Source organism: Coffea eugenioides, chromosome 3 (assembly GCF_003713205.1).
Source record: "Coffea eugenioides isolate CCC68of chromosome 3, Ceug_1.0, whole genome shotgun sequence".
In the NCBI taxonomy this organism is placed as follows: domain Eukaryota; kingdom Viridiplantae; phylum Streptophyta; class Magnoliopsida; order Gentianales; family Rubiaceae; genus Coffea; species Coffea eugenioides.
In genome coordinates, this window is record NC_040037.1 from 13,994,639 (window position 1) to 14,066,154 (window position 71,516).

Consider the following 71,516-nt stretch of genomic DNA (forward strand, 5'->3'; position numbering starts at 1 on the left):
TCCAAAGTTCATACTAGTCTAAGGTGAACCTTTATATTTTTGCTCGTGCCAATTACAAAGAAGCAAAATTTGACTGGAATTGAAGTAAAAAATTATTGCTAGGATGTTTTTTCACCGGTTGAATTGACTAATATGAAGTACATGATTCACAGATTTCTTGCAACTAGGAGATGCGTAATGGAAAACCGTCTCCATCAAAAGCTTAATTGAGCAACTTTTTTTACCGGTAAAAGTTTGCGTACAACTTGGGTCTTTTTCTTCAAGGATATTGGCTCAACAGACTTTTGGCCCCATTATATATCATACCGTTAATAGTAGATTTTAGCGTGAAAAAAAGAACTGTTGTATGGTATCCTACAGGTAGAAAAGTTTTTGTGAAATGGGTCTAGGTCCCAAAATGACAAAAATAAGGACTAAATATGATTAAAAAAAACGTTACAAGTGAAAGAAATATAGTTGAGGGAGGAGAAAAGATAAGCTTACTCAAACTCATGAAATATATGCACAAAACCTGCAAGTGACAAGAAATAGCATTTGAATACATAAGATCCTTGTGCACTTGTGTTGGTAAAAAGGCCAAGAATGTGGTTCTTATATAAGCTCCTCCTGTACAAAGTTATGGTGAATTTGCTCAAACAATAATTCTTTCCTTGATGATCGTTCTATTGTTTCAGTCAATCATGGTTCTTACTGGACTTTTACGCCTGTATCATTGTATTCTTCGAGGATACGGTCATGGTACACGTTCTAACACCCGCTGCAGTGCCCTTTTAATACCCTCTTGATCTAGTGATGTTGTGAGCAGTATCTCCTGCACCTGAAGATAAGGTAAAGTTTAGAGAGAGAGGAGGTTCCTTGGGAGGTGGTGGAAGGGAGCCAGACGGATGAGAAAGTACCTGTCTCCCGGCTCGAGCAAGGAGCGTAAACTGATCTCCAATTGGTGGAACCTGTAGAATGGGGTGTTGAGCCAGTACCTTTAATAAACATAGAAAAGTGTATGGTGTGATGTGATCCGACTTACATTTGAAAGCCAAAGCTGCAGATCTTGTGATACTACTCGTTTCTCAAATCCTTGTCGATTGATTTTCACATCTTTAATGCTGGACAAAAGAAATGCAGAAAGTAAACAGCAAAGGAGAAAATTTTACTGTTAATCCTATTGCAGACCATGTGCAATCCAACATGTTTATAGAATTATAGTGTTTGGTGGCACTTTAATAGGACTCCCAAGGTATACTTCACAATCCATATGGTATATTGCTATATTTCTAGGAGATGTAGCCCTTATCAAGTTCCACATTACAGATGATTTGAATAAACTATGAAAATAGCCAAGGGAATCTCTTGAGACATCAATATCCATAATGGCACGATTTTGGACTCGAACCAGACCATAACGAGTTTTGAGGATTCAACCATAGACAGAAAGATCATGAAGTAATACAACTTTTACCTCTTTGGAAATCAAGATGTCAAAAAATAAAATAAAATAAAATAAAATCAAGAAGAAGGAAGAAGAAGAAGAAGAAGAAGAATAAGCAATACATCAGTATTCCAGAAGAATAAAAATGTTCTGCATACCCATCTTCCTGCAGTAGCTCTTGAAATATTATCTCCAGGCCAGGAAGAGGCTCAATTTCATAGCTATTTTCTGAGTAATCAGGACTTGATGATGCATCCTGTGTAAATTCGCAAATGAATGGCCAAACTATGCAAAAAGAATAATGTAGATAAACACAGATATGCACAACAAAAGTTACAGACCATCTCACATCTACCTGAGGCATTACTTTTTCCAGAGTTTCCAGCAGTGGATCTTCCTCAAGTTGCTTTATTGACAATGTAATTCTAGATTTGTCCCTGCATTATTTTGCAAAGTTAATATTAATTAAGACTTCAAATGTTTAACAATAACAATAATCTCATAGAATATGCATGAAGAAAAAATACCGAAATATGGTTAGTAATCAGATAGCCTAGAAAGGTCCGCAAAGATTCATACTTCTACAAGGAAACAAGATTTCCTTTAATACTCGTGCATTTGAAACATCATTTGGCTAAATTTGAAGGCAATGCACCTTAAAATGGTTAAGGAGTGAGGCTGCTTGAGGTAAAGCTTTACACAGTTCTCAATTGACCCAAGTGGTTGTACTTTACTTTTTCAGCTATAAGTCTAGAGACGATTATAAGTATTATTAAGTGCTAAGCAAATTTGATAAACAAAACCATTCTTCTTGTCAGCATTGGACAAAACTGAAAGAAACATATGATGCAGAATGTGGCATATTTACCTATCTATATTGATAATTTTAACCCTCACATCATCACCCTCAGACAGAACATCTCTTACATCTTGAACTAAATCCCATGACACCTCTGAGACATGTACAAGACCTGTAAGGTGATAATGGCCTGCATAGTTCCAGAACAGATATAAGTACTAAAATAAGAGATATCTCAACTATTGAACATATGTGAAAGATCATTACCATCTGGAAAGCGTAAATGAAGAAAGGCACCATAATCCTCAACAGAACCAACCCTCGCTTGAAAAACATCCCCTACATTTATCTGGTGAGAAAACTTTGACCACAGAGCTTCTTTTTCCGAGAATATCAATTTCCTACTCACCTCATCTGCTTGGATTACCTAACAGGATTCGAGCTGTCATAAGTTTTTTGCAGTTTCTAAGTATGGTAAGATAAGCAATGTGGAAACCATGTAGAACTGACACCTTAACTAGGGAAGAGATGTCAAACTCTTTGAATCAGTGATTCTAGTTAACTAAAAAATGTCCAATTTTCAGATGACCAGGAAGGAAAACAAGATGCTTGGCGATAGTGGCAAGAAAATGGAATTACAGGTAAAGAAATCCTTCAAAAATGAATACTCAGAAAAGAAAGAAAAAGTAAGACAGCACTTTGAGGAAAGTGTCCCTTTAATCCTTTTGCCTAAATAGCCATGATGATAAACTAATTTGTTCTTATCTTAGCTACAATTTCTTTCTGTGTCATTGCTTGAAATAGATTACTGAAATTTGTCAGAGTAATGATGGCAATATTTACATTATTGGCAATATTCAGGATACAAGTAAAGAGTTTTGCCTCACCAACAACTGCAAAGAATGGAATGCAATCCCAGTAGCTTCACTGGTTAGAATTGAGGTTTATAGAAACAGAAAACAGATGGCATGTGATTAAAGAGATTTATCTTCTAAAACGACCCTGAATTGAGTCCTATATAGTCAAGTTATTTAGGAGAAAGGAATTCTACTTAGCCTTTGTGTTGTTAGTCATAATTCCAGGTGTTGCCAAAAGTGCCACTATTTTGATCAGAAAGCACAGAAATTAAAGAAAGAAGGTATCTCTGTCAAGCTGAGAGATGAATTCAAAAAGGACACAGGACTATTGGCAAATCCTGGAACAAGGAAAATCAGGATTCTGAATTGAAATTTCAACAACAGAAAAGCTATCTCGATTTCATTGGAATGAAAGACAAACTTCTGCGACCAAAGAGAAGGACTTAGCTAGGAGGAAACAGAATGCAATTGGAAATTCGCATTTTATAACATAGTCCAAAATAGCCACCCATATATTTTGTCCTAAAGTTCCAGAATATCAACACATTGTCATGATCAAAACTATTGCATTGAATCCATCACAACCGAAGAATTATTCAAAAACTTTCAAAAGGTTAATTATTGAGACTCTTTTTATCTTTGGGTAATATAACTACTAAGACTCTATCCCAACTCACCATCATTTATAGACATGCTATAAAATGCATTTCAAGTTATTGAGTTTTAACTGTTTTAAGTGAAAATTTTCTATCAAGCACAAAAAAGCATCAAGAATTTGCCAATATAGTCACCTGACAATAGAATAAAGATGTAAACTCACGCATTTCTAAACTAACTTTTGAATTTACTCAGCAAACTAGATATATTTGAGCAATTGAAGAGCCCTATAAAGAAAGCTGCGTATTTATCGCAGGATAAGAGTTACTTGTCATTAATTATAGAAGTTTATAGGGTTGTTTCCAGTTTCCACTATTATTCTCATTTTCATTCATAAGCGAAAAAAATTATTCTTTTTTATTTGCCTTCCATATTTGTGAACCCTGAACAAACTCCACATTCTTCCGAACTTATCTTTTCCGCTTTGTGCAACCGTGACAGTCCCCTTCTCCATTTCTCTCCCTCTTTTCCTCCACTCTCTCTGTGTAGTCTCCACCACTATCACCACCTTGTGCTTCCATCACCACTGGCAGTGGCAGTGCCATTTCTTAAACTTACTTTGGCTGAAAGTTTTGTTGTCTCTATTAACCCCTTCAGATCATGTTCCATGTGCTCCATTACCATAAATATGCTGTCAAGATTGCTATCAACAACTATTTTGGCTTCACCATTTTATGGTTGATGAAAAAAAAGGAAGAACATTAATTTTCCTCAAAAAACTCATAGGAAATCCTTCATTTTGTCTGCAGATCCTAACTATAGGTGGCAAACAAACCCATTTAAATAAATTTACCAATACCTATCCATGAATAAATGGCTATGGGTATCTTAAGTTTTTGCATGTGTATAAATGGGTAAACCAATAATATCCATTTAATAAATAGATATTATTGGGTAACCCATCAAACCCAATTAACCCATTTAGAATTGTCTTCTCCCAAACCTCCTCTCTTCCCCACCCATTTTTTTTTTCAGATTCTTCATTTTGTCATAATGTTAACTACTTTTGTTGCATTATTATTATTATTTGTTGGTTTTATCTTATCATTTTATTTTCTCTTAGCTTATTAACTTGCTCATTTTTCAGCATTACCAATTTATGACAAGTTTTAGCCTCTTTTCCTATCTTTCCAAAATGAAAATTTAAATTTACACACAAAAAAAAATGTTAGAGATTCAAAAAAAAAATTTTTTTTTGTCAACACAGGGGGTATCCCAACTTACATTGGACTAACCCCCCTGCGGGAGTGCACCCCGCCCCCAAGGATACACAACCGGTAGAAGGGGGCTCGAACACATGATCATCAGGTTCGTAACTACAAGCATGCGACCAAAATTTTTGGATTAAGTTTTTATGTTAACTTTTATAGCATTTAGTTCAAAATTTTATATTCTTATTGTTAAATTATTAAATAGTATGTAATTTTGCGACATAGAGTACGAAGGGGAAAAAAATTGGTAATTAGTCTTATTGAGCATTATAAGTAAATATTTAAAACTAATGATGGGTGCAAAGGGTGGTATAAATTACTAACTTAATTTGCAAAAATGAATTTAAATGAGTTTACAAAAGTGAAAATAAATGGGTAATTGGGTTACCCAATTCATTTTTTGACTTACCCATTTATACCCATTTAATTAGATGAGTATAAATGGGTTGACACCTTTATACCCATTACCCATTTTAACCAACCCAAACCCGCTCAAGTCACCCATTTTGACACCTCTAATCCTAACCTTCTTCAAGCAACTATTTCTTCTGTTTATTATACCCAGCTCTGTAAACTACACCAAGAAGGTACCTACATTTTTATAGTTCAGCTTCTCAAAATCATCAACACTTCTACAACCCTAAAGCATGTCGACTGTCGTTGGTGGAGGAACTACATGCTCTGTGTCTTGTGGGAGTTGCATTCTTCATCAGATTCAGTGTCTGTGAGGCTACCATGGTTCTCCCAACTCCTCAGGATAACTATCCATACTACATGGAGTTTCATTCTACCAATTCATCAGGATAACTATCTTGTTCTACCATGGTTCTTGCATGACTACATGGAGGTGGATAACTAATTGGACCACCATAACTGCCATCGTCATCAACCTCTATGTACTCATTCTAGTTCAGTCATCGAGGATAACTATACTAGAAAATCAAATACAGTCACCAGAAGACCTGACCCTATTTGGTGAAGGAGATGATAAGATTTGTGAATTTTAAAGTCAATTCCCTGGAAATGACTTCACAAATATGAAAAGGCAAACCCAAAAAAAAAATCAATATGATGAAGAAAAAAATAGCATTATAAGGGGAAATTCCCCAAGTTTATGGATTCTGCACAAATTTTTGACAGGTGGACATCACTTCGAAGAACTTCATACCTTCACAGGAATTACAGAACCTGTTAAAGCTCTTGCTACCTCTTGAATGCTCTTGTTAGGTTCTGCATATTGCAGGAAAAATGTGCATCAAACAGATGACTAACTACAGTACTAGATGGTAGTCTAAAGACTAAACTTGCATGTCTTGGAAAGGAGCTGTCAGCCTGAGAATTTGGAAAGAGTAGCTTTGGATGTCAAATTGTTTCTTGTTCCAATTCAAGAGATCAGATTCCTCACAGAAGAATGACAGCAAGTTCAATTCACTAACAACTGATAAGGACAGATATAGAGAACAGGATATAAGATTAAACAACGTGGAAAGATGTCTGATTAGATCAAGCTCCACACTCCTTGGGCACCTGAAGTTAAACAGAGCTTTTCACCAAAAATACCATAGATAGCAAAAATGTAGCAACTTATCTGGTGCAATTACAATTCATATTGTTATTCAAGCATATTCAAGTGCAGCTATCAAAGTGGAAACCCAAAAAAATATAATCTTAACTATAATGAGCAGTGCTACTGTAATATTCCATGCACTGACCCAAGAAATGTTAGTGTAGTAAGAAAAAAACTAGACGCTACAGCATACTGCTCAATATAGACCACATTGCAGTACCCCAGGTTCTTCCATATCTTCCAGGCTCTCGCCAGATACAATTAAACTCATTTTGAACTATGTCAACAAGACTATGAACCAAGACTTCAGAACGACGTCTCATCAAGATAAAGATTTAAAAAAATTAACAATTATTCGCAAACTTAATATTTTTGAATTAGTTATTACTATTAGCTGCTGCTCTAAAGCCGGAATATGCCCTGTGCAGGAACTCCAAAGTCATAAACTGAACTATTTTGTCATAAATGTGTTTTGGTGATTTAGATATTTAGAACTAGTATGTAATTTTCATTTAGTCATCATTTGTTTTGATTCTGAACATCCATGATTCTCTTTAGATGAAAAAGCTGATATTTTTCATCTATGCAGTGTATCATCACAAACAGAGGTAGGCATTGATTTGGATATTATAGAAGCTAATGATGCTGAACTGCAGGAATTTAACTTATCTCAACTCTGTAGAAAATAATATACCAACAAATACTTGAACGAGTGGTACTACAATCTACATATTTATGTATGGTGCAAGATTATGCTCTACTCTTCTATCCCTTCTCCCTCTAAAAAGAGATATTTTGCATGTCAAAGTCAGTTTTTCCTTAAGAAGTACACAGAACAAAAAGAAAATGTAATTTGGCATTATGATATAGAAGAGGTAATTAGGCAAATAAATACCTTTACATGAGTGTGAGGGTCCCAACTGAGGGAAAGGGAGAAAACCAACAAGAGAGTAAAATCGAATCAGCAATCCTCCACCGTTGAAGCCCTCAACTCTGCCTTCAAAGATGAGTCCCCGTTCATTGTAAGTACGCGCTGCCTTCCAATCAGCAGACCTCTACTTCTTTGTGGAAGAGAATAGATCAAAGAAATAATCATAAGCATTTAATGTACAACCAAACAAAACAACTTGATAAGCATAAGTTAGTTGATTGATTCATCTCTTCTGCTATCATGGCAGAAATGATAGGATCTGTAGGTCAATTTACAGTTGCAAGGAATCATATGAATATTCTTCCCAATTACACCTAGTAATTGAAAAAAAAAATGTAAAGCCTGCATATTTTTTTGCCAAAAGCTATCAGGCACTACCATAAACAAAGCACAAGCTTCTTTAAACATGAGACAATTGTTCAGGATCTTCTCCAACTTTACAGATTAAGTTACCTAAAAACTTAATGCAGATAAAGCACAACAAAAACAGCACCACATTTTGATTGCAGAGTCCAGAAAACAGCATAAATATTTGGCAGTCTAGAAGTTAGCTCCTAATTCAGATTCCTTAATGAAATTAAACTCCATAATTCAGTGCAACTACAAAAAAAGTTTTTTTTGTCTTGGACCGATCCAACAATCAATCAGCAAAGGTTGCTACAGGAACCATATAATCCACCACAACATTGACATTTTACATGGCTAACAAAGTCAGAAATCCGACCTCCACCTAAATATCTTTGAAAGAGAATTAAAGATAAATCTCCATTAAAAGTATAGGAAAGAAAACCAAACTTTCCACTAAATATGGATAATACAGTCATAACAACATCATCCCTGCTATCCAACTGACGTCATTAACTTGCATATATATACTAAAGTCACCCTTTTCGGACACCAGAATAATTGAGCTCTAACAAAAATTTCAAATCCTAATCTATCATCTTGTCTTATAATCTCAATATCCAAAACCTTGAGATGAGCAATTCCCAAAAGAAAGTAACAAAGACTACAAAAGAACACACCCGATCTTGTCTAACATCTTCCGGGGACAAAGATTGCTCCTGATCAACTCCAACTGCTTTAGCAGCGCTATCACTAGAAACTGAGACTTTAGGTGCAAAAAATGCAGCCCTTTTTGCAGAACAACAGCCAGAGAAGAAAGGAAACCTCAAAACTGAAGGAGGGTTCGTCCTACTTCCATTGACTGATGTGATTGAAGAAGAAAAATGCTGCTGCTGATGATGATAATGATGATCATTCTGGGAAGTAATGTCACATGCAAAAAGGTGGGAATGAAAGGCAATGTTGGTTCTTGAAACTGAGCCTAGTGATGCAGTGAATATAGGCATTTTGAGTGGGATTTTGGAGAGGAGTTGATGAAGAGATTGGGGGGAAATGGGGGACGGAGGGCCACTCCTCCACGGTGATGAGAGGGTGGAGTTTTTCTGGTAGATGGAATTCGGAAGGTATCGGTCATGGGTTTGGTTTTCCAGTGACGTGTTAGATAATGGACGGCTGTTTTCTGAGCAGTTTACGTTATGCACTTGTCTTCCTCGTATCCACAAGTCTATTTTCTTTTACCAAAAAAGAAAATTAAAAATAAGAATTTTCTTTTCTTTTTGAAATACAAATTTTCTTTTTGAATTCTTGCCGTGCATATTTATATTTTTTTGTTAACAAAAGTTTACATAGTCTCAAAGGGAAAAATACACATTTCACCCAGAATATTTGTTTGGTCCGTCGATCAATTTCATTCTTAAAGTTTCACACGAAACACACTGCATCTTCAAAGGTGTTCAATTTTAATCGATGAAGGACAATCGATAGAATGAAAAACAATTTAGAAGGAAAATTAGCATGTCCTTCATTGGCTAAAATACGATGATTAATGGGAGCATACAAATTGAGGATTGAAGAGGATATGGTGGTGGTTGCAAAATTAGGGCTCGATGAAGTGTGGTGAAGATAGAGAATAAGTAAAGAAGGAAGAAATAAGGGATTTTTTTTTTCCATTTGCTTGCTCAAATATGATGGTTAATGGGGCATGCAATTCATGTGCTAATTTCCCGTCCAAATTACCTTTCATTCTATTAATTGTCTTTAATCGACCATAATTGAACAACTTTGATGATGTAATGTGTTTCGTGTGAAACTTTGTAGATGAAATTTGTCAACAAACCAAACATTGAGACAAAAAAATGCAATTTTCTGAGTCCCAAAACCCACCTAAATTAATTGCTAACGGCATTGATTCATGAGTTTCGTGATAAGACTTTCAAACCCTGCTCTTTACCTCCTCCTTGTAAATTTCTGGATCTTTTCTTGAAAAAAGAAAAAAGGTCTATATTTATGTTAGCTAGCATTAATTGGGAAGTCATCATGGGGTTGTGGTTATTTGTTGCTATTAAGAAAATGATGAGAAATTTGTGTTATTGAGTTTAAGCTTGTGGATTCTCACAGTCACGATAAGTTGGATACAGTTACCACCTTGTTGAGTCTCAAAATGTGAGGAGCCGTTTTGGGTCAAGCAGATCATTTAAAAACGGAAACGATCCTTTATTTTGAGTAACTCCAATTACATTTAAGTTCATCTGAATAAATCGTAAACCATTTGATCAATGATGTGAATTACTTTAACTATTGAGGTTTGGTTGTGGGAAGGTTTTTAGAGTTCTCACCCATTATAGATTTAAGATTTGAATTCTAAATCTGACAGTCGGAGATAAGAAGGATGGAGGGAGGAGTGAAAAAAAATTACATTACTTTGAATATAGTGCAAATTTAAAATATTATTTTGCAAATCTCATGAAGTTTAAACAAATGACGAACAAAGTGTAGTTTGAATCTTATCTTTTACCAAAATTTAAAATTTAACCACTTATGATCGTTAATCTTGAAGAATAGTTGCTGTTCGTGCCCCTATTTGTTTTATATAATCTTTTTTTTTTTTTTTCCAAAACTAGGATGGATCATCAATAAGGTAGTCTCACCCCTATCAATTCGTGGATTTCAAGTGATAACAATGATGCCTTTTGAATTTCTTTTCCCTTTAGCCAAAATGCCTAATTCACTACACAACCCCCCATCTTAGCTCAAGTTCAATCTCAGAGTTGAAACTTAAGACTTTTCACTATTCCAATGGCAGGAATTCAATTACATTTTGATATTAATCAAAATTCATGTTTTATTTTAGAAAAAAATTATACTCCTCCATCTTTGATTTTTTTTTTTGATAAAATATCATAATTTCATTAAAATCTGCAGTAATGGCAGAAATTACACATCTTTGGTTAAATGGAGGAAAGCTTGTAGAATGTGTCTCAATTCCCAAATTTCATTTAAGGAAAAAGACATCTATATGGCACCTAATAACATCACAAATTTTGGGTCATTCAAAGATCTCAATTTAGCTTCAGTATATATTAAACTACAATTACGTATGCTTTACCATTGTAATCGAGTTATTGGGTATTTTTATTAGTAATAATTAGACCATTTTACACCATTGTTATTTGTCATGCAATTTTAAGTCGCCTTAATATTGAACCAATACTTTCATAAATTAAAGCAACACAAATACCCAAAATACATAAGAAAAAGAACGTGTTGGGTGATTCGGGATGATTATAAATATCATATGCATAAGAGAAGGGATGGTTCGGAAAAAAAAGTATAGATAAAAGATTTTAAATTCGAAAATTTTCATTCACACTGTTAAAAAAAAAAATACCGTATGCATTTTTACATCTCTATTATAGGATTGTATTTTCGATATACTACAACTCATCGAAAATGTTGCACATTGTTGTCTAAAAGATTTCATTTGCCTTTGCTCGTGTCACATCTGGAACCAGCGGCCGGCGGTTGTTGTCAACTTAATATTTCTTTTTTCACATGAAATTAAAAATCGCTTGACTTAAGAAGAGAACGTGGTCCTTGTCGGGTTTACGCGTGTTCTTAGCGGCACGCTTCACATGATACCTATGCATGCAACGCTGTCAGGCCGTCACGACTCCAAATTTGTAGGCTATCGATTTTGCTGTGCGTTGACGCGATCGTAATCCCACGTCCTACCTTTATTGTTCTTAAAGGAAATTAAAACAAAATAAATTGAAAGAAAAGTAGAAAACCATCATTTTTTTCTTTTCGTTTCAATTTTTGTTTAGATACAATTTATGAACAAATTTGCACTTTTCCATCCGTGGACTTATTAGGTAGGGTTGGCAATGAATCGAATCAAGTTCGGAGTTTTAAAATTTGAGTTTGATAAAGTTTCGATTTCAAAATTTGTAAAATTCTTCTTGAAATTAGTGGTGGACGGATGGCTTGACTCGTGTAAAATATGGGAAACTTGAGTTCGCTCGAGAAGTAAATTGAAATCGAACCTGCACTCGCATTCAAGTGGTAAGGCATGTAATTTCTCATATATATATAACTCAACGAGCTTTCGAGCTGAATGCTTAAATGTTTGAATCCGATTCAATAACGAGTAGTTTGAGCTAAAGCTTCAATTTGATAAAACTCGACCTCAAGTCGAGTTTTTGCCAAATTGCTGGTGAGTAGCTTGGGAGCTCGCTTGATCATTTGCCACCCCTATTAATATTAGGAAAGTTTGGATTTTAACGATGTAATGCAAGAAACTCAACTAATGAGTTAATCAAGATACATTACCTAACTAATTGCCTTAATTCATTTTCTTCATAAGTGCAAATGAATGATCAGCATTTGTGAGGTAATTATAATGAGTTCATTATTCTTCATTTTTCTCTTCAAGTGCCTGTTTCTTCCCCTTGTAAACTTTTTCACAAAGAATTTATACTTGCATGCTAATTATGTTTTATGGTTTAATTTTTCCTAACAAGGGAAGGGGATAGAATTTAAAAAGCAAAAAGGAGGTAGTGCGATTATAATGCAAGACATCTAATTCCTAGAGTTTTAATTTTAATCACTAGACAAAACCTTATTTGGTTGTTTACTAGTTCTTATCTATAAACATTATTCTTAATCACTTTTGATCTCACAAATGCGTCTATGACAAAGTGTTAGAAGAAAAATTGCCAAAAAAAAAAACAACTAAAGAAATGGTAATGGTTCCTCTGAATGATTTTCATTGGAAATTTTTGCACAAAAAACATTCTGTAGTACATTTTTTTCTTTTTGTGATAAAAAAATTGGATCAATAGAATAACCCTAGCTTAAAGTCTAGAAGATAAATACCTTACATTTTACCTAAAAAAAATTACAAATGAAAAGAGAAGCTTAATGAAAAATCTTATTACACATTAGGAAAATAAAAAACAAAACCCAATTAGAATTCTTTTAATTTGCAATTTTTTCAATACGTAATACACCTAATTTACATGTAATTTGTCATTCAAATGAACAATTATATATCTACCATTTCCTTATATTTAGACACTTTCTTAATTTAACCTTTATTTTTTCCCTATATAAGTCTAAACAAGTTTCTTTTCTATATAGTACGATTTTACTATTAAAAACGCCAACATCGTTTATGATGGAAGATACACCTCCCCATATTTGGGCCCCACCACTTACACTTTCTTCTTCTTCCTCCTCTTTGTCCCCCTCCATCTTTGTACTTTTGTCCCCTCCATCATTCATTCTAACACGAACTCAAAACTCAAGAAAAGAAAAGAAAAAGAGAACTTTTTAACCAAAATTCAACTGCAAAACTTGCTATGGATTCATCAGATGAAGAGGGATCAGAGGAGTATTTGTTCAAGATAGTGATAATAGGGGACTCAGCAGTGGGAAAATCCAACTTGTTGTCTAGATATGCAAGAAATGAGTTCAACCCGCATTCTAAAGCCACAATTGGGGTGGAGTTTCAGACTCAGAGCATTGAGATTGATGGCAAAGAAGTTAAAGCTCAGATTTGGGATACTGCTGGTCAAGAACGCTTCCGGGCTGTCACCTCTGCTTACTATCGTGGTGCTTTTGGCGCGCTTTTGGTTTATGATATTACTAGAAAGGATACTTTTGAAAGCGTGAGAAAGTGGCTTGATGAGCTCAATGGTATGTGTGCTTTTCCTGCTGATTTTAGAAATATTGGGATGTGGGATTCCAATGATGTCTTATGTTTTTACCCTTTTTTTTGAGAATTTGGATGTTTGGATTATATCAAAGTTTTTGTCTTTACCATGTGCGTTTCTTTCCAGGAATTGAGATGTTTGATTCTAGGAAAGGTTGATGTTTCTGGTTCCAATCTTTTTTAAAGGGGTGGGATGTGGGGTTGCTGGAAAGTTGAAGTTTTGATACGCATTTCTTTTCCAAGATATGGGATCATAGGAAAATTGTTTATCCTAGGAAAGTTGAAGTGGGATGTTTGATCCTAGGATGTGGATTCTAGGAAAGGGAATTTTGTGAGTATGTTTTTGTGGTGCTTAGTAGTGATAGAATTTTGACTGTGAAGTGAACTGGTATAGTTGGTTTTTTTACTTGTATTTAGTATCTTTTGCCTATCCTGGGAATATGATGAGCTATGCTACAACGAAGATGTTGATTTATATGCATTGCAAATGTGTGTATATATTAGGTATGGACGGGAATGATTACAGGAAAGTGGATGTAGACAAGGTAAAGTTATGGTTTTTGTAGCTGAAATTTGAACCGGGAGGGGGTTGCGTATTGGGTGAGGAGAGGAGGTAGTTTGAATTAAACAAGTAATGGAGGGCTTGCATTTAGATAGGACATTGTTAGGCTAAGTTCTGCTAGATTTTCTGTTCTTTCCTGTTTCAATCCTCAAACGTGGTTGAAAGTGTCTAGGTTATGATCAGAGAAAGAAAAGAAAGGAGGAAGGCAAGCAAAAGTTTTGATCTTCGCTCAATTTTGACAAATACTTTCCTAAAATTATGCGTGTGGTGTAGCAGGGCAGGCAAGTGAATGAACAATTCTTTTCTTAACCGCAAATGTTTGCATACTATTCAGTAGCTGGTAAATTGGTGTTGAATTCAATCATATTCTTTACCATTTAACTACAGGCAGAGGGAAGAAAATGAAACAGGACTACTCTGTAATGTTGTTCTGGAACTTATAAAAATGTGCATCATGTAAATACTTCGCGGAAAACTTTCTAACATCCAACATGAAAAATTTTGGGGTACACTTGAATGGTATTCATCATTGGAATATAAGCAATCAATTTCAAGGTAGAAAACGTACTTGATGATCAAAATTGGTTAAGAGCAGGAAAAAGCATGATAATGAAGGCCATAAACCTGTAAGCATTACTATATCTGATACAATTATGATATGGAATCTTGAGTCAGACCAAGGTAAAGGTCCTGGAGAGAGTCACAGTACAATGTGGCAGTTGATCTTTGCAGTTGTGTGATTATTCGTTAAGATTGTGGTCTTGCTTTAACCATTCTTTGGGAGGTAATGCACTTATTTTATCATGTTGAATCTGGAATTGAGACTGTAACTTAATATATATACATATATATAAGCTACAACCAGATCAATATAGGAGTGATACTTAGACAACTCAAATGTATTGAAGTAGTGGGGATGTTTTTCACTTGGAGGAACTTTGTATCTGAAAGTACAGCAGAGGGCCATGTAATTTGTATGCTGCAGGGATCTAGGATTTGAAAATGTTGCCAACCATGAAGACTGCAATGAAATTTATGGCTTGTTACCCACTATGTTGTATGATGATAACAAGGGCTGTCTAAGACATATAGGCAACTCTCTGCACTATAGTTTCATTTCTCAATGGCTGCATTAGAACTCATTATTGTGCTTATTGCCATTTGAAATGATGTATGCAATTTCACGTTAAGCATGTTTGACTTTGTTGCAGTCTGTTTAGGCTCACAAACTCGCTTATTTCTCATTTTTTTAATTTTAAACATTGTAGCACATATAACATTCTAGTGTTTTGTGTTTTTGAAACCATTGAATTATGTTTAATGTATAATGGTGCAGCGCATTCTGATTCGACTGTGGCAAAAATGCTGGTTGGAAACAAATGTGATTTGGAGAGTATGAGGCAGGTTTCTGTTGAAGATGGGAAGAGTCTAGCTGAGGCAGAAGGATTCTTTTTCATCGAAACATCAGCTTTGGATTCCACTAATGTTAAACAAGCTTTTGAGATTGTAATCCGCGAGATTTACAGCAATGTGAGCCGGAAAGTCTTGAATCCAGATATGTCCAAGACAGAATTGTCTGTCAACAGGGTAAGCCTTGTAGATGATGGTGCAAAGGGATGGGGAAATTATACATGTTGCTCGGGATAAAAAATCTAGAGGTGGGTGGTTGGTTTTCAGGCAATTTGCCTGAACTTGAATTGGCGTGGCGTTTTTCATGATTGATTTTACATAGTCCAGATAAGATAGCCTTAGCAAAATCAATTTTCTGATCAGATAATTTACACTCACATGATACAGAAGAGAATGTGAACTACAGATACGTAGTCCTTGAGTAACTCTTACTCCTTCCTATTGGAATTCATTAGTATTTGTGGAACTTTTGCCAAATTCAGTCGTATAATATCTTGCTAAATCCAGAAAATTAGGAAGTAGTTTATGATTAATCCTTCAGGGACATGAATACTTGAATGGAAAATTTCATATTCACTTGATTTGCAATGGGATTTTAATGCTTTTAAGCACATCTATGCATTCACTGCTGTTCCAAGATTTGGGACCTTATACAATGACAAGTAGCCTGGATTTATTGCACAAGCAGGGTCCATAATAACTAACCTTCACTGTTGATCTATGTTCCTTGGCCAAAATGTAGGGTGTCCATTAATGTCAAGAATTTGTCTATTTATAATTATCATTTTGGGGAAATAAATATATTGAGTGAGGCAAAAAATTATAGATATCGTATCGATTTTCTTTTTAATAATTTCAGAATTGATGTTAGCAGTTATATAAATCGTTACTAAAAAAGAAATTTATCTACTTCTCATTCCACATTATACAACAATGAGTCAAAAAGATTTTGGCAAATTATTATGCTCATAAAGATTTGAACACTTTAATTCGTAAGCAAACCAAGGCAAATTAGCTTTAAGTTGTTGGTTTTTTTTTTCAATGTTGTTCCTTCGAGTTGAAACTGAGCCAGAATTGACAAAATTTTATCAGTAAAATCATCTTCTTTGTTGTGAGTGAAATCAATTTTCAAGAAATTGGTATTAGAATTGCTGACCAATTCAACTAAACATTGTCATTATTAGCTTTTGCCGTGTGAAATATTTAAAATCAATTTCAATTATCTAATCCCCTAAACAAAAAGCAACCTCAATCTGCCTTTGTTTCACTTTGCTGATTGATGACAATCCAGCAATTTATTATTCCTATGACTAACAAAACGTAATTAGTACTATAATGATAACTTTTTAGGGGATTAATTCTTCTAGAACTGAGGGTAAAGAAAAGTAGTTGTGGGAATTGCAATGAACAGCAAGGCCATAATGGTGCAGAGCGTGCAGAAGTTATTTATGACAGTCCCTTTTACGTGTAGCCTTTCACATCTCAACCTATAAAGGTTTTTTTCAGGGTTTAACTTGCTTACATCCTAAACATGTGAGACATTGATTATTACTTATTCTGCTTGCAGGGCACATGATCATTGCTAATTACTACTAGTAGTTAATGTTAATTGGTGCTAATATGATACTTTTGTAGCAGAACTTGCAATAATAAGTAAACTTGGAAGAAATTTCTTCAACACTCAAATCAGCATTGAGTAGAGGAAATTAGCAGGCATTGAAGAAAAAGTGACACCAAAATACAGGAAAATTGCCTAGTTATACGTGTGGAAAGGACCATAATAGGTTTTTTTTTGCCTTAATCTTCACAAGCACACAGAAACAAAGGAAAATTTTGAAGATGTTCTGAGGTTTCATTAGCATAGTTAATACTAGTTAAAATTACTTTGTGATAATTAGTGTGGAGACTTCTGCATCTTCTTCAGAGATCCTTTTTCATGTCTTGCTTTCTCAATTCCAAACTTTCGTGTATAAAGCTGCCACATTTCTCATTGCACTTATTCCTCATGTATAAGGTTTCCAAATAACTCGCTGCAATTATACTATCAATTGTTTTGGACGCAATGAAATTTGATATAATCAGAAGCCAGCATCATTAAGCGGATGAGAATCGCAGGTTTTGGACTGTATACTGTGAATTACATCAATAAACACAATAAGGCTTCAATAAGCTGCAGACATGAAGAAGGCTAACCATGTATAAATAATTTAGTAATTACATAAAAATGATAAGTGACAAGATACACTCCTCAAATTACATGACAATAGGAAACCAATTCAACAGTAGAGGAATATAGTAAGCATTTGCAGCATTTTAAATACCAAGGCAAAATTAAGAAGTTAGTGGCTGCTGTCCTCCATTTGAATCTTTCTGGCCATCATATAGCTTAATGGATATGCCTGATTTGCCTGGTTTCCTCCTCAAGATCACTATCCAAGTGATCACCTCCAAGGAGATTGCAATTCCTCCCAATACAGCAAGAAAGAAGATGTAAGCCAATTTCCATTTCTTTGGTGGATCCAACATTTCAAGGCCTTTAAACACATTGATAATGCCAAGGACCAGCACTCCATATCCAACACCATGGTGATAGATGTTCCAGTAGAATCGGTACTTATGATCCCTTTTAGGTCTCAAGAAAAGGGCAAGAATCTACATGCCAAAGGTAGGATATTCAAGCATGTATAAACAAAGTATTGTCAGCAACATGAAGAAAATTGATGAGGAAAAGTTGAATGAAGTGAAATTGGAAAATAAAATGCACAATTCAGATTATGAATTTAAACTGAGACAGGAAAAGGAACAGAAGAACAATATGATATCAACAGGTTACCTCATTTCCAGGATCAAGTCAATGTCCAATATTTCAGAAGGGGCAGCAAGTAGGCAAATTGATGACATTTTCATGTCCATTTTTCAACTTAAATTTTGTGATTTCTGATTTTTATGTTTTTATTCAATTTTAGTTCTTTAGAGTCGTTGCATTTCAGAAACTAGAAATGTTGTCCGTAGAATTTAGTCAAGAAAGGTACCTGAAGTGTTGCAAGACAAAAGAGGGTGATCCCAAAATCACGATGAATTGTGTATTCAACTCCCTTGGATTGGCTTCCTAGCTTTAATCCAGTTGCCCAACCAGCAACTCCAACAATGTAAGATGACATTTGGCATGAAATGTGAACGTAAAACCAGGCCGGATCAGCAAACGTCCTCAGATATCGAGCCATCATGATCCCAATTGGAAACAGCATCCCCCAACTCACTGTATTGAGGGCTCCATGGATCTAAGTCATACATAATAACAAAATTTAATGACTTAGGATATACATTTTGCAGTAATAAAGACGAGCAAAGCTCTGTAGCTGATCTATTCATAGCTTTTGCTGCATGCTATTCATGGATAAAAGGAACTGAGGTTAAGTGCATAACAAGAAAATTCTACCGAGAAAAGGATAAAATTTATGTGAGGAGGTTTGTACTTGTTAACATGAAATATGATCTTAGCACAAAAGTGGAGGTTGGTAAACTCACTTGTTTACTCCTTAAGCCAGAATTTTCTTGGCTTGTACTGGTTAAGCTTTGGCCCTTCCTCAAATCAAGCTTATCCTTGGAACTTAAATTCTCTGGCTGAAAAGCATGAATTGCAGGAAATGTTCCATTCATAACAGAAGCTCCCACTTGCCAGACCTGATTCAATGTTGTCATTCCATTTGGCAAATTTATGGTTGCGAAAATCATCATCAACCCTCTGTGGTATTCAGCCTCTAATCTGGAGACATCGTACATAATCTCAGCTTGCTCAACGGACTTATATGAGTTCAAACGGAATGTCTTGACTATCATGGAATCACCGCCAGGTTTCTTGAATGCAATTAGTGCCTGTGTGCCGATCATTCCAGTTCCATTAGGATTAATACCCCACGCAATCCATCCATCAGGTCTAGCAGGAAAGGCTGCAAATGCTAAACTAAGAACACTATTACTGGAATCATATGTCCAGTGAATATGAGAGTTCAGCTGTGGTAAGTCATTACAGTGCTGGAAAATCCTGTTTCTACCGAACTTCTGAGAAGTGCAGGTAGCAGAATATGAAGGTTGGATTTGGAACAGCAAAGATAAAGTGCATAGTGCCGGAATTAGTGTTTGAAACAATGCCATATTGTGGGGTTCAAATTAAGGAACTGAATCTGTTTTTCTTATATAAGATTGTGAGAATGCACTTTTTGGAACTTTGAGGAGGAAGTTTTTGAATAAAGCTGGGCGGTCTTGTGGAGTTTCTGGTGGATTTGCACATACCAACTACATCGGTAGATGCTGATATGGACAAAAGAAATGAACAACTTGAATTAAAACAAGAAGGCAGACCTTGGCATGAATGACACTGTTGCATGTGGACTAGCTTTTTCTTCACTGTAATGATATGGTGTAGGGTCATTTACATGCGAAACTGAATAGTCTTTTTCTTTTAATTTTTTTTTTGTCTTTGAGATGTCTAATGTTTTAACTTACACCTTTCAAGTCATCTTGATCATTTGGTAGGCAGGATGAGGGGGAATTTATGGCGAATAATTCTTCTTCAACATGGTTGTTTAAATATGTCCATCAAATGAATTTCTTAAAAATTAGGACAAACTGTTTAAGGTTTGAAAAAAATTAGATTGAAAACGTTGTGCATGACATAACATAACATAATTTGCTCCAAAAAAAAGGGTAGCAGGCTCTTGTCAACATATATGTGGGAAGAGAACCATCATCTGAAAGTTGCACAGCTGTTATACTTTTTTTCTTTAGAATTTTTCGCAATTTGTTGCTTATTGAATCAACTTGAATGTAGATTAGTGGGGTATTATTTATTCTTCCAAGAAATGTGGACTTGCAAATGTAGAGGCTCAGATTCCACAAGGATAAGAACTATGTATGGGGAAGAAAGTGCCTTGCTATGCTTTACTGTATCAAAACAGAACCTCTCGATCATTGCCCTTGATATGAAAACAAGGAGCAACTAAGAGGAAATTTAAGTGTTCTGCACTATTCATCAATCCCAAAATCCTGGTTCCAATTGTTGGACCACAATGGATTGGACTAAGGAGGCAGGAATGATTACTTAACGGACCTCCCTTTTTCTTAGCATTTCAAATGAAAGCAGGTTTCTTGGTTTACTATTGATGAATCCTGCTCAACCCACAATTTGACTGATACTGCCCAGACAATGAGCAAAGCATGCAAAGTTTGCCTGAAATTAAGCTTTAATCCTTCATGCTTTTAAGGAGATGATCAAGAAAGAAAAAGTTAGGAGAAGTATAATGACTAGGGTTCATGCCATCACGCGGGAATAATAAAAAATAAGCATATACTTACAAAAGGCATATCAAATGGTACTTTGCTTTCCTGTATTTGGCGCCACAAGGTTCTCAAAGCTTTGGTTCCAATCTGATGGCTCTAAAATGAAAGGAAAAACCCTTTTTCTTTTTCGTTGTTTTTCTTGGGCAAATGTGATTTAGTAAACCTTTCAAGTACTTAAGACAAATTTGACGCAATTTTTGCAAGAAAGAGCATGAGAAGTCATTCAGATAAGGAACAGTTGTAGCCAGCAGTTGCCAAATAAGAACATAATAATCTCTCTCTAACAATTTGTTTATCTGAGCATTCAAAAAGTGACACCCTAATGAAGAGGAATGCTCAGTTTACAGTAGACTGGAGATTTAAAGGAGGAGTATGGATGGCTCCCTACCTCCAATCCAGACTTGAGAGGCATCCAAATTGCTTCTCTGTCAGAACAGACAGTTTACATGGTCGACAGAGTTGAAAACACTTTTTAACAGCTACAGAAAAGATAAGTAGGAACTGTGCGCGCAGTTTGCAAATGCACAAATTGTACGTGCTCAAGGGAATATGTGGCTAAACACCCACAAGATAAGCAATTAGGCAGATATCTATGATCCTATCAAATTAAGAATTGCATTATGCTAATTCTAGAAACACTTCAGAAATCTCGGAAGCTCATTTTAGGATCTTGCTTTATCCTGCTGCCTCGGCCTCTTCCCCTGCCTTTACCCCTTCCTCGCCCTCTTCCTCGTCCCCGCATTGAAAATGATTTTCCATGCTTCATCTCCACGAGTGAATGCAGTAGCTCATCACACAAAATGCACCCACTATATAAAGTGGCTCCATCCTTCAGAGGAGTTGTTTTCTTGTTGAAATCCACCTCTATAATAGTGGAGTCGCACTCAGGACACCTACTAGGGGTGGTGGTGATTCTGTGAGCACCTTCAGGAAGGTAAACAAGGCAATTGCACATGTTGCAATGAAGTCTCCATTTTGGAGCACTGACGGGGTCGAGGACCAGCGTCCCATTGCATTCTGGACAGCCACAAACTCCTAATGCTATCAGAGAGTGCTGGCATGTAGGATGTGGACAAAGGATACAAGGCATCCCAGCTCCCTTGCCCAACTTTTCTGAACCCCCACTCTTAGTGGTGCCATATAACGTGCCAATGCCTTCAAATGGAGGACTGTTATAACAGTAAGGACAAAGAGAAAAGGACTTGCCCTCAGGGCCAGGCATGGAAAAGATCAAAAGCTCAAAGTTATCAAGAGGGCAAGTAAGTTCCTTGTACAACTGCAGAAGAAAATTTTCCGAAGTTAAAATTTATGAAAGACAGGTTTATTATAGGATTTAGGCAAATCATACAGAAGAGAGACTTTAGATGAATAAAATAGCAGGAGGAAGGTATTCTATTTATCCAATCATCTATCCCTAGAAGCTCACAACATATTCAATCGCCTTGTCATCCTAAAGAGAAAAAGAAAAAAGATCACCAATGAGAAATAAAACAAATCTTTATCTATTCATTCTATGTCTAAACCTGGCAAAGTCATCATAAATGACTGAAATTAAGATGACAGTTTCAAAATGTACTATCAATCAGGAAAAGTGATGAAGTTGAGTTTGGAAAAGAATAAAGCAATTATTCGACACAAGATCTAACCCTAACCTACTTGTGAACGAATTTTGTCATACATCTACTTGTACTTGAGGAGTACTATGCGTGAGGTTTTCCCTAATAGAGGACAGCAAATATTGCAGAAGTCATAAGGGAAATATGCAGGAGGGATTAACATTTATGATGAAAAGATTAACTTTTGTGTTAATCCAAAAGGGGGTCTAAATATGCAGGAGGGAAAATATGCAGGAGGGATCAGAAATCCTCGATGGTCACTCGGATACCATCCACATGAGGACTTTATCTAACAACCAGTGGAGGTTCAAGGCACTTCTGATGACAAGAGTTATCGTGACTTCTTTTCAGCACTTCAAATACTCATTATTTTAAAATCCTTACCTCCCTCGTTCTAGCTTTTCAGTTCCGTATCTGTTTTGCTATTTAATTGATGCAAACATAACAACAATATGGATTGACTAGTATCACATAAGGTATTTTTTAACTGGATTCACTAGCATCATATAAAGTATCCTTCTGTCCTTTGCCAGGTTTTAGAACATTCTGAAAGTACGGCAAGGAAATTCAGTCCACCATATTATCCTCACATCACAGAGTTAGGAAATTGGATTTAGAATGCTGATCTGTTACCTTGATTGTACCTTTCTGAGGAACATAATAAACTTCCTCACATGTACCACAATAGAGCCGTGATGGCTGCATTGCTATGTACTTCATGTATCTCAAGCATTTGCCACATTTGCTCAGCGAACGTCCAGACTCAGAAAGTGGAGAAAACTGTGCTTCAAACAAGGCATCCATATTTTCAATCTGCATCAAGAAGGCATTATGTTCTAGAGGAAACCTTTAAAGGAATTAAATGACAAACAAGTACCCATTCTTGTGGCATACTGCGATGCTAAACTGGACAGGGGATAAAGAAACTTTTGCTTGATGCAGATTCCTTTTTCCTCAACTAAAGAAAGCAAAAAATTATTTGATCAACAAAATCATAAGAATCATGAATACAGAGCTTCAAGTCATGTAGGCTTTAAAAGTTGGCAGGCAAACTAGTACTTACTGTTTACTTGAAAGAATAACTTTGCCATCAATGAACACGACTTACCACATATTTAGGCTTGTACTAAGAGATTCTAACTTTTACACGCAACCCAAAGGAAAAAGAAATAATGTAGAATCTACATCCAGTTCACATCTAGGAAAAGAACTTGCTCTTAGAAAAACTCTAGGGAAGAAAACTTCAAAACTGGTTCTATGTTATCTAATGGACTTGACTCACAAGAAACTTTGGCGGATCGAATCAACCAAACTAAGTGTAAATTAGAAAACAGACAGAAGACAACTAAGGTGAAACAATAACTTTCTGTCTCATCACCTGCTTTACGAAGTAGCTGAACTTCCTTTTGAACTGTTCAAGTACATGCTGTACAACCAAAGCATGGTGTGCTTGACCTTTGGCAACGAGAGAGATTTGGTGCTCAATAAAGCTACGGATGTCCGGTAAACATAAATCTGAATCTATACATTGATAGCCTCTGATCAGAGTGATACCAAGAGCAGTAGGAACCAATCTTCTCCCTGCTTGTACCTGCAGTGTTATACAACAAAGTACACTAACTTCAATAGCATGACATGAAATTATTACAATATGCAGAGAGTTGTTCATCTAGATTGGCATGTATTGGAAATTAAAGATCTATTGACAAACCTGTACATAATTCCGTTCACAGATGTTGTTAATATGTACAGGAATGGACGCATCTGTACCTATTCCATTCTTCTCCATCAGTGAGATCAACTCACTCTCACTTAAGTAATCTGGAGGCAGAGTATTGCCCTACATGTTTCCAGAAAAAGATGTTCAGGTAACAAAAAAAAAAAAGAGAATATAGTATTACTAAATGAGGAAAAATCCCTCCAGAAAAATACAGCTAGAAAAAACAGTAGTGATGATGTAATTGAAGATGTTGGACCAACACACAATATGACGAGACTAACAAAAATAAAATAAATTCAAAATACTATCACTCTAAGACAACACAAAACATCAATATACTAACTTATAGCTATAAATCCATACACACAACTATACGTGTCTGTACTTGTAAAACTTGTCTCTGTTGACATGGAAAAGAAGATACATCAGCACTTCCCAATGCGTTAAAAATGCCAGCAAACCCCAGGCCACTAATCCATGAGACATGCAGACATATGATGAGCTTGTTGTATTACTCTGCCACTTATTTTAAATGATTGAAAAAGAAAACAGTATAAGGGACCATATGTAAGTAGCAGAAGTTAGTTACAAACAAAAGAATGGAAAATCAACTAAAAAGGAAGTTGTATCTGATAAGATAAACATGATGGCCTGAAATAGCATAATAAGTTCTAATGCTTCAATGCAATACCTCGTCAAGTTCAAGTCTTGAAATTGTTAATTTTTCCCCTTCAGTAAACTGAGGAAGATTCTTCTCAGAAACTGCCAACCATGGCATAATTGATGTGAATCCTTTCTGTATAACATTATATCCATTACAATGAAACAATTCTCCTCCAGCTTCAAATTCTATTTTTATCCTGAAGAAGGAACATGATTGCATGTCTTATTTTCAACATCAAAATATGCACATAAACACTTGAGAAGATCAAGACTTTTAGCAAGACATTCATGTCAAGTGATCAAAATTACAACACACTAGCTCAACTATCTTTGTCCATTAAAAATTCTCCAGTAATTGAATTCAGATAAGCGAGGCAATGCTTAAATTATGTCAAAGTATTCGAACATGGAGGATTGAGACTCATTCAAGAACTGAGCTATTTAATAGGAAATTGACAACTACATGATGCACTTGAAAAGTTGGTGCCACCATTCATTTTATGTGCACCAAACCATCTGCTTAGAGCAAGGACCGTTCACAAGAAGCCTTCTCATCATCTCCCAGAGGGTGAGCAGTTTAACAGGCTATATTGTGTGATTAGTCAGTGATAAAGGTCATATCATAAATTCCTAACCTGTTACGTGAGAGAAACACACACACAACATGAAAAGATCACACAATTTCTGACTAAAACCCACACAAACTATACATGTTTTATTCTAGTTCATTGTATTTAGCAGTGAAGTTTACAGGAAATAAAGTGTACTCCAAAGTTCCTTTACATTCACATGTATGAAAATACACTTCGAGTTGTGATACTTGGATGCTTGTCAAAATATGTGAATAACACAAGTTAGATATCAATGTATCAATGATTCGGTTGTTTAGATATAGCTGAAAAAGAAAGAACTTTTAACAGTCTATGGAAAGTCTATGGTGATTGAGCACATTCAAAGATTGAAAAAAATAAATTCATCAGCATGCCAGGCCAACATTTGGCATTAGAATATTAAAAAGTTCAGAAACTTGTTGAAACAAGACAATGCTGGAGAATTGGACAAAAGTGGCACAAATAGTAATCCTTAGAGAACAAATGTGAGACTAGATTATGAGATAGACTTTAGCTATCTAAAACCAAGAATACAGCTCTTACCTTCTGTACTTGCAGTCAGCAGACAATGTCCCTAGAAAATGTTGACAAACATACTGATACAACCTCCATGCATCGTGCCCTAGCATATCCTCGGTGGCTGAACGCATAGGTGTGATTGGAGGATGATCACCCGCATCAGTTCCTGATCGTGGCTTTGAATAACCATCAGCCAAAAGCTTCTGAGCATGGTCACCCCATATTTGATTATGAGCTTGTCCTTCAAGGGTACCTTTAAAGTCAAATGAAGAAGGATATGCTGTGCTCTCTGTTCGAGGATAGCTAAAGAGCACCAAGAAAGAATGAAACAAGCATTAGTCAGGAGGATCAGCAATATGAGGTACAGATATATTAAAACTTGAACAAAGTGCTATTTACAGAAATTGCATACATTTGCCCATATGGAGTGTTATATTATTGAATAGAATGAGATTGGAAAAAAATTATTACGAAATTAATTGTTTCCTTTCAACAAAATCATAACCTAACCTAAATTTTCTTGAAACAAGAGAAGGAGAATCAGGACAGTTTCAGAAAGTGTATCAGAAGCCAATAGATCAATTAGATATGATAGCTAAGTTTTTGCAGGTACGCAAGTTGAACACATAGTGTACCATAGGTAGTATGGCTTTTCAATGCAGTCACAACTAAATCATTTCGAGTTGGCAACAGCTGCACCTAAAGAACTAGAATGAATAGTGTACTATAGGTAGTTTGGCTTTTGAGTGCAGTCATAACTAAATCATTTCAAATTAGCGACAGCTGCACCTAAAGAACTAGAACTAGTGCAAGCATAGAATAAGGATTTGCATCAGTTTTCTATCATTAAACTCTCTCCCTCATAACCAACCTACATAACCATCAATCTGGCACTGTCCATTTGAAAGCAAGTATACTGCATCTAAGTTTTGGAGGTCACAGTTAAAGCAATTAAACACTTCTTCAGGTAGCAGTATGAGCATATGTTGGTTTTTTAAAACATAAGCAGAAACCTAATATATATATATATATATATATATAGCTCTTGTCGGGAAACTTCAGATAGAAGTTAAATAGAGAATTTACTTGACTAAAAGCCATTTATGCTATAAGCTTATACATCTAAAATTAAGCTTATAAGTGAATGACTACATTTATACAGCTACTATGTATAGTATTTCAAAACAAACTAGGAGATTGAAATACCGAGATGAGAAGGAAAAACCTGATGAAACCTTGGGTGTATAAGCGCTCAGCTAATTGCATAGCCAACTGAGGTCCGAAGCCTAATGCGCTTGAAGCAACCTGGAAGTGTTAAGATGTCATTATTTTCATACACGACTCCTTCAGGATACCGTGGAGAAGATCAAGTAAACCTAGACATATGTTTATATTTTTATTTTTAAGGTTCCCAGGTAATAACCTTTTTTTTTCCTTCTCCTAAAACACAAGGTATTAGCCCCTTCATTTTGCGGCACTACTTGACTTTGAAAAGGATACCTATACCAATAAAGGGTTCTCTGATGCTTCTGTTCCTCGTAGGGATATCAAACAAGAAATCTCTCAAGTCATTGCTGAAAAACTTCACTGTTACCACCAAGGCACCCCCTAATGTGCATGTGTATAAGAAAGAATATGTCTAGTCCTAAAGTATAGACATTTGAAGGAAGAGAGTGGAGAACAATGATATATGATAAAACACCTATTTTTGGATAAACTGAAGTTGCAATTAAATTTCTGATTCTCTGTGTTTCAAGGGATACTTTTAATGTCTAGATGGGAGTTAATCCTTCAGTTTGAACTTGGTCCTTCTATTCCTCAACTGTCGTAGAAGGGCCAGTGAACGATGATGTTACTATTAAAAGATGGCAGCTTTTGCTTTCAGACACAAGAATCATAAAATAAAACAGGACAGCCTCCCTCTGCTGTCTTGTTACGGTAAGCATTTGCAATCAAAATGATAGAGAAAAAAGAATATGACAAGGAAGAGGTCATTGGATAAGTTAACCATTTGATCATTTTCATTTGGTTTCTGTCAATGCTTCAAAATTTACCGCTCTCATAGAATATCTGCCATTTCAAAAAAGTAGAACACGTAAAAAAAAAAAAAATTGTAGACCACGTGGATCTTGTCACTGGTGACTGATAAGCACTAGTTTGTAAGCTAAAGTAATATCCCTTCCAGCAGTGATTTATTTTAGCTGCCATCAATGAAGCATTGAGACTGATATAAGGGTCTATCAATATTATGCACTACTGTTCTCCACACTTTAGCCTGTAAGTCTTGTTCCTGGCCTCTCTCATATTTCCTCTTTCTAGCTTCTAATTTTTCTGCTTTTTACTGTTCTAGTGTGTATAACCACTTTTAATGTTATTTTGTACACTGAGCAAATTATTGGACCCATTCTAACGAGAAGACAACAGTGTGCTCTTAAATTAGTAAACCTAGCATATATAGACCAAAGAGATCAAAGAAAAGAAAGTGCTATAAACTACTTTTTATCTGTTATCACTCTTACCTTCAGAAGGTTCACTGTATTAAGACCAGAAGGACGAGTTTTACATTCATATTTCTCTGATATGGTTTTGACTTTTAGAATTCCATCTTCTGCTACTAAGTTGCGAAACATGACAGAAACCTGAGATCAGTGAAAAGTACGGCAAACATGAGCATGGAAAAAAAGAATAGTTATTACTGCAAAAATCAAATTAGAGTGATCCTCACATCAATGTCAAAAAGCTTATTGCGAGCCCATTCCAGTTTGAGTTCATAGCCCTTGTGTAATATATGAGGATGCAAAACCCAAAACTTTTCTGGTTTGAAAGAGGTAATTTGTAGGTACCGTTGCACGCAAAATCCAAGGGTAGGCGTTTGACAGGGACCATAACTGAAAGAACAATATAATACTACTAAGTTTACTACTAAGTTGTGTGAAAAAGAGGACTTAACTGCAACAGTTGAGTTTATAGATCGCATCTTCAAATAGTAATGCTGATGAAGACATAGAACAATAAAAGAATGTGTAAAATCAAATAGATGACATCCTAAATGCTGCACCTAAAATGGGTTGTATTACTTCAGAAGTTTAATAGTTACATAGTTACAGCATATAGTAATCAATTCGAGAGGAAAGAATAATCCATTGAAAGAGATTTTATGTCTTTGACAAGCCCTAGGGCAATAGTTTATGTTACAATAGATAAAGTTTGCAAAAGTGTTGAGACTATGAAAGACAATTCAATTGAGTTTATAGAACTCACAAAAAAACTCAAGCAGAGTTGACTATTAAACTAAACTATATTAAACAACACAATTCTGTGCTCCTGTGTTAGAAAGAAGAATGAATGGGAGCGCTGTGCTGTAGGGCACAATTGTGAAGAACTATAATGCTGGCACTATTTCACCAAATGGCTGGCCTGCAAACATAAGAGGACCTAGCAATTGTTTGCGGGTGTTGAGCAGTGCCCTTATTTGGTTTTGATAACATCAGTATAAAGAGTTAAATCAAAGTAAACCCCTCCTGATTTCCAAGAAAGTCAGACAAGAGAACTTTGTTGTGCTTTGGACTGAATTGGGAAAAGGATGGAAACCCTCCAAACTGATGGATATTGAACTACACAGCTTGAGATGCAATTATCAACATCAAAAAAGGATTTATAAAGAGCCATACAAATGTTTTTTCCCACGAACCCTAAAGCCTTACAGTTTTCTTTCCGTTTCATATCTATTATTTTGATGCTTTTCTTGTTGTTGTTCTACCTCCTGTACCTCCATCTAAATCCCATATTAACATCTCTCTACTTTAACCTTTCAGCCATTACCAACCGGACACCCTGTGTACCCAATCCTTCTACTCCTACTCTCTCTCTCTCTCTCCCTCTCTCTCTCTGTGATTAGGCCAAAGCTTATTCATCAGAGAACTGCATCCACATAACGCATCAATCCAGAATCATTCAAGCTTTGGCTTTCACAGATTTTGACTCCCCACCAAACAAGGTTCAGCAAGCGGCAATGATTTTTGATCTGGGCGTGCATGTCTTTAGGAACAATGCTTTTAGGATTCACAATTTTTGGCATTAATTGGTTACTTTTTGGGGCAATTTTTGGGGTCAAGTCATGGTGGGTTCATAAATAACGCAATGAGATGAATTTTTTCTGCAAAGCCTGTGAAGTTTGGAGTAAAAATTGAAGAGGAGTTGGTGGACCTACCGCTGTTCATGTCCAATTACGGCATTTTGAATGACAGTTTCAGAAAAATAAAAGCTGATTTGAGATCAATGCAAAAAATGAAGCAGACCATGTAATATAATCCAAAAGTTGTTAGTGGAAAAGGGTGGCCCTGGTGGTAAATGGCTGTCAGCCACCAATGGCTGCCAACAGTGCTGCTGCAATTCCATGGCTGCAAGTTCTTTGGTTTCTGACAAAGGAGATGGGAGGAAGAAGAAGCAAGACAGAAAAGAACAAAGGGAAAACAAAGTTCAAGAAATTGTTCGTAAGGCTTGGAATGGAAAAAGGAAAGGAAAATATAAGAAATGAAATTCTAAAGAAAAATATTGAGGTTGGTATAGACATTTAAAAAATTGTTTTGAGTCAGTTTTGAACGATTCCCTCCATTTTCCATTTTAATCCATAGCACCAGGATATACGTACACTAAAGGGAATTATCTGACTTTTATGGAAACCACAATGGGTTTTTTGTATTCTCACCCAGCATAATTTTTCAGGCAACTTTTAGACGGTTAAGAGAGATTGAAGACAGATGCACTATCAAGTAAGCTAAGAAAAGAACTAACGATATGACTCTGGAATCAAGATTGCCATATTTCCCATTGAAGTAACTAGTCTGGAACCGAGTGAAAGCAACTCCAACTTTCAAGTCAATTTCTTGACGGGCATCTACAGCCAATGCTTCATCTCTGTTGGGTTCAACAAGGTTCTTCATGGCCTTAGAAATATCTTTCTCGGTGACAGATGAAAATCGCGCACGATGAACTCTTCGATCATCATTTACATGAAATCCAGTGGATTCAATAACTGGAACAGAAAATACAGGAACAAAATAAACCCTCGAGTAAAACAGACAAACTTTGCCGGGTGTACAAGTACTACACACCAGCCATGTCTCATCACCATCAAGAAAAAAAATTAACAAAGAGCAGATTCATTTAACAATCGTGCATCATGTCTAAACCAATCCAGGTAAACATCACAATTAGTTTAAAAACCCAAGAACAACACAATTTCATACGCTAGTCCCAGTACAAAATGAAGAAAAATTAACTGAATAAGTTTGTTAGGACAAACAATAAACATGTTGCATACAAGCACAGCAATGATTTGATAATTAATAGTATAAACTAACAATCTCTAAAGATTAATGATGTTTGATATATAATTGCTCCCATCAGAACAATAGTAGTTCTAATCCATGGAAGTATAATTCGTGAGCTCCTACTCAAAGTAAAATTTAAACAAATGTATAATTTGCTGCAGCAATCCCAGACTTCTCGTGTCAAATGATACTTCAGAATACTTTGCTTAATGTCAAAGATGAAGGCAAAGCTGAAGATATTTGTGGAAGTTAACTTTTAAAGTAGTTTCTGTGCTAACTCTGAACATGTGAGTCTGCAACCTATTCATTGTTGTGCATCATTAATCAGATTTAGCTACTACTATTGACAAAAACATGTCTTACCTATTCCTGTTATTAAGGACCAATATCACTTGTGTTATATCTCACTTCATATGCCTTTCTCAATCTAGTGGTAAGTTCAGACTATCTCCAGCGAACCTACTGGTGGGCAGTATAATTAGAAACTTGAACTGCACCTTACTGTTTATGCATATACATAGACTGCTGAGGAAGATAGGGCTGATTCTTACAATGTGGACTGGGAAGGTACTAAAATTAATACCTTAAGCAACAGGGGACTGTTTCTTATCCAGGGAAAGATATTTGGAGGAACAAAGCTCCCCTCAAAGTTCGATAGCTCATCTGCATTTTGGATCTTGTGTAAAAAGAAGAGGAAAACCCCCTTTTGTTAAGCATCTTGAATCTATCAATATACATTTATGACAATGAAGCCGCAAGGAAGTTGTGGTAGATGTTTTTCAATCGACATCCAATCAGTTGGTAAGAGCATCGAAAAGAAGATGCCTAATTGCTTAGTGCAGCTAACAGGATTTTGAGATAGCTGGTTAATTGCAGGAGATAGCATATTGCCCCAATTTGGACCACACATAAAGAGCATAACGGGACATGTTTTTTAGCACAAGACACCACTGAATGAGGTCAAGTAGAACTTCCATGTTTTAATTTTCCCCCCTCTAGGGGTGAAACGAACAAAGTTCCCTGAGCAGCAATCAATCCCCAGTTCCTTAAATTCTTTAACCTGCTGGTTATGATATCCACACTGAATTCTGCCTGAAGAATGGCTCTTCGCAGATCACTCACTGATAGTAGTTTTCTTTGTTTTGACAAACTCAACCTCTGTACTGCTTGTTCAAAGTTGCCTCAGAACAGCACTTTCAATGTGCACCACATAATGGAATATAATTGCAATCATTTACTATCATTCATCAAGTATGAGAATGAATTACAAAAACACAGCTAACCACATACCTTCAAAGCATATGTTTTCTCCTTCACGGTCACAATCCAACCATAACACCAGGTGCCCACAACCACGAGCTTCTTGGCTTAAATGCCTACAAATGTGAGCCTTCCTTCAGAAGATTAGTAAGCAATCTTCTAATGCATAGCAGGAATATATATATAACAAGTCACATCACCAAACTAATAGTTTCTACACTCTTCAGTTCATGGTTAAGATTTGATTGGGATGCCCTCAATTAAAAGAAAAGCGGGGATGAGGCCACAAACATTTTGTCTGAAATAAATATTCCAAATATAATATAAATATGGACGTCAGATTCAGAATCAAAAGTTTAAGGGAAAATCATTGCCATTTCACCATTTAGTGGCATGAAAAATCCATTCATAAGTTAAATTTCTAAACAGAAACTGTCCAGCAAACACCAAAATATACTACCATCAAGAAAATTTTTTACGCTTTAGAAATCGAAAAAGAAGCAGAAGATATAGTAGAGTTGGCTCTTATTTCTAATAATCTAGCTACTTTTACTTGATAAAAAGGAGAATTAATTCTATAAACTGTGACCTGAATATAAACTACAAACAATACAAAGCTTCTAGTATTGCAAGCAACCATTAACTAAACTAAAATAATAGAGAAAGATGTTGATGCTGTCTAATTTTTCTTTTTCTACTTTGTCTTTGAGCCATGTATTACCATCAAAACTCATGCCAAGATTTCCTACACCACGAACACCTCTCCCCTGGCCTGAGAAAAGCGAAACCCCAAAAAAAAAAAAAGTAATTGCAAGTATACAGAGGGAAATTCAACCAAGCTAGTAGAATGATATAAAAAAGTTGCTCTAGCTCAGTTTATGAGATGCCAATCATAGAAAGAATCTCACATCATTTGGTGTTTTTAAGATGTATACTGATAATTTAGTGAAATTGCAAGCCATTTAGAACCACAAAGATCCTCCAGCCTTATGAGGATTAGAAGAATGATATGAGCACTGGATGTAGAAAGCTCACATCTTCTACAGACTTATTTGCATAAAACTACTCAAGTTTCATATATAACTGACTACAAACACTTCTTTTCAAAATGAGAACAGGCAAGAACATGACTGACGACCTTTTTAAACACCCCAAAAGCTATTATATCAAATTTTGTTGTCAGTACTCAAACTATAGAGAAAGGGACAGACAGGAAAAACAACCGTCTTTTCACAAGTATTCATTTTGAGTTGAAATATAACATAATTTTTTTGTAGATGGAAAAAAAAAGCACATTTCCCGATTTCAAACAAATATAATGCAAACAACAATATTCCCGATTTCTAGATATATAAAGATTCTATTGCATGAAAGCAAATAGAAGAAATTTGAGATGTAGTTTCAGAAACCAAATGCAATTAGGGATCAACTGGAAAGATTTTTTTTTTTTTAATAGTAGTTTCTTAATTTGCAATCATAGATCAGTAGCTAATCCAGCTTTATGTGCCACAGAGATAGAAGGATAGATCAATATTCACAGTAAGAGCAATATTTGCAATTCAGCTGACAAACTCACCTTTGGATTAGCTTCTGTCTTACGAATTGGTGCTTCAAAAAGATCCAGAGGATCTGTAGTTGTCCAATCTTGATAAGTTGCTGGGAAGTCTACACTAGATTTTCGCAAGAGATCACATTCAATAATGACATCAATCAGCAAAAGCAAAAGCTTTGGGGGCAGTGATGCTATGGAAAGTGTGAAAAGTGTATCAGGAGATATGGGATGTAATAAGACAGGAAGAGAAGCAGAGTTTGGCAAATGAAAACATCAAAGGTTTAGATAAACATAGTCCCACACCGTCAAGGGGTTCTTTTTCTTGATTATAACATCTGAATCCCCAAAAGAAATACAATAACCGACATTTGACAACCCAGACATCTAAAAGAGTGGACAAACACCAACTGCCCAAAACACTTTGCTCACATATTTTTAGCATATGAAACATTGTACACTTAAAAAGTTCTCAAGACAATTGAATTAGCATGACAGAACTGGATAATAAAAAGCCAGGGATTATTATCTTCTACACCAACCTGAAAACATGACCAATCACAGAAGTCACTTTAAAATGAGCCCGAGATCCCAAAAACATCCCATCAAACTCATGGACCTCTGTGGTACCCCTCCGTGTTGACATCTGCACATATCACTCAGTGAACACCAGACCCTTTTTTAAACTTATTTATTCTTTGCACAACACATTGCAGCGGATATACAATTAGAAGAGCATGAAGAGCATGACAAACAACAGAAATGAATAAAGTTGAAGGTCTGTACACTGCAACAGGTTGCCATCAACAAAAGTTATTGAAGAGATCACAGAAATTACACAGGTATAATGGACATTCAAGCTGATACAAGTAAGCTGACTAACTCAAGCTCTCCACCCCTCACAGGAAACTACAACAACAATATCAACAACAACCTTTTTATGCATTACAACTTTACTCCAAATAAAGGAATGCTTAATGGTGTGGATCAAAGCCTTGCAACAAAGAATGTCATAATCATTATAGCATGAACACTGACAGGTAATCATCGAACTCATAGCACAATTGTCAACCAACAACACTTAGTTGAATAAGATGAAAGAAAGAAAAAAGATAGCTTGAAATGGTATTTTATCTATTTTGTAGTATAATATCAACATATAAGTAAAATGACCGAAATGAGAAAGAAAAAACACCATCAGAAATGCAAGAGCTGAACGCTTTCAAACAAATGAATCAAAAGTATCAGAATAGTGCATTTATGGTTTTGGCATCCATTTTACGTAATATCACCCACCTCAAAAGTAAAATGGAGAACCAAAATAATTCTTGTTAGTTCTATATCTTGAGATAAGATTTAATCCCTTAACAATTTAAAACTGTGATCATATGCATATTTAACAGTCCTAATTCTTAGAAGTAATTGTCCGTTCATCACACTCAATTCTAAATGACAACAGCAGAGATGACCAGTTGGCCATGTTTGGTTCAAGCAACTATCTGTATTTCATCCAAGAAAAAGCATTTAATAATTTTAGAATACTTAAAAGGACAGCAGATTTTTAATATATTCTTGAACTTAAAACAAATTTAACAGATTCACAAGGTTGCAATGGTTATATGAAATGCACCTAGATTCTGGCACCCAAGAAGCAACTGAGGGTGTACTATTTTTCGTTACTTCATTCTGTTAATTGGATTAAGCATGAAGTTTCGTAGCACCTAAGAATATCACTTATAAACCAAAAATGACAATATTGACACCAACAAAAACCTCATAACCTGGATTGTCAGGCCACTAAAAAGTGAAGGACTTAACTGCAAGTAAGCAAATCAGAGGTAGGACAAATGGAAGCATACATTGTATGCACAGAGCTGAAAAAAAAATAGTACATTTGTCCCCTGTCAACCCCAGTCCCACTTCTTCAACCTCCGCACCTAATCTTCATGGGCACCATAAGAATTGTAAAAGCAAAGCCCTAAAAATATTTGCGCTGATAACAACCATGAAGTGAAAAAATTTTGCACATGCTAAACCTCCATGAAAATTTCCAGTCACAATTGTCTATTTACATAATTATGTAGGGCTTAAAAACAAACAAAGCAACTGTATATTGAAATCACACTCGGCTCGATAAAGAGTTCATTTAAGCCTGGTTTGCCAAATGATAAAGCCAAATATCGATAAAGTTTAGTGCTATTTGCAGCCTCAAACTTAAATTCCATAAGTAGAAATTTTGAACTTATGTGCAAGCAATTCAAACTACTCTAGCTTGGATCGATAAAATCTCGTTTCTGTTCAACTAAAAAGAGATAAAAAGCATAGCTTGAACGCAATTTCAAACTCATTAAACTAGAAAAACATGCTCGAACAAGTTCTTGGGCTCATTAAACTGAAAAACAAGCTTGCACACTGAGAAGTGTTCAACTTGATTAGAATTGTTTGTACACTAAATTTACACACCAAATTCAGTATATCAACAAAGTGGGACCATTTTATGCCATATCTTATACATTTCGGACACAGGTGGCTTACACATTAATTTTTCTATCCCCTTCATAGAATAATTCCTTAAAATAACAAGATATATAAGTTTCAGCTCAGAAATAAGATAACCAGTATGCAAAAGTCCGAAAGTAAAACCCAAGCTAAAAAAATAGATGCAAAAAAAAAAACCGCTAATTAAGGAAAAAATTTGGTAAAAGAACGAAATGAATACACATACCTGACCATTAGAGAGTACTGATGCAATTGACAAAGCTATGCTTGGTTTTTCTGCTACCTGAAAAAAAAATTGCCAAAATTCATATAAAACAGCTCAAAATTAGGGCAAAATTAGTAGATATACAACTGGAAAAAACTGAAGGCAGAATTCTACTGACCATCAGAACTTTGGGCGCCATGACGAAGCAAAATCTGACGCAGCACTTTTCTTTTCTTTTCTTTTTTTCGTTTTTCGGTTTTTATTTTTATTTTTGGGCCGCGTGGGAGGAAGGAAAGCTTGTGGGTGGTCGATTTTCCATGGGGAATTACTAGTGGGCTAGCCCCAGGTTGGATTAATTACATTTAGACCCCAAAATCTTGAGGATGTCACGTTTTATTGCCTGAAACTTCAGAAATATAAACTTTTGTCCCCTCAACTTAAAGGGTGTTTGCACTTTCATGACTAATACCTAATGAGCAGTTAAGCCTCAATTTTCGGGAAAAAAAAGTTTCTTCATTGTGTAAGTTCGGCCCCTAAACTTACTAAATTCTTTTGTTTTGACAATCAAAAGTTTTGTACTACTAATAGTAAGGCTCAAAATATTTTGTGAAAGTCATCAATGTACTCTTTCAAAAGTTTTTAGCTTAGCCCTTTGTTAAGTTTAAGTATTTAAAGCTCAATCTTAAAATTTTTCAACACAAAAATCAGCAAAATTTGGAAAATCCTGACAATCTAAAACAAACAGAAAAAGATCATTTGAATATGTTTGATTATGTCATTTTAATTCAACAGAATATGTAAAGATTTTGATTTGTCTTTTTACTTTATGTTCAACCTGCTTGATTAGTATTTTGTAGTGATTCCAATTGAATAGTATAATTATTTCTATTTTTGATCAAACAAATTTATTAATTTAGTTACCTATAATTTATTTATTGGACTTAGTATTGAGCTTGGTGCGGCGTACCTCAACTATCGATCGTGGATTTGGAGGGGAACTCTTTAGTTAAGAGAGGTAGTACTACCAACCATACATGTTAGTGTTAGAGATGGGACTCATACTTCATTTTGATGTGATTATTAGCATATTATAGGTCCCTCATATAAGCATTTTTCTAAGAAGTTGCTACTCTCAAATGCAACAAAGATCATACAGTGAATAAGTTTATCGTTCATGATTGTCAAAACTGCTTATTGATAGGAAATTCAATACAAATGTAAAGAAATTGAACGAGGCGAGAGGGAAAGTATAAATGAGAGATTCAGAATTTGAGTCGTCTTAATTACACTATAAAAAAAATGAAGGAGGCAACTCTACCTCTTAGTTTATAGGCAAACCAAGTATTGACTATTGAGAATGTGGATTGCACGTGACGTTGGCGTTTAGACTATTAAATCTGCAGTTACAATCTTGAGATGAGGAAGGCTAGTAGAGTAAATTTGTAGGGCTGTAAATGGACTTCATTCGGGCTCAAAGCCGATTCATTGTTTTGGATACTGAATACCCTCTAGATCTATTTATCCGAATACAACCCAAATCCGACTTATTTTTTATATTCTAAATAGGGTAGAATGTAAGTTTACATTTTTCGACTTGTTTTGGACCTAAATAGAAATATATAAAGAGTTGAAAGCATTAAACTTCCCGTAAACTTTATCCTCAGTTACACTTATCCTAGAATTATTTCTGTGTAGTTAGGGTTTACGCCGCCATTTCACCGAAATAATAAGTATTCATTATAAACTGTTTTTTTTTTTTAAAAAGAAATAGTAAAAGTGTTGAAATAATTGTATTGAATTGGTTTTACGAATACAAGGATGTGGATATGAAAGAACACCTACTAACTGGACCGGATTCGGAATTACCAATTCTGCATGAATCTGACTGTTTTTACACCCTGTGATGGGTATAAAAAGCGTATACGGAAAAGTTGGTACATGGCGAGGTTCTTTTTCAAACTTTGATTTCTTTGTGGGAAAAAGGATTTTTTTTGAGACAAATTTGAAAGCAGAGGCTGATAAATTGGATAAAGCTGTGTAAGTGAAATGTGGCTCAAAGCAGCAAATTGCAGATTATGCGGTAACACAAAAGAGAAAGCTAAGTACCCATCATTTGACAGTTTTCATTAAATGGAAGAAAAGAAAGGAAAAACGAAAGATTTGGGGAATGCACAGTGCAGCTATATATATAGTGGCTAAAATTTTTTTGAATATGTATTTTAATTTTTATTTTGTCCCGGATAATTAAAATCGCTAGCTATTGTGGCACTTATTATGAAAATTGTTTGATCAAAAAAAATAAAAAAAAGGAAAAAAAATAGAGAGAGAAAACGGCTGTGGGAACTTAATTATAGGAGAAGTCGCAGTTGACCTCAAATGGCTTTAAATTTCATTCCTCAACGTTTTGCAAATTTTAAAGCCACGTTTTGGAAATGTAAAATTCCAATTTCCGGAAACGCAACAAGAACCGCAAATCTCTTTAATTTTTTTTTTTTTAGATTAAAACACTTACGCAAATAGTTTGGCTTTTGACGTTCTAAATGGCAATGCAAATTAGCCCAAATTATACCATATCAATTAGCTCGTTTTATACGCAAATTAGCCCAAATTATACCATATCAATTAGCTCGTATAAAATGAGAACTTCCATCCCCCGCTTATGTGACGTTCTAAATGGCAATGCATCAACTATTTTTTTTTCAAATGTCAGACGCAGACGTGCTGATTGGGCACATCTACGTCTGACACAAACAGATTGCCATTACTTTTAAATGTCAGCAAATGTCAGACACAGACGTGCTGACTGGGCACGTCTGCAGCCGACACAAATCAGTCAGCCTCCTTCTTCGAGTGATTGGTCTAAGGGGAGTGCCAGGACCAGCATATCTCTTCATTCCTCGACTTCCCATTTTTTCTACCGGAAGGAATGTGACATCCCGTCTAGTATGCATTGCAATTTATATCGCATTTCACCTTTATGTCAATCAGCAACAGTTTCTTTCCCCGCTTTGACTATATTTTTCCTCATCTCCAAGCATGTTACAGCAGTTCCGTACGTGAATTTGAAATTCAAATTCATGAACAGTGTACGGAGTCCGGCTCGCTGCGCTAAAGCGCCAGGGTGGGGGCCACTGATTTGTGTCGGCCGCAAACGTGCCCAGTCAGCATGTCTGCGACTGACAACTGCCGCCTCATTGAAATTTTTGCAGACGTCTGCAGTGAGATTGCGGGGGTATTTTTAATTATGCTGCCGTGCTGACTCAGCACGACAGCTATAGAATGAGAAATACCCCATGTCAGAGGTGCATTTGGCGGTTGTTTTTTTTAATACAAATATTCTAAGAAATTAGCCTATAATTTGCGTCTGTAATTCGACAGACAGTAAATGAATAAGATAATTACTATTATTTGTTGTTAAAAAGCTGTAATATAAAATTTATTTTATGTGGAGGAATTTACTCATAGTACTCAATTTGGGGTTTGTCTAACGAGCATTCAATGATGTAGTTTAGATGTTAAATTTATGAAAAAGTAAAGTTAATAGAGAAAGTCTCCTTCTCTCTAGAACTCTTTTCTCTTCCTTTTTTCTAGAACTTTTCCCGTCAAAATCTCCTTCATATTTCCCATGGGAGAGAGACCAAATTTGATCTTTCTCCATGAAAGGGAGCCATTTCTTTAGTTTTTAGTTTTTCTTTTGTTTGAATAAATTCTCTTCTAAAATCACCTAATGAGAATTTTTTCTCTCCTAGATTATTCTAATGAGAGTTTTATTGTCTTCTGGGTTTTTCCTTATGAGAGTTTTTTTTTAAATTTTGGTCTTTATTTTTTTGGGAAATTTCAAGTTTTGTATGTATAGGAGATATGCAATTTCTCTATTATTGTCAAATCTAAATTTCTCTTTGGAGTTGAATCGGTTTTAATTAGATCTAACCGTCAGAAAATATGCATAGATGTATTAGGTTACAATGATTCATTCAGAAAGAAGATATGTAGGAGTATCAATATTATTTTTATTTGTATTAATTTCTTAGATCTGTCGTATCTATTGATTTCATATCTATATGTTTCCGTGTCATGTTTGTTTGATGTATTTTCTACCATTAATACAAATTTATTGAATGAACGATTTTTTCTATCGAAAAAGAGTGTGTATAACTATAAGAGAGGGTAATAATTGTTAGTGTATACATTCACATGATAGATTGGGTACGAATTAAGCATGTTAATGAGTGTACCCATGAGAAAAACCCTTTAATTTTAATGTATTTCACCATATAACCTAATTGAATTAATAATTATTACCAGTTAGTTATATTGAAGATTAATGATTCAAGAATTACGCCTAACATCAAATTTCCAGTAGATCCAAAGTTGGAAAAGTAGCCCATAACTTGTGTCATAAAATGCCAATTCCAGATGTTGTAGCGGTAATTTCGTACAAAATCACATTCATAGGGTACACCAATCGCTTCAAAAAATTGGTAGGCATAAAAGTTCTAGGTATTCCGTAGGTCACCAGCTCGAACCTTGTTGTGTTGAACCAGCTCGGATCTTGTTGTGTTGAATTGTTGTGCATCCTTGGGTGGGGCTCTGTACAGCCTCAAAGGATTAGTCCGGCAAAAATGCTGGGATTCCCCTGTATGACCCAAAAAAAAAAAAAAATTTTTCTAGGTGTCACTCATATGTTAATCCAGCTCTTGCTTCTTTAAAAAAAAAATTTATCTAATATAGCCCCATGGACGGGACCAATGTTAATTAAAGCGCAAAGTGTCAACTTTCTTGAAAATAGGTAATAGAATTTGCAAAGTGACTACAATAGGGAGCCAATAATTATAGTGATAATATTAGTAATTAACTATTCCTCAGAAAAATCCTTTTACATTTTTAAAGGAGCCAGACTATTCGATAATTTTTGTTGAAAAACATTTTTACTTGGTTTTAGGTTGAAGTCATTTGGATAAATATTATGCAAGCATCAGCATTCTATTTGGGATCCAAAAAAAAAAAAAAAAAAAATCTGACCAGCCAGATTCATGTTCTGTTGTGATTTGGGTGGATACCCGTTAGCCAGATCCTGGATCTAGGGATGGCAACGGGGCTGGGCACCCCCGGGTACCTGGCCAGCGGGGGGTCATTGGGGCGGGGGTGGGCCGGGGGCGGGGGGGGGGAATTTTTCCCCCCCGTTTAGAAACGGGGCGGGGGTATACTCCCCCGCCCCACCCCTGTACCCCGCCACCCGTTTGAAAAAATATATATATGTACATAATATATATATATAATGATATTTTCAATTATACTACTAATTATACATGTCTATTAATAAAAATTATTAATTATTTATACTAAATTTATTAATACATTTATGTTAAATTCCTAACTACACTTAATACAATAACACTTTTTTCTAAAAAAAACACAATAATAATTTAGTGATTGTATTTGTATCAAAAGTGAAAACTTGATTATTTTAGTTATATTTGTTTTATCATATTAGATTGTATTCAAATAACCTTTGTTTAATTATTTTTATGAGTTTCAATTGTGAAGTTATAATGAATAATAATTTGGTGATGTGTTAATATTTTAGTACTTGATTATTTGCTCAAATTTAATTATAATGAAATTATATAATAAAATTTAATGAAATTTAATTTTAGTACTTCCCGCGGGGGAAGCGGGCGGGGTGGGGGAAGCCGAGGGCGGGGGGGGCGGGGGGAATTAAAATGCAACCGGGCGGGGGTTGGGGGAGGTGTCCCCCGCCCCATTGCCACCCCTACCTGGATCGATGGTAGTATTACATTAAACAACTTCCCATTTTAAAGATTTTTTAAACACCATGTGTATGGTTAATGCCTGTTAATGCCTTTTCAATCATCTTCACCATTTTTCCCTCAGTTAAATGATCTGACCAAACCAATACATATATACACACATGTAGCTGAATCAATTGGTACCCATGAACTGAGAGTTGAACATTCTGTTAAACAATAAATAAGGCTAAGAAAACAGCATTAATGCTGCACTAATTCTAGTTAGTCAGGTCTATCCATGTGAGAGGGATCTCATGATCTCATATTGTAAAGCTGCTACTTGACTTAATTAAAAAAATCTGAGCAGAAATAATTTGAGATTAATTACAGAATTATCATTTCATTGACTGGATCTCGTACTAGTGTATCCCAATCCAGCCACTTCCAGTTAAACGAGCTGATTGATTACTCAAAAGACACCTTTTTTGGGTTGTAGCCAACAGGGTAGATAATAAAGTGATGAAGATACTTTATTACTCATAAAGTAGTTGTGGTTTTGAAGTTGTACATAAATTAACAATCCCGAATTATCTACTTGCTTTACGTGACTTACACAAACATATTGAGTTTAGCAACGATTTTAGGGAACCAATGGAACAAGAGTTTTGTCTACCATAATTTCAAATAGGTCAAAAGTTGAAAAATTAGCCAATACAATGTGTTAAAAATCGTGCATTGCAAATTTTACATTGTAATCTCATGCACAATCACATTCATAATGTACTCCAATAGTTCAATTAACTAAAAATTAGTAAGTAAGAAAACTGTCACACATATATTGATTTTTGTCTTTTGGAATGACTTTTTCTACCATATGTCCTGGCATATAGAAAAATTTGGGGCAGGGGGAGGGGAGACCCGTTATCAAAATTTTACACTACTTTCCCATAACATATATTTTTGTTTTAAAAATTTAAATGTTTGCAAACAAAAATAAGTTTTTTTTTTCAAACAAACAAGCAAAAATAAGTTGGTCCCCACCTTACATTTAATCAAGGGCAACATGCAGTTTATCACGTTGTAGTTTAACGATTTTTTACATAACCCCTATATTATTTCAAAAGTTATGTATAACCCTCTCATTATTTGAATTAAAGTGTTAAAATGACAAAAATGATTATTTGTAACAGAACTCATGAAAATGATCATTGAACTAATGCTGAATGCGAAGGGAAAAGCTTTTTTTTTGCATTTGTGAAATTAAATTGGCAAAGTGACTAAATAATATGTAGTGCATATTAATGAGTATCTTCTTAAATTTTTCGATGAAGTGGAGACTCGAGTAGTGCATATTAATAATATGTATTGCATATTAATGAAGCGGAAAGTCTGGTTGTGAAGACTGATATTTACAACTAATTAATCTCCTTGAGCATTGCCTTATGAATTCAAGCTCTCTGAAAAATTCAAGAGGGAGAAATTCATCTCAATAGTTCTGTTTGTTGCATTGTATTTGTAGAAAATGTGGAAATGACACATCCTACTCCAATAGCCACAGTTCTATATGTCCTGAGATTTTGTTCTTTCTATGTGCATTACAGTTTGCTGGTTTCACTGCAGAAATTTCCATGGGCATTATACTTCAAATCTGTTCATTCAGTAGAGCATTCGGTCAAAATTTCAGTACAGAAGACCCTTTGGATTCTTCAGGAAAGAGTGCAAGAGCTCTACCATGATTTCAGCACTCATCTTGGAATTGGATTAAGAAGTGCCTTGAAATTGATGTTCATAAATTTCTTTGACAGCTAAGCAATTGTTTCAACACTAGTAAGCCAAGTATTTCATCGCCTTCATTCTGCGCAAGACAAATTGTTCAAACTCATACTTAAGTTGATCCAGAAGACTATCCAATTTTACATCCTCATAGTTATATCTCCAACGTTCTGTAGTCCTAAGAAATGTTAACTCTGCACTAAGGGTCTGGATTCTAGGTAGTCTAGGTAATGAAAAATCCTCATTGTTCTTCTAAATACTAGCAGGGATTTATTTTTTCTGCTTTCAGCTGATCTGATTTTCAAGTAATTGAAAGGAATCTGCCAGTAAATGAACTCAAAAAATCTTAGTTAGAATCAAGACCATACCACAAATCCATTTGTTTAAGTCTGCCTTTTTGGTCTTTCTCGGTTTGGCTGTCGACTGAGGTAGATTAACTTCTAAGAGACAAGAAGCACAACTGACCATTGATAAACTTGACTGAAGATTAACCTTGGACGTCTGCATATGAGATTTAACCAAACTAGTGCCCCTTGATATTCTCCAGTCTAGTTCAAGAACATATTACTGAGATTAAGTTTCATAGCTCGCTAGCGAGACATCTTTGCTTAAACAGAAAATTGTTTGCAAACTGGTTGCATATTAACCAGAATATTGAGAGTAATGCTCTTGTTCTTTGATTGATCAGAAAGAGGATAAATAATGAATCCATTTAGGATCAATCATTCTTTCGTTCCTTCTCATCTCAATTATTGAGACTGATCGTAGTACCATGTATGGTTTGTTATTGATAATTTTGCATCTGCTACGCTTGATTTAAAGTAGATATTGAAGGTGATTTGACAAAATTAGCTACCTTTAATTTTCACAATAAATTTTGTTAGAGGAAGAAAATTCACAAAGCCTGCCATTAAAAAAAAATCACAGGTTCCTATTAATATTCAATTCCAAAAAAGTCAGTTAATGACATAATGCATTGAAAATAATTGATTAATGAAAATGAATTATATAAGAATATTATAGTATGAAGTCAATAATCAAAATTATAAAAAAAAACTTTAGTATCTAATGATAATACATTTTAGGATATAACATCACGTGCAAAACACGTGAAGTATTACTAGTACATACATATGGGCTAAATGAGATATGCCTAACAGTAAGGCGACCAAAATAACAACGTGCCATGGATTTAAAGACCCCAAAAAAAATGTAAGAGAAGTGATTTTTAGAAGAGGCGACAATAGTAAGAAAATGGGATTCATTTTGTATGTGAATCAGTTGTTGAAACAAAAATTGTTCATTCGACAAATGTCATAGATCCCAACATGTATGCTCAAAGACTCATCAAAGCTAGAACATGAGACGATCGCACAAGTGAAGAGGATTTGTTCAGCATTTGGCCTCATTTAATCACTTTTTTTTTTTTAAAAAAATAAATCCTAGCTTGTTGAGAAATAAAATCAACCTTGCAGAACTGGATATTCAGATCAATTAGATATTGTTTTCTTAGTTCAAAACTTGTATTTGATTTTAAAAGCAGTTTGCTTGAATGATTGTTCCGGGCTTCTTGTCCTCATGATCCTGATTCATTTTCTTGACCTGTAGTTGGCTTGTAAATGGCAATGCCATATGGCCATATCCCAACTATACCTGACGAAAACAATTGAAGACAAGAAGAAAGATATGAATCTAAGGTAATTGCATCCTTTTTGGAATTAATCCCATCTCTCTCTCTCTTTTTTTTTTCTGCTCCCTCTCTTTTTTTAATCATAAGGACTTCGTACCAAATAAAACATGACAAACTTCATCAAGTTAGCTTGTATTGGTCAAGCTTGTCGGTTTATGTTTGTCATATTTCGACCTATTTCCAGTTTATATCTTTGATGGGAAGCAATTTCCACCTAAAAAACATCAAAATGGAGGCCGGCCAGCCCACTCAATGGGGAATCTTGTATCATCCACATTGGATGCAAGACACAAGCCAAGGATTCCAAGCTTTCTAGACAACTAATCTGATGTGACCATCTGCTTGATAGTTCCTAATATTTTTAACGGAAAATCGTCCAAAACGTCCCTCACATTTTGTAAAATGACTTTTTTCGTTCCTCACTTTTAAAAGTGTAATTTTATGTCCCTTACATATTCACATCAGTCAAATTTAGTCCCTAACTAGGTTTCCGATCATTTTTTGGCCGGAATCCATCACGTGCCTTGCACGTGATCATTTTGAAGGGTAAATTTGTCAAATTATATTTTACATAATTTGATCTATAGTCCTCCACATTTTATAAAACAAATTTTTTCGTCCCTCACATTTTATAAAATGATTTTTTCATCCCTCACATTTCACACAATGAATTTCTCCATCCCTCACTAATTATGTATGTGAGGGAAACCCTAAAAAAAATGTGTGTGAATACATTTTGTTTAAACACAAATATATGTCTATTTGATTTTGCTTAATAATACGAATAGCATAAATATATGTATGTGTCTATTTGATTTCACTTAATAATACGAATACCATATATTATACGTGATCATTTGATTTCATCTGGTATTAGCTAGTAAATAATCTTGTATTCATTGTCAAGTTGGCCAATAAAGCTATTTTCGGTCAAAATACAATAAGAATATGCAAATTAAGGTTCTATTGGTAAATATTAGTCATAATCATACAAAAAGAGAAGATAGCCCACAAGTTGGACCCAATTACATACATATGTTTATACTATTATTATTAAGCAAAATCAAATAGACATATATATATATATATATATATATGTCTATTAAAAAATGTATTCACACACATAATTAGTGAGAAATGAAAAATTCATTTTTTGAAATGTGAGGGATGGAGAAATTCATTTTGTGAAATGTGAGGGATGAAAAAAATCATTTTATAAAATATGAGGGACGAAAAAATTTATTTTATAAAATGTGGAGGACTATAGATGAGATTATGTAAAATATAATTTGACAAATTTACCCTTCAAAAATGATCATGTGCCTTGCACATGATGGATTCCGGCCAAAAAATGATCGAAAACCTAGTTAGGGACTAAATTTGTCCAATGTGAATATGTAAGGGATATAAAATTACACTTTTAAAAGTAAGGGACGAAAAAAGTTAATTTACAAAATGTAAGGGACGTTTTGGACGATTTTTCCTATTTTTAAAATCAAGCTCAATTGCCAAATGGTACCATTACAAATTCAATAATAAGAATAATAATCTGCAATCGTGTAGGACAATCACAAAGGGTAGGATTAAATTTTTGTGATGAGATCTAGAAGATGATTTTCCAATTCTTTTTTTCTTTAATGATAATCCAATTCAAATAAAATATGACCTTCTTTTTTCAAGAGCTCCAAATGGTTCTGAAACAAAATGTAATTGAAATGATTGCTGGATTCTCTGCCAACATAATAGTACATCCAATGATTTGATTCTCTTCTTTCTTCACGAGGATAACATTTGCACCCCTTGTCTTCATCTTCCAAAAGTGAGAATAAGAGGTTCTTTATGACATTTGTGCTTAATCTTACGAGCAAAAATGCACTTTTGTACTTGGACCCAAAAAAAATGCACATTTGAAGTCAAGCACAAGACTGCACATCTCACGGGGGATTAAGTGAATATTTACGCAAAATTATAATTTTATCATACGTGGGTGCGTTTGAGTCGAGTGTAGTAACTTGAAGTATTTTTTGTCTATTTTCCACTTAATATTACGCGTGAATGCATTTGATTCATTAGTGCAGATTTATTAAATGGAATGATATTTTTTGTCCAAAAAAAGAGTTCCAAAAAAGAGTGCTAATCACTGCTGAAGAATAACAATTCCTGAAAGGAGAACTATTAATATAAAGTCATGTAAAGCCAACCGCATCATGTTTCAGAGCATCAAAGAGATTGTGTATGATATTCTCATGCAGGCAATCAACTTGTGAATCTAGAAAATTGCCAGGTAAATAATCCAATCTTTAAGTTGTATATTGTCTTACAATATTTCATGTGGATCAAGAAGAATAAGAAGACAAAAAAAGAACTCCTATATTAGTGTTCCAAAGCTAATGCAGCATTAACAGGGACCGGCAAGGCAGCAGTTGGAATATCGTCATCTTTTACAAGCTGTGGTGAAATTTTAAGTAATTGAAACTAAGCAAGTCTGAGAACTTCCATCTGAAAAGAAGAAACAGATCACGGATATGGAGAAGCTACAAGCAAAAAAATGTCGTCGCGTGGTGCTAGTTCCTTTCCCACTCCAAGGGCACTTGAATCCAATGCTTGATCTAGCCAACATCCTTCATTCCAGGGGCTTCTCAATCACAATAGTGCATACCAAATTCAACTTTCCCAATCCTGCCGACCATCCTGACTTTCAATACGTGCCAATTTCGGATGGTATATCCAACTGGGATATCTCCGCTTCCAATCTTGTTCGTTTAGCATCCACTATCAACACAAATTGTAAAGATTCATTCAGGAAATGCTTAACTCAAATGATGCAGCAGCAGCAGCAGGACGAGAAACAAAATGATCAGGTTGCGTGCATCATCTATGATTTTCTCATGCATTTTGCAGAAACTGTGGCGAATCAGATGAGTCTTCCCAGTATCATTCAGAGAACAAGCAATGCTGCCGCATTGCTAGCCTTCTGCAAACTTCCCAGGCTTAGAGCAGAGGGCTATGACTGCTTGCAAGGTATGCAATACCAAATAAATTACTCAATTTAAGGATGAATGCAACATTTATTGATGTTTCCAATGTAGTACTAACAGTAAACAAATTATGCTAGATAATTCTGAACAGAGATAGCAATGTCATATTACTAGTCTCTATCATATCATATTTGACATGATCTCTTTGTCACAGATTCTACATCAGACGAGTTGGTTCCAGGACTTCATCCATTAAGGTTCAAGGATCTACCAACTGCCAGCATGGGCAGCTTAGATAACTTTTTACAATTGATTGCAGTTGTATGCAACACAAGAACTTCTAGTGCCATCATTTGGAACACCACGGACTGCCTTGAGCATTCCTCATTGACACAGCTTCAGGAGCATTACAATGTTCCATTTTTCACGTTAGGCCCTATGCACAAGATGGCTCTTGCAAAATCAAGCAATTTAGTCATCAAGGATGACAACAACTGCATTGAATGGCTTGAAAAGCAAGCTCCACATTCAGTGATTTATGTAAGCTTGGGAAGTATCGCAACATTGGATCAGAAAGAACTAACAGAGATGGCATGTGGTCTAGCTAACAGTGATCAACCGTTCCTCTGGGTTATCCGGCCTGGCTTAGGCAGTGGCTCAGATGCACATTTGCCCGAGGCGTTTCAAGAGCTTACTGGTGACAGAGGCTGCATAGTGAAATGGGCACCCCAAAAGGATGTCTTAGCACACCCTGCTGTAGGGGGATTTTTGAGCCACTGTGGTTGGAATTCAACTTTGGAAAGTATAAGCGAAGGAGTACCAATGATTTGCAAGCCATATTTTGTCGACCAAAAGATGAATGCAAGATACCTGAGCCATGAATGGGGCATAGGCATAGAACTGGATGAAGTGATGCAGAGAACAGATATTGCAAAAGCTATAAGAAGAATCCTAGTTGAAGAAGAAGGCTCAAGAATGAGGCAGAGAGTGATTGCTCTCAAGGAACAGATCAAACATTGCATCAAGGAAGGTGGTTCTTCTTACAATTCTTTGAATAAGTTAGTGCAGTTCATATCATCCCTCTGATTTTCATACCAGGGCAGTGGTAGCTAATAAAGATTTAAGCCTACTTTGCATTTCTTGATGGGAAGGGGATTTTCATTGGTGTGGCTGGGAGCCAACATTTTACAGATTTGTCGAGTTTTGGATTAGCAGCATATTGGATTCTCTATTGCACATGTATTGGCATCAGATGCCAAAATTAATTACTGGTTAGAACCTCTGTCGAAATCCCTTCTTCAGTTTATTAAGCAATTTGTACTGGACTATCTCAAGCAATTTCAATAAATTTCTGTCCCGTTATCAAAATATAAATTTAAACTGATAAATTTAAAACTAAATATTAAATAGCAATATAATTGTTACATCATTAGTATGTCAACCGTTGCTTAACCTATAATAGTACAACGGATCTTCTGTCCTAAACCCTGTCTCACATCCTATCCCACTTCTTCTAATTTTACCGAACCCTATCCCACCTCTTCTAATCTTGCCAAGTGTCCCTTGATAAACCAAACTCTCAAACAACCCAACCCGAACCATGTTAAACTGATTAATCGATTAACCGGGCAAAAAACCTTTAATCTCTGCAGACCAAAACCGATTAAAATAACAACTGCCCCACAAAATCACAATTATCAATTAAAAAAAGCCCTACAACTCAGTGCACAACGGAAGTCCTCTCTTCATCATCTTCACCATTGAAACATACCCAATTGACCGGAAGGTTGTGCAATAGTGTGGCAGTTTTGAATTGAATGAGCACGAGAGGAAAGGCGGCCTTTGACAAAACACCTGCACCTCACTTCCGTGTTGCGTCTGCAAGAGTGTAGGAATCCAAAGGTGAACCTGCAGCTTCAGCACTTCCGTTGCAAACCCACCAAGAAGACTTTTCCCGCACAAACACGGAAGCACAAACACTCCGCTTCTGGAAATTTTGAGTCCTGGGTAATGGGTACTTCCTCTCGAGAGATGAAGGTGAAGGTGAAAAAGATGGGTTATACCGCTCCAGAGGTGTGTTATACTGCTTGGTCGAGAAAGATGAAGGTGAAACTATGGGTTGTTTGAGTCAAAAGTCATCAGAGTATGTGCTCTCAATGGGCAATTGGACGAAACTCACCACCTGTTCGATCAAATGCCTAAGCGTCATGAATCAACTTTTCCGTGGAATTCACTGATAGCCCCCTTATGAAATCTTGTCTATTACTCATCTTCTGATTTGTCAGCTGACTGGTGAGAGTCCAGGTGTTTATCCATTGATGTTCAAAGTTTTTTGAGTTCTGGAGTTCTTGTCATCATAAAATAACTGAACAATTGCAAGTATGATGTTAAGCATGAAGGGAAAAAAGGGCAGGATGGAGCCAACAAGACAAATACCAATCAAGTTCTGCTTTGAGTTGCATTTGACAGTTGCATTTTGCCTTTCTGAAAGTGCTGGAGATTTTTGGTAATGATATCTGTAGTAAAAAGGGAAAGAGATGTACTTGGGTAACTGGCATTGACCAGACTAAAGTTTTTATTCAGCTCAATAAACTAAATTACTTCCTCTTTTTGAGAGTCAAGTCCTTGTATATGTGTCTACCACGGCTCTATGGAGAGGAAACATGTCTATGAAACTATACTGAAGTAGCTTGCTGGATTTCTAAAATCTATTTAGGACCATGATAATCTAATAGAAATAAGAGGTCATTGTAGTGTGCTGCCATATATCTGTTTTCCTAGCTGATTTACTCTTTTGGTTTCGTTAATTGTCTAGTAAAAGGTAACTGTTTCTCAGTCAATGACATGCTGAGGCATTTCCTTAGTTCACTATTTCAATCACATTCAGTAAAATGAGTTGGTTATTTAAGGTGACTCTCATTTTACCCCCTTAATTGTCTTATTAATGCCTCGTGATACAATTAGGTACCTGTACTTGAGCAAATTGGTCACAATCCCTGGATCATCTGGTGCTTTCTTGCGCCTTTTTCTTGATCAGGTGATTAATTGAGTTTTGCAGGACCCATGTGATGGCCTGTTTAAGCTATCATTTGATGACAATACTTTTACCTCATCAGTCTTTTGTCTCACAAAGCTTGTGTATTGCAGTTTCTTTTCTCTCCCATTTTCATTGGATTTTTCTTATCTACATTGGTAACACTGGAGGGAAGGCCATCACAAGTAATTCCTAAGCTTGAGCAGGTATTATCAGTAATTGTATCTTCATCATCTTCCTTTTTGGCATAGCTGGAGGGAAGGCCAATGATTACCGTTTTGGCATAGCTGAACATTGAAGTTTGCCCTGGTCCATTGCAGTACATTTTCAGAATCCTGATTTGTACTTGTCTAAGCATGAATTTTGTAACAAAGATAAGTTTGAGCAAGGTTGATTAAGAAGGTTTGAAAATTGAAATTGAAATTGCAACCAGGGAAAATTGAAATTGCAAAAGCCACATCCTCCCAAGTTTAGAAGGTGAATCAACCTAAGGTTCAAAAGCCAAGTATAATATCTTGGCATGTATCCGAGAGGGATGGTCCCTGGAACCGTAAAAAGCACCTTCAGCATATATATCACTAACCTATGCTACTAGCAGATCAAATAAGTTGGACAGATTGGTCAAATTAATATTTAAAGTGCCTCTTTGAAGTTAGGTTTAAAACTCAAAATTCTTAGGATATCCGCTTTGTGTACACGCACAGGAAAAATTTCATCAGTTTTTTATGAGCTTAGATGTCAGAATCAAGTAAATTTTGTAAGTAAAAAAATTTTATTCACCTCAATTCTTTATAAGGCAAGTCAAAAGTGGAAGTCTGAACACAAAGATTCCCCATTCACAAAGCAGGCATAAGTTAAAACATTGCTGAATCAGAATTTGTAACTGTGGGGCAAGCTTAAGCAGATTTATCAAAAATGTCTAATCATAGAGCTAGTTGCCAGCTGCAAACATATGCAATTACAAGAATCAGAAACAAACGTCCAACACAGTACCCCACTTTGAGATTCAAGATACTATACATGCATACATATATCGGGTGCTGAATGTATAAGCATCACTACAGAAACTTTATGCTATTCAAATCCATTAACAAATAGAAGCGCAAGCCACGAAATCCCACGAGATCATCCATTTTCTTAGCACGTAAATGTGCTGTTTATCCTATAGACCAATTAAGAACGGCATGAGAAAGGATTAGGAAATTTCTGACCCTGCTTAATGTAGAGAGCTACCTATTGTTTTAAGTAACAGAACCGCTACAGAAAGATGAAATGCAACCACAAAAAACAGAAGAAAAAGGATGACCTTGAGATTTGTATAATTTCTTTGGCAATCTCTTGACTTGTTGCATCAACTAATATATCTCATCTTCTACAGTTTAGTCAAAAGAACGTTTATTAACAGAAATTTAAATACAAATATCAAAATCAATGTAAGTATAAGCACAAAGTATTATTCCACTGAAAGTCCTAACTAATCCATGAACGCAATCCCATAGTCTCGTCCTCCATTTCTTCGGAAGCATCTTTATTCAAATTTCCCATTTTCAATTTCATCTGTAGCAACTTGTTGATCAATATCATCATTATTGTCAAGTTCTTGTGCCTACAAAAACAAATGCTAAGTTAGCAAATATATTGAATTATAAATGTAAATTATCAAACTAATATATATAAGATTAAGTAATTAATCAAAAAATTTTCTTACTTGGACAAAACTTATTGATGCATGTTGGTGTGCTATTGAAGTTGAAGACATCAAATCATAGCCTTGGTAGAAGTTAGGGTCCAACGTCTGCCCAAAAAATAAGATATAAAAGATCACACATACAGACAATAATCTATCAACTTGCAAAACTAAAATACTTGGAAAAAATTAAGATAAATAAGAAACAACATGCAACTAATGGTTGACATAATATCTACAAAAAAGCATACTATTCACTTACTTGTAATAATTGTGTCATGTTCTTAGTATTTTGCCTATTGCAAATGTCTTCTATTGGAATTCCAAATTCCTGATATAATTGAAAAGAGAGACAGCCACAAATTAAAAATATCATTGACAAAATATATCTTCAATGTAGTTTAGTCATCTAAACAATAAAATATTCAAATAAAAATTTAGAGTGAATTACATATCTACTATACTGTACAAGACAAAAATGACGAATAACTAAACCTGTTGCGGTGGTAATTCTTGAACAAAACCTTGAATTGTAGAAGAATCCATACTTGAATGAACAACATTATTTCCAGATTCCTACAATCATTGTTATCCAAATAATAAATAAGGATCCTAATACTATTTCCATGCTCATGATTCATCGTCGAACTAAGAAACCAAAAAAAAAAAAGTAATAGTCAAACAATAAAATAGCATTATTCACATAAACTAAATAAATTGTCAAACCTGTAATCTTTTTGATGAAGACTTCTCTTTCATCCTGTACTTGCGTTTCTTAGTAGTCATTTCTAGTGCACTTTTTGGTCTCTTGCTCAACTTGTAAGTGACTCTTTCTTTCACTTTGATGCCTTTTATTTTACTATAGTCGATTTCAGATGGATTAGTATCAACATCTTGATACACGCTTTCCCTCTCTTCAATACACACCTCTTTCATTTTCTTTTTCCCTTGGCAACATGCATCCATTTGTTCTAACATTTCCCAAAATCCATCTTTAGCAATTTTATAAGCTTCATCACATTCAGAAGCTTTTGTCATTAGCTGCATATATAGATAGGATAACTCTTTGTAACGAAAACTTAATTTTGCCTTTAACCCCATTTCCTGGCTACTTTCACTGGAAACACATACATTTCCTGTTTTAGTTATCAAGTCATCTTCATCTACTTGAATGGCATAATAAAAATTTGGATCCTCTAATTGCATCCTTTGTAAGTACTCTAAGACTCCTCCTGTGTCACCTTGCATCATTCGTATCGATCTTTTGGATCGTAAGTAGTTTTTTAAATCATCTCGAATGAATCCAAGATTTTCTCGTCCACCAACTTGTTTCGATATCAGTTCAATTGATTGTTTTGGTGCAATTCCACAACTTCGGACCATATCTATTTCAGCTTCATGTGCCATTGTCATGTGTCTATGAGATCTAAATAAATGAGTTTTGCTCGGAGTTGATAGCTCATGATTATGTTCAGCAACAAAAAGCACAACACGGTATTTTCCAGTTTGTCTACAACTGATTTTCATCCTTGCACCACAATCACATCTTGTTTCTGGACGAGGACACTTAACAATCATATTACGTTTGTCTTTTGGCCTTTTTCCTTCACGGGAGCAGCAAAAAACCCTGTCCAACATAATATCACCATTTTTGTCTTTATGTCCCTTACTCAGTCGAGTTCCAAAACCAGATACTTTGGCATATTTTTGGTAAAAATTTCTAGCTGCTACTTCAGTATCGAACCATGCCAAGTTTGGTATAGCCAAAGGAAGAAAAATTTGATTTCCTTGATTGCCATCAGTAATACAAAGAGGTAAGGCATTATCATTTATCTCCTGCAAGTCAACATCTTCAAAGTCCAATTTACGACATGATTGGACTTCATGAGTTGGCAAATCATTCTCCATATCTTTGCAAACACAGACTGTGCAAAATGAACATATATTTATGTATCTTAGCATCAATGTCAGGGGCAATTGATTGTACAAATATAAGGATGTTGTAGTGGCAAAAAATCTACCTTCGCAATAATAACTAGTCTTTTCATACGAGCAACAAAGATATTTTTAATCTATCCAAAATGGTCTCCTACGCAAGCGTGTTATCCATTATCTAATGAAACCTGTTAAAAATAGATAGTCAATAGAAATAGATTCACATCAATTAATAACGTACCCGAGCCAGAGTAGCAGCAACTATAAAATAGATAGTCAATAGAAATAGATTCATATCAATTAATGACGTACCCGAGCCGGAGTAGCAGCAACTACACGAGAAGTGTCCCTTAGAACGCGAAGATGGATATGATGGCTGACAAAATAGAATCACGTGGAAGAATACTACCAAGCGCACACAATTCCCACGATAATTGAAAGAAACGGCATGTTGATTTCCTCCTCAGCTCTGGTTAATAGAAGATGTTGTCCAATGCTCCGCTAGATTACATGGACCACAAAAAATGTTAATTGGAAAAAGAACAAGTCACTTCAAATGAGGAAATTCTTAATTGCCACATGCCCAATGATACTCATTCGAGGAACTATGCACTTAAGAAGCTTTTTCGACTGGACACCATATTATGTGTACTTCTACGGAGAAGTTGAGTGGATAATGGCAGCAATAAAAATAATACACGGTACTTGGGATCATGGACTTTACTCTTCAAGCAAAACACAACTAACAATCACAACCAAACGAGCAGTTAATTTTGGACTAAGTAGCCATAGGCTCATAGCTAAGCATCAGAGAAGACAAACAAAAGCAAATGGAAACTGTTTTGCAAAAATATTCAACTCAACTGAAAATGCAAAAAAAAAAAATAGCACTAAGATTAATCCAACCCAAAGGAATATATATCAAAATTCAAGAACAAATAAAAGAGAAAATCCAATCAGAAAAACCATCCGTTAATAAATCGCTCTCCCCCATAGATCAACGCACGTAGACAACAAAAGCCAAAGATTAACATGCACAATAATTTATATCTTTACAATCAACCTCAATTCACCAAACTCCAGCAATTAGACAGATTTCAATTGGCCATGAATTCATGAAAACACCCTTTCATCCATTTGGTACCATTTTTGTCAAAATAAAAGAGGAAAATTAAAACCAATCCTAATAAAAAAAATAGTTCTACCTAGCAATACAACCTGAACAAAATTCTTACAGTATTTCTTAATGTATAACTTGCCCAAAATTTGCAACTATAAGCTTGGAGTTCCCTTTGTGTCTTCATCCTCAAAAACCTATAGTAGCTATTGAGAGGATAACTATTTATTCAATCCTCAGTGATTACGATAACAACTCTGGAAAGTGTGGAGACAAATGAGATAATTGAGAGCCGTACTTTAAGAACCAAACATCGGTAATAACCATGATGAGCTAACACCATAAATGGCATAAGTGGTTATAGAGTTTATGATAATACACCATAAACCATAATCGGTAAGTTTAATTTTTGTCAATGAGCCAGTACGCAAACAACAAAAGCTAAGTTAACATAGCATCCAAAAATAAAACTTCATCTCTCGAGCGGAAGTACCCATTACCCAGGACTCAAAATTTCCAGAAGCGGAGTGTTTGTGCTTCCATGTTTGTGCGGGAAAAGTCTTCTTGGTGGGTTTGCAACGGAAGTGCAGGTTCACCTTTGGATTCCTACACTCTTGCAGACGCAACACGGAAGTGAGGTGTAGGTGTTTTGTCAAAGGCCGCCTTTCCTCTCGTGCGCATTCAATTCAAAACTGCCACACTATTGCACAACCTTCCGGTCAAGTGGGTCTGTTTCAATGGTGAAGATGATGACGAGAGGACTTCCGTTGTGCACTGAGTTTTAGGGCTTTTTTTAATTGATAATTGTGATTTTGTGGGGCAGTTTTTATTTTAATCGGTTTTGGGTTGGGTTGTTTGAGAGTTTGGTTTATCAAGGGACACTTGGCAAGATTAAAAGAAGTGGGATAGGGTGTGAGACAGGATTTGATTTATCAATGATTTGCAAGCCATATTATGTCGACCAAAAGATGAATGCAAGATACCTGAGCCATGAATGGGGCATAGGCATAGAACTGGATGAAGTGATGCAGAGAACAGATATTGCAAAAGCTATAAGAAGAATCCTAGTTGAAGAAGAAGGCTCAAGAATGAGGCAGAAAGTGATTGCTCTCAAGGAACAGATCAAACATTGCATCAAGGAAGGTGGTTCTTCTTACAATTCTTTGAATAAGTTAGTGCAGTTCATATCATCCCTCTGATTTTCAAACCAGGGCAGTGGTAGCTAATAAAGATTTAAGCCTACTTTACATTTCTTGATGGGAAGGGGACTTTCATTGGCTTGGCAGGGAGCCAACATTTTACAGATTTATCGAGTTTTGGATTAGCAGCATATTGGATTCTGTATTGCACATGAATTGGCATAAGATGCCAAAATTAATTACTGGTTAGAATCTCTATCGAACTCCCTTCTTCAGTTTATTGATCAATTTGTACTGGACCATCTCTAGCAATTTCGATAAATTTCTGTCTCGTTATCAGAATATAAATATAAATTGATAAATATAAACTAAATATTAAATAGCAATATAATTGTCTCATCATTAGTATGTCAACCGTTGCTTAACCTATAATAGAGGATAAGAAATCCAAAAAGAAAAACAAGTTTAGAGCTTGAAGAATAAAAAATGGGTGCCTCAGTTTCAAGAACTTCAGTTCCAAAATTTAGAGTCCTTTCCATCGGCTTGGGTATTCAATCTTTTTATTTTTAATTTTCTTTTTGGCATTGTCCATACTATTTTTAATTTTCATCATATTGGATTCTAGAGTGGCCACCATCCAACTGGCACTTAATCCCACCAAAAACTACACCTCTTTAATTTTGTTTTCGATTAAGTAAAAAGTGCCTAAATTAAGAGTTATCTGGCTCATTATATGGGGTATATATATATATATATATATTTGGTCTCAAAGAAGCACAGCCTAGGGTGTTTAGTAAATTGGTTTCAATCCTTACTACAAATTTCACATTTAGTAATACTCATACATGGTGTTTGCTAGGGCCAATCAGAATAAGTTAATGGGAACGACAGATTTTCCATGGATTTACCGATTAATCACCTTTGACTAGTCTATCATATCAATAGTGATGGTGTTTTGTTTATCCAATAGTAAAATAATTTATTAGTAGTAAAAGAAAAGGTGAAACTATGAAAATTAGTGCTACATAATATAAATGCTAAATGGGTATAGAAATCAGTGGAACATTTTTCTTATGGATGCCTGTTCAATATCTTTTGATGTTATTTATGTCATACTGACTTTTATGTTGTATTTTAGGAATTGAATTCTATTAGAGTGAATTTCCAAATTTGATTTAGAACGGAATTGCACATGGATGCCTTCTGAAAAATTTAATGTTTTGTTTACCCAATAGTAAAATAATTTATTAGTAGTGAAAAGAAAGATGCAACTATGAAAATTAGTGTTAGAGGAACATTTGCAAAAAGATAACTTAGCAAAGCATCCGGGGGGACATTTGCCATTCACACATTTAGCCTCTCATTTTTCTCAATTGCTTTCCTTAAAATGTGCTAGATAATTTGAAAAATTCTTTACAGATGGTTTTTAGTAAGTAAATTGACTCTTTTTTTTAATAATTCTTTTGAAAAGAAACTGTATAGCAGAAATATATATATTTCTTTTCTGTGGAAATTGTTTTAAGCAAAATGTTGGTTTATCTTGTTCAGACATTGCCGCTATTTGGCAACAAAGAGAGAGCAGGCCTTTTTAATTTCCATCACCTTTTTATCTTACTTCAACACTATATATAAAACTTCTATCATTTTCAGATTAAACTTTTCCTACTTAGGCTATTTTATTTTTTCCAAATTTCAACTTACGAGTTCAACATTTAGGTTTAGGACATCAAAAGTTTAAAGTGGAGCAAATCTTGTGCTCCATCTTCATCAATACTATTCAATAATGTTGAACAAGCGTTTTTGCTACTGCCGCTCTTGGCAAATAGAGTATTTGCTTTTTTTTTTTCCTTAAATTTATTTAGTATAGTAAATGGTATATTAGGATGCACTTATGATAAACTGTTATGGTCGTTCATCAATTAAACATTAAACAATTGTTATTTAATTGTTAAAGTAAATCTATATTTGATTAATGTTATACAATATTCCTCGATTGGTTATGAGATACTTAGTGCCCTAAAATAATTTTCTAATATAGAAATTCAATATTGATATTACATAGAAATCCTCAATAATGTTAGAAGTGCATCAAATTTGGAGACACTCTATAATCTTAATTAGTTTATGAAAAGGACATTGTTGAAAAAAAAATTAAAAACATTATATACCCAAATCAAAATTGCTCTTCATCTTCAATGATGGTGGGCTTTGAAGGGCAGACATGGGATGAACGGCAATTGAGGGTGGTGGCGGGGTTTGGTTGCATCAGGCGACCCCTATTCACCAGAAAGAAAAAGAAAAAAAAAAAAAGAAAAAAGATAAAAGTTTTTTTTTAAAAAAAAAAAGAAACAAAGGAAGGAGGGAAAAAAGAAGAAATGAAAAAAGGATAAGAAAAAGAGAAATACAAAATTATCGACTCTGTTTGGATTAACTATTTTTTGAGGTGTTTTTTAAAAACTTTACTGTAGCTGTGTATACGAAAAACTTTTACTATAGATGTTTTTTGGATTGTTTTTAGAGATATTTTTAAAATATATTTTTGAGTATTTTTATAATTTACAAATTTTTTGCGATTTTTTTTTAATTTTACACGATCCACCCCTATCCCTCCCTTTTCCTCCCCCTCCTCCTCTTCCTCTTCCTCCTCCTCCTTCATTCCTTTTCCTTCTCCTTCTCCCCCCTTCTAGGGGTGTGCATCGAATTCGAATTCGGTAATTCGGAAGTTTGAATTCAGAATTTTTCGAAATTTGACATAGGAATTACCGATCGATTTCGATTTCGAATTCACCAGTTCCGATTTCGATTTCGATTCCGAATTCAATTCGGAATTCGGTAAATTCTGAATTCACTGAATTTGGAAACCTTTTCTCCCTTTATAACCGAATTCCTAATTCACCGAATTCGGAAACCTTTTCTCCCTTTATTTCTTTTTTGTTAGATGTATTGTTATATAATATAAATTTTATATTGCATATATTATAAAAAATATTATTATATATAAATATATTATAAAAAATACTGGCTCTGTTTGCATATATTAATATTTATTTATTTATATATATAATATTTTTTATTTCAATTTTATTTTATAATATGTATATTAATATATATATTTATATTATATATATTAATATACATATTATAAAAAAATTGAAATAAGTATATTTTTATATATTTATAAATATATTTTAAATAAAATATTTATATTTATATATAAATATATATATATTTATTTCAATTGCTATAATATACATAATATACATATTAATATACATAATTGAAATAGACATATTAATACATATATTAATATACATATTATAAAACAAAATTGAAATAAAAAATATTATGTATATATATAAATAAATATTAATATATATGTTATAAAACGAAATTGAAATCAAAAAATCTGATTTCTATTTCCGATTTAAAAAACTCCATTACCGAATTCGAACCAAATTCGCATAATTCGAAATTAAAAATTCCGATTTCAGTGCCGAATTTCGAATTACCGATTTCGAAAATTCCGAATTCAATTCATATTCGATCGGTAAATCGGAATTTTTCGATTTTGCATACCCCTACCCCCTTACCTCCTTCCCTCCAACCCCAAACCCCTCTCCCGCCCGTGGGTGGTGGCTGCGACTTTAGCCACAACCACGACCTTCTTGGTCGCAGCTTCTAGTCGCGAGAAGATTTGATCGTGACTAGAAAGGTTGCGGTCAGTCGAGGGAAAGGAAATTAGGGGGCGGGGAAAGGGAAAGAAGAAAGGAGGAAAGAGAAGGAGAGAGAGAGGAGGAGGAAAAAAAGAGGAGGAGAGAGGGAGGAATTGGAGTGGGCAAAGACAGAGAGGAGAGAGGAGAGAGGAGAGAGAGTCGTGGGTGTAGGGGTGGTGGCGGTAAGGTGGTGGTCGTGGTGGTGCAGAGTGATGGATAGTTGTATATTTTTTTTGTATATTTAGAATTGTTTTTGATATATTGCATGGATATGATATTTTTGGAGTTGTTTTTGTTTGTGTATTACTGTAGCATTGTAGATGAAAAATTGTTTTTCAAAAAAGTCTGAATCCAAACAGAGCTATCAATTCACCCTTGATTGTACGACTCTTGCACTGCGCGTGTTTGGCGAGTGTATACCAAATTCTGTCAAGTTGAATGATATCTATCCATATTCCAGAAAAGTCCAAAGTATAAGGAAGTTGTGCAGGTGTTTTAAACAATGAGAGCCCCTCAAAAAAAAAAAAAAAAAAAAAACAATAAGAGGGCAACCCTATACCACAAGGGGAATTTTTCATATTTTACGCTAAAAAGAAAGCAGCGGCAAAAGAAAAACAAAAACTCTAGTACAACCATAACTTTTTTTACGTGGGTGCATGAATCGTGGAAATTTCAAATGCACTCTCATGTAAATTGTGAAAGTAAATTATTTATTGATTTGCATAAAAAGTCTATTATTCGCCAACTCCCATTGAATATCGTATGAAATCGGTTAAATTGATCACATCCAGCGTTAGGTGATTTTTTATTTGAACCCATCTAATTCTTCATTTTGTGAGTATTGATTGGGCTATTGCATTTGTGTGCTATTGGGCTACCAAAGCCCAAAATACATGCTAACAGCTTCAATATTTAACTTCGTGGGCTAAAAATAAAAGACCCAAATCAGCTAAAAAAAGTAACAGGACCCTCAAATCTAACCATTTCTTCCAGGGCCGTCTCTCTCCATACTCACTCAGACCACCCACAACTAGGCCTGTCAACGGGTCAGGTCCGGGCCGAAATTCATTATTCCGGACCCGGCATACCAAATCGGATCCGGATTCGACCCGTTTATCCGACGGGTCTTCTACTCTATGTTTCCGGATCCAGATCCGACAGGTCTCGGATCCGGGTCTACCCGAAAAAAATTATGAAAATTTACAATTTCTAATAAAAATGAGAAAAATATATATTTGTACACTAATTTCTAACTAATACAAAAAAAAACCAAATAAGAAAATAAATCAAATTGATTTTACTCAAATACATCACTTTAATCAAATTATATTGATAAATATACATATTTTAAATTATTAATCTATTTATATCCGGATCCGGGTCTAATATGGGTCGGAATACTATATTTCGTATCCGACCCATTTTTTGTTTAACAAAACGGATCCGGATCCAGATTCGGGTAACGGAATTAAATCCCTACCCATACCCGCAATAATTTCACGACCGTTGACAGGCCTACCCACAACACTTCAGAAGCCATTCAAAGCCACCAACTACCGTGCCACCTATAATGATCATCTTCTCCCTTTATTTTCTTTTCTTCTAAATATTCCTATATTCTTATATTTATGTGGTGTTAAAATATACGAAAATATAGATCTAAATTTTTTTTAGCATAGAAGACTTGTAGACGATGATAAAGATATGATGGAAAATGGAAAAGAAGATGTTGATGAAAATTGGTACTTTAGAGTTTTGTTCTCTTTCATTTTTTATCTTTTCTTTTTCGAGTGACTATCTTGTCATTTTGAGCGTAAGTTTGAAAAATTTAGACACCAGATTATTGTTCAATTTGTGAATATGGACGAATTTTTTAAAAATTTTCCAACTCCTCAATTTTTTAGTTGTTATACAATGGACTTTTTCTCTTTCTTTTTGAGATGAATAGTAGTTTCCTTGTTTCTTTGAAATCTTCCACTATTTTAAGAATTTCTTTCTGTATTGCATATAGTTTCTCGACGTTCTTAATTTTTTATATTTAAAATAATTAATAAATCAGAGAACCTTTGAGCCGGCCGATTGAACCGGTTGGACAAAAAATAATTAGAATCGGACATTCTACAAGTTCGTTCACCAATCCGAGTTTAAAAATATTATCCATTGCTGAAATAAAGCTAGAAGATAAATAGAACGATCTATCTTTTCCCTGAACAGAAATCAACATTGATCATTTTATTCACATAAGGCTCTCGTTAGCCATTAAAAGATACAAAGCTAGCTAGCTTGCTTAGCAACAAATTGATCTATGATCAACTTCAACACGTACGTTTGAAAGGACATCGACTCGGACACTGAGATATACGGGATTCCCCAACAATCCGATAAAGAAAACTTCAACAATTTGAAACTCTCACTGGAATAGCAGCAAGAGGTTCAGCTTTCTCAAGTGAAAGCCCAAACTTATCTTTCATGTCCATATCTTTTGGTTCCATACCATTAGGCAGTTTCCAATCAGAATTATGTACAAGAGTAGCCAACAACAATTTCACCATTCTCACTGCCAGCGGCAATCCAGGGCAAATTCGCCTTCCAGAGCCAAAAGGGATGAGGGATAAATCCCTTCCCCTGAAATCAATGTCTGAATTCAGAAACCTTTCTGGTAGAAATATGGTGGGATCTTTCCAGTAAGCTGCATCCCTCGTGATCGACCATGCGTTCACCATTACCTGAGTATGTTTTGGAATGATGAAACCACAAAGTTGCACGTCTGTCTCGGCAGAATGGATGAGAAGTGGTGTTGTGGGATGGAGTCTCATTGTTTCTTTTAGGACTGCATCTAGATAAGGAAGTTGCATGATGTCTGCCTCCTTGACACTAAACCCCGAGCCAACATTTTCTACAAGTTCTTGCTTTACTTTTGCCATTTTCTCTGGGTTATGAAGAAGCTCTGCCATTGCCCATTCGATTGTGGCAGTAGTGGCATCTGTACCTCCTATAAACAAATCCTGTTGGTTGCACAGAAATATTGTCAATATTCACAGAATAATAATAGGGAAATGTATGGATTACATAGGAAAGTCAACGTCAAATATATCTAATGTCATATCTCATAGTGATAGATACATAGATAAGAATTATGCATTCAGGGTAACAAAAAAGGCTAGTAGATGAATGCAAGGTGCAATTTAAGTTACTAATCTTGTCAAAGAAGATCAAATAAAAAAAAGAAAAAAAAAAACAAGAGCAGTGGATGAATGCATCACTAATTACCATGAGCAGTAGTCTAACTTCGGGGAGATCCAGTTCATCCGGGCCATATTGTTCACTATGATCAAGAAGAGCGTCCAAGAAATCTCCTGATCTTTCTATGCCAGAAGCCCTTTGTTTCATCCGGCGATCAATATTGTTCTCAATTAGCGAGTGCAAACCATCATAAGCAGGCTTAATATCTCTTATAATTCCCTGAGGATCAAATGGCTTCAGAATAGGAAAAAAATCAGCGAGATTTGGCTTGCCAACAAGCTCCAAAATCCTCAGAATCAAATCTTTTAGTTCTTTAACTTCTTTTGAATATGGATCAAGTATGTCAGCTGAAAATATCATGTTGGACAATAAGCTCAAAGTTGTACTGAACACTAATCTCCCAATATAAATAGCTTCTCCAGCTTCTCGAGCTTCGAAGACACGTTTAAGCATGTTTTCCATCATTTGGCCCCGTAATTCTTGCAATGCATCCAATCTTTGTGAGGTAAAAACTCGACTGTTCAAAAGCTTCCGAAGCTTTTGCCATTGTGCACCTTGAGAAATCCAAATTATGGAACGTTGGTAATCAGTTTCTGCAGTTGCTGCATCCACGATTGGCCTCATCCAGAAAGCTTGATCGTTCTTTTGGAGAATTTCTCTAGCCATCTCAGTCGAAGATGCAACTACAGTTGTGACACAGCCAAGTTTGATTGTCATGAGTGGACCGTGAATCTTGGCTAACTTGGTTAAGGACTCGTGGGGTCTGTCACCTAATTTGAGGAGATTCCCAATAATTGGGAGGCCTTTGGGGCCCGGAGGAAGCCTCTTCTGCTTGTTGATTGATCGTTTTGCCATGTAAAGCAAGATGGAGGTAATGCAGAACAAGAGAGGTGACAGGAGAAGTAAACTCTTAATCTCCATGGCCAACTTTGAGGATACTAACTGGAATATTTTGTTTATGCTATTGCTAGTTGGGTGTCAAACCAAGGCCTTAAATAAAAGATGACATGAAGTGTTGATTGGTTATTTTTTCCTCAAAGAAAGTAGGGCCTGATCCAACCAACGCGTGCTTGCTTGCCTCATTTCTGGGTCTGAAGGATGCTTTCTAAGACCGGACGAAGACAAAATTAGAGAAGTTTAGCAAGTTAGGAGGGTGATGGCTGTTTTATTAGCTGGGGAACAGCAAAGCAATACGAATTATACCAACAACTATGTACCATAGAACAAGGATGCAAAACTTAAAATACATGAAGTTACAAAACTTGCATATAATATAAGGGCTTAAATAATTGGTGACATACTTTTGAGATGATTGTTCGACACTTTTCAGTGCATATATCTGTAAAATGCACACAAAAAAATAACAAAAATTAATAATGCACTTCAAAATTTACAGTCAATTTTATCCATTGAAAGAATGAGTGTATAAGCAATTGTTTGAACCCCCACAAAAAAAAAAATTTGCTCTTACTCCTGTACCCAGAATTTGCAATGTAGCACATTAGCCTATGTCTCTATATCTATCTGGCATCTTTCCTTCTGAGTTCTGGCAAACCGAACAAAGCATGTTATAAGTTTCATTAGCAGTACTGTGTGTAGTGTGTATATTGTGGTGTTCAGCTCTAGAGTAGTAAAAAGGTGTCAAGGGATTTTTTTCTTTTGCTGGGCCGGGGGAGGTCAGGTGTTGAAGATGATAGAAACCTCATTAGGGAGAATTGTACATAGTCTTCAGCACAATAGGGTGATTGATATATTTACAAACATCGTCATTTCTTCAAAAGATAAGGAGGGGTCGGATAAAAGATATTCGGATAGACCGAACACATGCGGCAATATTACACTTAATTTCTCTGCCTAAATTCCAAGTGACAATTGGAGAACTTGGCCAGGAGCTCCAAATGTTTTAAAAGGCATTTTTGAGGCAAGTCTTGTTTGGGAGTGATTGAATGAAGTGCAAGCCATTTTTTTTCAAAAATTTTTATATTTTTCGTAAGCATATTTGTCAATTGCATTTTTATTTTGTATATATCAGATCGTTACAGTATATTTTTTTGTAAAACTTTAGAAAATAGCAATCCAAACGGGTTCTAAATGTCTTAACGAAGCAGCCTTTGTTTCAGTAGGAAAATTTATATTAGAAATTTTCTGCACAAAAGCGAGTTATTCCTTGGGGGAACCCTTTTTAATTAATGGCCGAGGAAGCATCCTATTTAAATTAAAGCTAAGAGCGGCTATTAGGGATTCATGCCTATTTATTAGTCCTTCTGTCTAGGCATCAAGTCATAGGAAATCTCATCCTGAAAAGGAAAGTTGGGAGTTTCACCAAGCCGTTAGTTACTTTTTTTTTTTTTTTTGGTGGGAAAATAGAACTAAAACATAAAGATCCTGGACCTTGGCAAAGTAAATTTCTCAATGATTTAGTGATTTAGTTCTCTCTTTCCAATAATACCCTTATTACATATTTTCCTGACTTAGTTGTACCTTTTTTATGGATGCCTGTTCAATATCTTTTGAAGTTATTTATGTAATACCGATTTTGATGCTGTATTTTAGGAATAGACTTTAACGTTTTGTTCACCCAATGGTAAAGTAATTTATTAATAGTAAAAGGAAAGGTGCAACTGCGACAATTAATACAACAAAAATGCTAAATGGCTAAAGGAATTAGTGGAAAGTTTGCATAAGGACAACTTAGAAAAGTAATCAAGGCCATTTGCCATTGGCCATTCGCACCTTTAGCCCCTCATTTTTCTCAATTGCTTTCCTTATCATGTGCTAAATAATTTCGCAAATTCTTTACAAATGGTTTTTAGTAAGTAAATTAACTCTTATTTTAACTTTTTTGAAAAAAACCCTTAACGTATAAATATTTACTTCTCTTTAATTAGTGGGATTTTCTTTAGCCAAATATTGGTTTATCTTATTCAGACATTGCCACCATTTCGCAATAAATATAGAGCAGGACTTTTGCATCCCGATCAACTTTTTATCTTACTTCAATGTTGTATATAAAAATTTTACCATCCTTTTAGGTTAAACTTTTCCTATTTAGGCTATTTTGTTTTTTTCCAAACTTAAACTTATGAGTTCAACTTTTTTTTTTTTGTTCCAAACTTTAACTTATGAATTCAACGTTTAGATTTGGAATATCAAAAGTTTAAAGTGAAGCGAATCTTGTGCTCCATCTTCTTCAATACCATTCAATGTTGGACAAAAGTTTTCGCTATTGCCACTCTTGGTAAATAGAGTTCAATTTGCTCTTTTTTTGCTTAAATTTTTTTTTGTGCAGTAAATGCCATATTAGAATGCACTTATGATAGTATTTTATGGTCATTTATCAACTAAATGTTAAATAGTTGTTATTTCAATTGTTAAAGTAAATTTATGTTTGCTTAATATTATTCACTATTCTATGATTGGTTATAACATAATTTAGTGTCATAAAATGTTTTTCCAATATAGAAAAATGTACATAAAATGTTCTATGATTGGTTATAACATGTTTTTATACAAATAAGATTTTTTTTATCATTTAAAAAAATCCTTCAATATTGATATCATTCATGTACATTTTTTATCATTTAAAAAAAATTTCAAGATCAAAAGTAAAAAGTTGCACCAATTCCTAAGAGTTCATATTTCGAAAAATATGTAGAAGGCTGAAGATATAATAATAAATAACATTAAACACATTTGGCCTAAATCCATAGAGGTATTATTTTTTTCAAAACTTATTAGATCTTGTGGCTCTTCAATTTCTTAGATAAAGTACATTCTTAAAAACAAATAAATTCATACAAACATGACCAACAACGTGGAACGCACGTGTTCCCATACTAGTACTCCAAAAGCTGTAAAAAGTGGCTACTATCCAAAGCAGGCATTGATTTTTTTTTTTTTTTTTTGCTTTTTCATTATGATCAGATTTTCAAGTCCATGAAATTAAGGAATCTGGAAGTAAATGAACTCAAATTATGTTGAATCAAGACTATACCAGAAATCCACTTGTTTAAGCCTCGCTTTATCCCTCTTTCTCTTTCTAGATGTAGACTGAGGTAGATTAACTACTAAGAGACAAGAACAACAATTGGCCAATTAATAAAACTTGATTGAATAAATAATTTCTTGAAATCTCTCTTCTAATTTAAAATCGTGATCTAAAGTGTATCTTTTCCTGTTCCGGACATGAAATAGATGAAATAAATCAAAAAATAGATTTTTATTCAAGAATGAAATCTTATTTGAACTGTCCATATCCAGTTCATTCTTTGGAGCCATATCACATCCTAGATCTGATGAAATCGGATGAAGTGAGATAAATACCTGGATTGACTTTGAAAGTGCCCAACAGCTCAAACGCAGGCGTCTACATTGAAATTTAACCAAACCAATTTCCTTGACATTCTCAGTCTTATTCAAGAAAATATTGCCAATTTTGGTTTCACAGCTAGCCTGACATCTTTGCTTAAACACAGACTACTGCAGGGTGCAAATGGTTTGTAAATTAACCAGACAGTAATGAAGAAGAGGATAAATCATCCGTTTAGGATTAATCTTTCTTTTGTTCCTTCTCTTCTCAATTATTGACTAGCTTTAGTTGTCACAAAAAATTTTGTATTCAGAGGGAGAAAAATCACAAACCTTTCGTGAAAATACAATTAAAAAAATCACTAATTACTATATAATTTTTGTGAAGCGGTAAAATCAAGAGTGCAACCAACCATTTTAGGACGTGGATATGAGCTCCAGATATGTTAAACTAGTCGTCAATTTTGTTATATGGGGTTTAGTCCATTTTTTGCAATAACCATATTGAGTTTGTTTGTCATTATGTTATTTTTTGCTGAATCACTATAGTGATTTTTTCCAATAAAGAAAAGACACAAGATAAATTAACATAATGTAAGCCTAGATCATTCTTTATTTGATCTACCAATTTTCATGCACATTAATTTTAGCAGTCATGCAGAATGATAAGCTTCTATGAAACCCTTTTTAATCAGAAGGGTAAATTACACTTTACCTCTATGTGGTTTGGTGTTTTTTACATAACTCCTCTATAGTTTAAAAATTTATACATAATCCTCTCATGATTTGGATTAAAGTGTCAAATTGATGGAAATGATCATTCATAATAGAGTCACCTAAAATGTAAAAAATACCCTTATGTAAAGTTGAAAATTATTTATTAAGCAAGGGGGGTTATGTGTATATTTTGAAAATCATAAGGGAGTAATATGATAAAGCATTAAATCATAAGGGGGTTATATAGTAAAACATAAAATCATAGGGTTTAGTCCATTTTTTGCAATAACCATATTGAGTTTGTTTGTCATTATGTTATTTTTTGCTGAATCACTATAGTGATTTTTTCCAATAAAGAAAAGACACAAGATAAATTAACATAATGTAAGCCTAGATCATTCTTTATTTGATCTACCAATTTTCATGCACATTAATTTTAGCAGTCATGCAGAATGATAAGCTTCTATGAAACCCTTTTTAATCAGAAGGGTAAATTACACTTTACCTCTATGTGGTTTGGTGTTTTTTACATAACTCCTCTATAGTTTAAAAATTTATACATAATCCTCTCATGATTTGGATTAAAGTGTCAAATTGATGGAAATGATCATTCATAATAGAGTCACCTAAAATGTAAAAAATACCCTTATGTAAAGTTGAAAATTATTTATTAAGCAAGGGGGGTTATGTGTATATTTTGAAAATCATAAGGGAGTAATATGATAAAGCATTAAATCATAAGGGGGTTATATAGTAAAACATAAAATCATATGGGGTTAGTGTGTCATTATAAGGGTAATTTCGACATTTTCAAAAGTTCCGTTATGAATTACCATTTCCGTCACTTTGACACTTTAATCCAAACAATGAGGGGGTTATGTATTGTTTTTGAAATCATGGGGGTTACGTAAAAAATACTAAATTACAGGGGTTAAAGTGTAATTTTCCCTAATAAAAAAGACAAAGAAAGAGTTGAATGATAAACGTATAAAAACTCTCCTTATCCTTATCCGGTGGTGATACTGCCAAGAAAGTCTCTTGTTTCCTTCTCTGTTAGATTACTGTAAAATTGACTAGTTCAGCAAATGATAGCTACAGATAATATACATGAAGAAATAATTGTCTTAGTTTTGAGTATGCAGCCAAGAAAAGAACACGATAAGCTTCCCCGAGCGAACAGATAAACAGGGTTACCAATTCTGACCAGTAATCCTAAAATCTGTGATTAGCAACATAGATCAAGTCCATTAAATTTGGATAACAACTTGAACTATTCTTTCCAAAAGTCCAAAAAAGAGTGCTAATCACGGCTGAAATGCCTACCAGAGCATGAAATTAAGGAGTGCTAATCACTGCTGAAATCTAACAAGTACCCTCAAAGGAGAACTACTAATACAAAACATGAAAAGCCCGCCCGAGCATATTTCAGAGCATCAAAGAGATTATTGATGCTATTATGATGCAGGTAATCAATTTGCTGATCTAGCAAATTCCAGGTAATTAAGTAATCCTAGAAGTTCTATATCCTGTTATAATAAATCGTCTGGATCTATCTACAAGAATAAGAGGACAAAGAAAGCATTACTATGTTATCGCCCCAATGCAAATAGAGCATTAACCAGCATGGCAGCTGCTGAAATTT

The 71,516-nt window shown here is 34.9% G+C and overlaps 6 protein-coding genes and 1 long non-coding RNA gene across 9 annotated transcripts; 2 read left to right on the forward strand and 5 right to left on the reverse strand.

The window, feature by feature from the left end:
• Positions 1–456: 456 nt before the first annotated feature.
• Positions 457–8,909, reverse strand: LOC113764644 (30S ribosomal protein S1). Its single transcript, XM_027308613.1, has 10 exons — positions 8,471–8,909; positions 7,410–7,569; positions 6,116–6,177; positions 2,490–2,649; positions 2,292–2,412; positions 1,779–1,860; positions 1,582–1,679; positions 1,022–1,100; positions 897–947; positions 457–817 (listed from the first exon to the last, which is right to left on the reverse strand). The coding sequence occupies exons 1-10, from the start codon at positions 8,795–8,797 to the stop codon at positions 734–736; spliced, it is 1,224 nt and encodes a 407-aa protein (XP_027164414.1). The 5' UTR covers positions 8,798–8,909; the 3' UTR covers positions 457–733.
• Positions 8,910–13,006: 4,097 nt separating this feature from the next.
• Positions 13,007–16,008, forward strand: LOC113764953 (ras-related protein RABA5c-like). The gene is made up of 2 exons (XM_027309000.1): positions 13,007–13,487; positions 15,402–16,008. The coding sequence occupies exons 1-2, from the start codon at positions 13,151–13,153 to the stop codon at positions 15,710–15,712; spliced, it is 648 nt and encodes a 215-aa protein (XP_027164801.1). The 5' UTR covers positions 13,007–13,150; the 3' UTR covers positions 15,713–16,008.
• A 1,561-nt stretch (positions 16,009–17,569) lies between these two features.
• On the reverse strand, positions 17,570–19,746 carry LOC113764951 (cytochrome b561 and DOMON domain-containing protein At3g25290-like). The gene is made up of 3 exons (XM_027308999.1): positions 19,004–19,746; positions 18,508–18,756; positions 17,570–18,127 (listed from the first exon to the last, which is right to left on the reverse strand). Exons 1-3 carry the CDS (start codon positions 19,628–19,630, stop codon positions 17,807–17,809), a joined length of 1,197 nt encoding a protein of 398 aa, XP_027164800.1. The 5' UTR covers positions 19,631–19,746; the 3' UTR covers positions 17,570–17,806.
• A 1,320-nt stretch (positions 19,747–21,066) lies between these two features.
• Positions 21,067–37,060, reverse strand: LOC113764950 (DNA topoisomerase 3-beta). 3 transcript variants are annotated; one of them, XM_027308996.1, is made up of 15 exons: positions 36,969–37,060; positions 36,812–36,868; positions 34,629–34,732; positions 34,114–34,207; positions 32,568–32,667; positions 30,739–30,979; positions 28,670–28,832; positions 28,464–28,583; positions 27,170–27,249; positions 25,969–26,247; positions 24,843–25,011; positions 24,143–24,271; positions 23,810–24,022; positions 23,065–23,244; positions 21,067–22,091 (listed from the first exon to the last, which is right to left on the reverse strand). In XM_027308996.1, the coding sequence occupies exons 1-15, from the start codon at positions 36,987–36,989 to the stop codon at positions 21,456–21,458; spliced, it is 2,586 nt and encodes an 861-aa protein (XP_027164797.1). In that variant the 5' UTR covers positions 36,990–37,060; the 3' UTR covers positions 21,067–21,455. The 3 variants fall into 3 exon arrangements, with proteins under 3 accessions (XP_027164797.1, XP_027164798.1, XP_027164799.1); XM_027308997.1 differs by lacking the exons at positions 36,812–36,868; positions 36,969–37,060 and having other exon boundaries at positions 34,114–34,202; positions 34,629–34,712; XM_027308998.1 differs by lacking the exons at positions 32,568–32,667; positions 34,114–34,207; positions 34,629–34,732; positions 36,812–36,868; positions 36,969–37,060 and adding an exon at positions 31,861–31,931.
• An 11,468-nt stretch (positions 37,061–48,528) lies between these two features.
• LOC113766095 (UDP-glucose iridoid glucosyltransferase-like) lies at positions 48,529–50,067 on the forward strand. Its single transcript, XM_027310321.1, has 2 exons — positions 48,529–49,024; positions 49,196–50,067. The coding sequence occupies exons 1-2, from the start codon at positions 48,529–48,531 to the stop codon at positions 50,065–50,067; spliced, it is 1,368 nt and encodes a 455-aa protein (XP_027166122.1).
• Positions 50,068–53,491: 3,424 nt separating this feature from the next.
• LOC113764753 lies at positions 53,492–54,036 on the reverse strand. Its single transcript, XR_003467688.1, has 3 exons — positions 53,965–54,036; positions 53,724–53,810; positions 53,492–53,621 (listed from the first exon to the last, which is right to left on the reverse strand). It is a non-coding gene; the product is annotated as an uncharacterized LOC113764753 (long non-coding RNA).
• Positions 54,037–63,999: 9,963 nt separating this feature from the next.
• Positions 64,000–65,770, reverse strand: LOC113766096 (geraniol 8-hydroxylase-like). Its single transcript, XM_027310322.1, has 2 exons — positions 64,877–65,770; positions 64,000–64,611 (listed from the first exon to the last, which is right to left on the reverse strand). Exons 1-2 carry the CDS (start codon positions 65,768–65,770, stop codon positions 64,000–64,002), a joined length of 1,506 nt encoding a protein of 501 aa, XP_027166123.1.
• Between the last annotated feature and the right edge of the window lie 5,746 nt (positions 65,771–71,516).

Excerpts from the sequence above, each read along its gene's own strand:
- LOC113764950 (XM_027308996.1), bottom strand. The coding sequence starts at position 36,989 with ATGGCGCCCAAAGTTCTGATG. Across the intron at positions 28,833-30,738 it reads CTTGATTCCAGAGTCATATC|TTATGGTCCCTGTCAAACGC; the intron begins GTTAGTTCTTTT and ends TTGTTCTTTCAG. Across the intron at positions 28,584-28,669 it reads ATAAGCTTTTTGACATTGAT|GTTTCTGTCATGTTTCGCAA; the intron begins GTGAGGATCACT and ends CACTGATCTCAG.
- LOC113766096 (XM_027310322.1), bottom strand. The coding sequence starts at position 65,770 with ATGGAGATTAAGAGTTTACTTCTCCTGTCACCTCTCTTGTTCTGCATT. Across the intron at positions 64,612-64,876 it reads AAGTTAGACTACTGCTCATG|GATTTGTTTATAGGAGGTAC; the intron begins GTAATTAGTGAT and ends TGCAACCAACAG.
- LOC113764951 (XM_027308999.1), bottom strand. The coding sequence starts at position 19,630 with ATGGCATTGTTTCAAACACTAATTCCGGCACTATGCACTTTATCTTTG. Across the intron at positions 18,757-19,003 it reads CTGGCTTAAGGAGTAAACAA|ATCCATGGAGCCCTCAATAC; the intron begins GTGAGTTTACCA and ends TGTATGACTTAG. Across the intron at positions 18,128-18,507 it reads TTTGTCTTGCAACACTTCAG|ATTCTTGCCCTTTTCTTGAG; the intron begins GTACCTTTCTTG and ends TTTGGCATGTAG.
- LOC113764953 (XM_027309000.1), top strand. The coding sequence starts at position 13,151 with ATGGATTCATCAGATGAAGAGGGATCAGAGGAGTATTTGTTCAAGATA. Across the intron at positions 13,488-15,401 it reads GTGGCTTGATGAGCTCAATG|CGCATTCTGATTCGACTGTG; the intron begins GTATGTGTGCTT and ends ATAATGGTGCAG.
- LOC113766095 (XM_027310321.1), top strand. The coding sequence starts at position 48,529 with ATGGAGAAGCTACAAGCAAAAAAATGTCGTCGCGTGGTGCTAGTTCCT. Across the intron at positions 49,025-49,195 it reads GGGCTATGACTGCTTGCAAG|ATTCTACATCAGACGAGTTG; the intron begins GTATGCAATACC and ends TCTTTGTCACAG.
- LOC113764644 (XM_027308613.1), bottom strand. The coding sequence starts at position 8,797 with ATGCCTATATTCACTGCATCACTAGGCTCAGTTTCAAGAACCAACATT. Across the intron at positions 1,680-1,778 it reads TGGAAAAAGTAATGCCTCAG|GATGCATCATCAAGTCCTGA; the intron begins GTAGATGTGAGA and ends GAATTTACACAG. Across the intron at positions 1,101-1,581 it reads GAGCTACTGCAGGAAGATGG|CATTAAAGATGTGAAAATCA; the intron begins GTATGCAGAACA and ends TCTTTTGTCCAG.